At 41.5% G+C, this 72,089-nt stretch overlaps 1 protein-coding gene across 1 annotated transcript; it reads right to left on the bottom strand.

Moving 5' to 3' along the window:
* Window positions 1-6,555: 6,555 nt before the first annotated feature.
* arl8 (ADP-ribosylation factor-like 8) lies at window positions 6,556-54,911 on the bottom strand. The gene is made up of 6 exons (XM_060932783.1): window positions 54,392-54,911; window positions 22,500-22,560; window positions 22,240-22,387; window positions 12,288-12,371; window positions 11,791-11,942; window positions 6,556-7,728 (listed from the first exon to the last, which is right to left on the bottom strand). Exons 1-6 carry the CDS (start codon window positions 54,435-54,437, stop codon window positions 7,680-7,682), a joined length of 540 nt encoding a protein of 179 aa, XP_060788766.1. The 5' UTR covers window positions 54,438-54,911; the 3' UTR covers window positions 6,556-7,679.
* Between the last annotated feature and the right edge of the window lie 17,178 nt (window positions 54,912-72,089).

Consider the following 72,089-nt stretch of genomic DNA (forward strand, 5'->3'; position numbering starts at 1 on the left):
CAAACTAAGAGGACTTGTGTCAAAAAATGATCTGGAAAAACTAATACATGCCTTCATCTCTAGTAGGGTTGATTACTGCAATGGCCTTTTCACAGGCCTGCCAAAAAAGACCATCAAACGACTTCAGCTGGTTCAAAATGCAGCGGCTAGGGTTCTCACACGAGCAAAAAGAACAGAGCACATTACTCCAGGTCTAAGGTCCCTTCACTGGCTTCCAGTAAGCTGCAGAATTGACTTTAAAGTATTGCTGCTGGTATACAAATCTCTAAATGGTACAGGGCCCAATTACCTCTCTGATACGTTGCAGCGGCCTAACCCAATCAGATCTACCAGATCAAAACAGAAAAATTTACTATTAAAACCAGTTGTTAAAACAAAGTATGGTGAAGCAGCTTTTAGCTACTATGCAGTACAGCTATGGAACCAACTGCCAGAGGACATTAAAAATGCTCCTGCTGTTGGCAGATTCAAATCTAGGTTAAAGACCAAGCTGTTTTCAGATGCTTTCTGTTAAATAATTAATATTGTCTTCTTTACATTTTTTATAATCTTTACTTTCTCTGCATGTTTTAAATTTACTTTAATTTTAACTTTATTCTATTTTATTCTTTATTCTGCTGGTTTCTTTTTTTTTCTCTCCTCCTACTTGAACTTCTACTTCATTTTATTATTTTATTTCTACTATTGTTTAATTCTTATTTTCTTTTAATTAATTGTTTTAGAATAAAAATAAAATTATCTTATGTAATTTTATTTCTCTATTGTTTACTGTTTTTGTTTTTACTTCTGTAAAGCACATTGAACTGCCATTGCGTATGAAATGTGCTAGATAAATAAACTTGCTTTGCCTTGCCTTAAAAAGATGAGAGAGGCCTGTAATTTTCATCATAGGTACACTTCAACTATGAGACAGAATGGGGGGAAAGAATCCAGGAAATCACATTGTAGGATTTTTAATGAATTAATTGGTAAATTCCTCGGTAAAATACGTATTTGGTCACCTACAAACAAGCAAGATTTCTGGCTTTCACAGACCTGTAACAACTTCTTTAAGAGGCTCCTCTGTCCTCCACTCGTTACCTGTATTAATGGCACCTGTTTGAACTCATTATCAGTATAAAAGACACCTGTCCACAACCTCAAACAGTCACACTCCAAACTCCACTATGGCCAAGACCAAAGAGCTGTCAAAGGACACCAGAAACAAAATTGTAGACCTGCACCAGGCTGGGAAGACTGAATCTGCAATAGGTAAGCAGCTTGGTGTGAAGAAATCAACTGTGGGAGCAATTATTAGAAAATGGAAGACATACAAGACCACTGATAATCTCCCTCGATCTGGGGCTCCATGCAAGCTCTCACCCCGTGGGGTCAAAATGATCACAAGAACGGTGAGCAAAAATCCCAGAACCACACGGGGGGACCTAGTGAATGACCTGCAGAGAGCTGGGACCAAAGTAACAAAGGCTACCATCAGTAACACACTACGCCGCCGGAGACTCAAATCCCGCAGTGCCAGACGTGTCCCCCTGCTTAAGCCAGTACATGTCCAGACCCGTCTGAAGTTTGCGAGAGAGCTTTTGGATGATACAGAAGAGGATTGGGAGAATGTCATATGGGCAGATGAAACCAAAATAGAACTTTTTGGTAAAAACTCAACTTGTCGTGTTTGGAGGAGAAAGAATGCTGAGTTGCATCCAAAGAACACCATACCTACTGTGAAGCATGGGGGTGGAAACATCATGCTTTGGGGCTGTTTTTCTGCAAAGGGACCAGGACAACTGATCCGTGTAAAGGAAAGAATGAATGGGGCCATGTATCGTGAGATTTTGAGTGAAAACCTCCTTCCATCAGCAAGGGCATTGAAGATGAAACGTGGCTGGGTCTTTCAGCATGACAATGATCCCAAACACACTGCCCGGGCAACGAAGGAGTGGCTTCGTAAGAAGCATTTCAAGGTCCTGGAGTGGCCTAGCCAGTCTCCAGATCTCAACCCCATAGAAAATCTTTGGAGGGAGTTGAAAGTCCGTGTTGCCCAGCGACAGCCCCAAAACATCACTGCTCTAGAGGAGATCTGCCTCCGCCGTGTTTTACAGATGATGTGGTATGCTTTGGATCATGAGCTGTACCACACCTTCGCCATACTTTTTTCTTTCCATCATTCTGGTAGAGGTTGATCTTGGTTTCATCTGTCCAAAGAATGTTCTTCCAGAACTGTGCTGGCTTTTTTAGATGATTTTTAGCAAAGTCCAATCTGGCCTTTTTATTCTTGAGGCTTATGAGTGGCTTGCACCGTGCAGTGAACCCTCTGTATTTACTTTCATGCAGTCTTCTCTTTATGGTAGATTTGGATATTGATACGCCTACCTCCTGGAGAGTGTTGTTCACTTGGTTGGCTGTTGTGAAGGGGTTTCTCTTCACCATGGAAATTATTCTGTGATCATCCACCACTGTTGTCTTCTGTGGGCATCCAGGTCTTTTTGCATTGATGAGTTCACCAGTGCTTTCTTTCTTTCTCAGGATGTACCAAACTGTAGATTTTGCCACTCCTAATATTGTAGTAATTTCTCGGATGGGTTTTTTCTGTTTTCGCAGCTTAAGGATGGCTTGTTTCACCTGCATGGAGAGCTCCTTTGACCGCATGTTTTCTTCACAGCAAAATCTTCCAAATGCAAGCACCACACCTCAAATCAACTCCAGGCCTTTTATCTGCTTAATTGAGAATGACATAACAAAGGAATTGCCCACACCTGCCCATGAAATAGCCTTGGAGTCAATTGTCCAATTACTTTTGGTCCCTTTAAAAACAGAGTGGCACATGTTAAGGAGCTGAAACTCCTAAACCCTTCATCCAATTTTAATGTGGATTCCCTCAAATGAAAGCTGAAAGTATGGACTTTATGTCCATTATATAACTATAACCTGAATATGTTTCAGTAAACCAGGTAAAAAAACAAAATTTGTGTCAGTGTTCAAATATATATGGACCTAACTCCATCTCTCATATTCATATATATATATATATATATATATATATATTTATTTATATAAAGTGTATATGTATTACACACACAGCAGATCTTCCTGAGTTATTTTTCACATTTATATATAAAATTTATTTATTTATCCATCCCGTGTCTGCTGGCATATACTCATGGACATGTGAAGACAGAGAGGTGCATCTCTATTTGGGTTTGAGCTCTTGGCTAAATGAGCTGGAAATAAGATTCTGCATGGAAATCTAAATTTTCATGAATATCACCATCACAGAAATGTAGAGGGCGGCACGGTGGTGTAGTGGTTAGCGCTGTCGCCTCACAGCAAGAAGGTCCTGGGTTCGAGCCCCGGGGCCGGCGAGGGCCTTTCTGTGTGGAGTTCGCATGTTCTCCCCGTGTCCGCGTGGGTTTCCTCCGGGTGCTCCGGTTTCCCCCACAGTCCAAAGACATGCAGGTTAGGCTAACTGGTGACTCTAAATTGACCGTAGGTGTGAATGCGAGTGTGAATGGTTGTCTGTGTCTATATGTCAGCCCTGTGATGACCTGGTGACTTGTCCAGGGTGTACCCTGCCTTTCGCCCGTAGTCAGCTGGGATAGGCTCCAGCTTGCCTGCAACCCTGTAGAAGGATAAAGCGGCTAGAGATAATGAGATGAGATGAGACAGAAATGTAGAATTAACAACCTCCACAAAGCATTGGCAAGGCTGCACAATTCAAAATCTCAGAGAAACAAAGACATTCAAAATAAGCATTTATTATAAAATTACAGAAATATAAAAGTTAACACATTTTGTTCTGCTTATGCTGAAATGGCATGTCTGAGATTTCACCAAATAGAAATTTAATTGCTGATGAAACGACGAATCAGTGGAACTGCAGATTAATGACTGAATCCACAGCCTATTTTGTGAACTCTGACCTTTTTATCTTCCCTCAAAAAAAAAAAAAAAACCATGTGCAGTACATCCTGGAACCATATTATAAAAACCACCATGACTTGTACTGAGGCAAAAACAATCACTGATTTCCAAGTCTGTACTGTTTGGAGTTCAAGCAGGCAGTATAGTTTTACGCGTTAAAGAAATAAAAGCAGAAGAATGCACAGCTCAATGCCTCAATTACGCCCCAGACATACCTGTAAACTCCTATAAAGTCTGAGGCTGGATTTTCAGCATAAAACATCTGGTTCCTGTGTGGGATCAACTCACTCAAAGGCCCATTTTAATTTCAGTTCAAAACATTATCTTTAGATATCTTCATGTTGCTTCAGTTCCAAATAATTTTCAAAGACAGGAAATGTTTTTTCTCCCCATTAATAAATCTCACACAACAGGTGGTTCAAAAAAATATCCAAAACAGATATTTCAGATATGCACGGTTTCATGCTGCCAAGCTTTCAAAATAACAGGAATCTTTTCACAAACGCTTTGTTCAAAAGTGTAGAACTGAACAGGCCTGAGCTTACTAAAAGCACTGTAGCACAAAGATAATCGTTAAATGGTAGCGCGAGCAGCACAATGAACACTCATTCTCCTAGTTGACACACTCTTCGCGTTGAGGCTTTTAGGAAACCCACCCCAGATCTCCTACTAGATTTTGAAGCTGCTTCTTGATTTGCACTCATTATTTAAAAAAAAGACTTAGAAAATGCTCACCAGCCTGAGACACACATACACGCACACCCACATTGGAGTACAAGTGTTTTGATGCAGCATATGAAAATCACTAGTATAAAAATAATACAAACTGGTACCTGAAATATTAAAACAAAAATACCGTACAATTCGGACTAAAAGCAGGATTTTCAAGTTTACCCATGTTTCATCCTCACATAAGCATACATATTAGGCAACACCAATTTAATTAGTTGGTTCTCGGAATCGCCGCTTGAAAAAAATGCAAACTGAAAAAAAAAAATCGAAATCAAACTCCTGCCAACAGAAAAGGTCATGGGACGTGAGGTCACATGACGCCGAAAACCAATCAAATCGCCCCTTTCACTTTACAGTGGTGCTTGAAAGTTTGTGAACCCTTTAGAATTTTCTATATTTCTGCATAAATATGACCTAAAACATCATCAGATTTTCACACAAGTCCTAAAAGTAGATAAAGAGAACCCAGTTAAACAAATGAGACAAAAATATTATACTTGGTCATTTATTTATTGAGGAAAACGATCCAATATTACATATCTATGGGTGGAAAAAGTATGTGAACCTCTAGGATTAGCAGTTAAAATTAGAAGGTGAAATTAGAGTCAGGTGTTTTCAATCAATGGGATGACAATCAGGTGCGAGTGGGCACCCTGTTTTATTTAAAGAACAGGGATCTATCAAAGTCTGATCTTCATAACACATGTTTGTGGAAGTGTATCATGGCACGAACAAAGGAGATTTCTGAGGACCTCAGAAAAAGCGTTGTTGATGCTCATCAGGCTGGAAAAGGTTACAAAACCATCTCTAAAGAGTTTGGACTTCACCAATCCAGTCAGACAGACTGTGTACAAATGGAGGAAATTCAAGACCATTGTTACCCTCCCCAGGAGTGGTCGACCAACAAAGAGCACTCCAAGAGCAAGGCGTGTAATAGTCAGTGAGGTCACGAAGGACCCCAGTGTAACTTCTAAGCAACTGAAGGCCTCTCTCACATTGGCTAATGTTAATGTTCATGAGTCCACCATCAGGAGAACACTGAGCAACAATGGTGTGCATGGCAGGGTTGCAAGGAGAAAGCCACTGCTCTCCAAAAAGAACATTGCTGCTCGTCTGCAGTTTGCTAAGGATCACATGGACAAGTCAGAAGGCTATTGGAAAAATGTTTTGTGGACGGATGAGACCAAAATAGAATTTTCTGGTTTAAATGAGAAGCGTTCTGTTTGTAGAAAGGAAAACACTGCATTCCAGCACAAGAACCTTATCCCATCTAGGAAACATGGTGGTGGTAGGATCATGGTTTGGGCCTGTTTTGCTGCATCTGGGCCAGGATGGCTTGCCATCATTGATGGAACAATGAATTCTGAATTATACCAGTGAATTCTAAAGGAAAATGTCAGGACATCTGTCCATGAACTGAATCTCAAGAGAAGGTGGGTCATGCAGCAAGACAACGACCCTAAGCACACAAGTCGTTCTACCAAAGAATGGTTAAAGAAGAATAAAGTTAATGTTTTGGAATGGCCAAGTCAAAGTCCTGACCTTAATCCAATCGAAATGTTGTGGAAGGACCTGAAGCGAGCAGTTCATGTGAGGAAATCCACCAACATCCCAGAGTTGAAGCTGTTCTGTACGGAGGAATGGGCTAAAATTCCTCCAAGCCGGTGTGCAGGATTGATCAACAGTGACCGGAAACATTTAGTTGCAGTTATTGCTGCACAAGAGGGTCACACCAGATACTGAAAGCAAAGGTTCACATACTTTTCCCACTCACAGATATGTAATACTGGATCATTTTCCTCAATAAATAAATGACCAAGTGTAATATTTTTGTCTCATTTGTTTAACTGGGTTCTCTTCATTTACTTTTAGGACTTGTGTGAAAATCTGATGATGTTTTAGGTCATATTTATGCAGAAATATAGAAAATTCTAAAGGGTTCACAAACTTTCAAGCACCACTGTAGATAAAGACTTGTGGAAGAAACATGCCTGTGGAGGGGAATCCTACAAAGCCTGTTTGTGATTGTTAGGATATTCAGCAAACAAAAGCATAAAATCTTTGACAGGTATGTTGAAATTCTGTTTACTGGTTTGCCTGGATTGTTTGGTCTATTTCCACTGCTAATTTTACCATCAGAGCATTTTTTTAAATTTTATTTTTATTTCGCCCGCTCGCTTCATATTTTTCCTGAAAAAAATCAGAGAACCAACTTATTAAATTGGTGTGGCCTTAGTAACCAGTCCTCAATGCAAATACAACTGATATGTGGAAAATCAGCCCATTTTATGTAACAGAACAAATGTGGTTAGGAAAAAAAAAAAAATCAATGCCATTTGAGGACCTTAAATAACAAATAAAATAAAACAAATCTCTATTATAGACCAAACCTGTTCCCACATATTAGTGGTTATACAGAAGTTGCAACAGGCTGGTTAAATGTGACGGCTGCTCGAGTGTCTGTAGTGCCGTCAACTGAGGTAATGTGACATATGTAATGCGTGTTCATGATATGTAGTGGTTTGTTACAGACACGCCACACAACAAGCAACAGACTTCCCTGATGCATGAATTGACCGATAAGGGAAGAAAGAAAGGGGGGGGGAAAAAGAGGAAAAAAATATATATATATAAAAACCACTAAAATGTTGTCCAATAAAATTCACCAGTCCTCAACTTTCCTAAACCAGAATAGAGAACTTTTCCAAAAATGAAAGTTCAAAGGACACAGTCTCGTGCCTCTCTGTAAGCAGTAACATTTCAGATACTGTGCGTTCCCCTTCTGTCACGTGCATGATTAAACTTGTCCTGAAAAACTGAAAAGTCTGTCCAATCAAATCAACCAATCATTCCCAGGTGAGGTAGGTTTCCAGAGAGGTTGAACATTGATCATGAGCTTTAAAAGTTTAATATAATAATAATAATAATAATAATAATAATAATAATAATAAACAGTAGGATGAGGCCGAGTTGCTGCCAGATGTTTGTGGCGAAGGCTGTAAATGAAAGCAGTCCTGTCAGGGTGTTGGAGGCTATCTGAGTCCCACCCTCGAGGTCATCCACTCCAGGCCCTGGCACAGCCTGAAAAGGGGGGGAGGAAACCCCACCCACAAAAAAAAACAAAACACACAGTCAGAATTTGTACATGTGTAAACTTGTCTGTCAAAGCTTTTGTGAGATACACAAGGGCCCAAGAACTGTTTTTATCAATTAAATTGGACAATCGAAAGTCACACTTGGAAGATGCTCTGGACACTTACAGTAATACATTTATGGCTGAAGACTTCAGTTAACTTGCTAACTTTAGGACTGCAGTTGTCATGAACAGTTTTGCACTCAAGTTTCCATCAATGAACAGTTGATAACTTCAACAGAACAGACTTCATGTTAAACTATAATGAATTTCCTGGTTTCAGTGTTATACTTTTGCCGCTTTTCCACTACAAACGCGGCTGAGTCGGGCTGAGCCGTGCCGTGCTGAGTCGAGCTGAGTGGGGCTGTTGGAGTTGCATTTCGACTACAACCGCGCTGAACCGTGCTGGCTGGAAGTGGGTGGACACATTGGGTGGAGTTAGCAAAAGTGGGTGGACGTCACGTGATGTCGTTAGGCGGCGCAAACAGTGACATCAGTGAGCTTTTAAGCGGTAGTCTCACGACCCGAATAGTAAACAATAAACATGGAGGACATGGAGTCGTTAGTGTTGCTGGTCTTGGTGCTGTGGCTTGTTGTCACCGACAACGCCAACAGATACTGGCAAGAGCGTATAGATGAGGCGAGGCGCATAAGGCTTCAGAAATTCTCGTAATTCGTAATAATTCTTCTTCCGGGTTTACAGATCCCAGCGTGCTCGCGGGGCGTGTGTGGGCATGTGAGGACACTCCTCCTCACCAATCAGTGCACAGGGGAGTGTCTCCTCACGCCCCTAGCCCCACTCGGCTCGGTTTGGCTCGCTTCAGCCCCACTCCAAAACCGTGCGAGTTTTGGGTGCTGAGTAGGGCTGAAGCGAGCTGAGTCGCGCCGCTCTGAGGTAGTCGAAACGCAAGCCGTGTCGGGCTGAAGTGAGCTGAAAAAGGGTAGTGGAAAAGGGCCATTTGTGACACTACAGGACACAGTTATAGAAGCAAGTTATTTATAATCACGCTATCTTATCACCCAAATGAGTGGGTTCCCTTTTTGGTCTGGTTCCTCTCGAGGTTTCTTCCTCGTGTCGTCTGAGGGAGTTTTTCATTGGCATCATCACCACAGGCTTGCTCACTGGGGATAAAATTAGCTCATGTTTAAAGCCTTTAATTTTCTGTAAAGCTGCTTTGTGACAATGTCTATTGTTAAAAGCGCTATACAAATAAACTCGACTTAAATTTTAAAATGACTGTCTTCTAAATCTTCAGTCAAAATGTGCAAACCCACCAATCATGAAGAAAATAACGGGTAGTTTCAGGAAATCGGGGAAAATGGTGGCAAAACCAACAAGAGTGCTCTGAGAGCGCAATATCCCCTGATGGCAACTAGGCCATAATGCTGGTAAAATGCAAATGAACTGAACGATATTACAATGTGCGTATTACCGACATATAACAAAGAATCCTGTCAAGTTTTGTGAAATTCCTCCAATAATTGTGAGAGGAGTCAATTTCAGGAGGTGAGCACCCTTCCCAGGACAGACATCGCCACGACATAATCCCCCTTCAGGCCTTTCAGCCAGCGGGGCATAATAAAAATTGTGAGGGAAGTTGATTTCAGAAAGCAAGCACACCTTGATGAAATTACCAAAGTACAAGTTTGTTCATAATCAAGGGCATAACTCTGGTAAAATTTGTCTAAATTAAACAAACTTTCAATAACAGTCATATAACAAAGCCTTTTGGCAAGTTTGGTGAAATTCCTAAACAAATTGTGAGAGGAGCTGATTTCAGAAGAACGTACACCCTCATGAAATTGTCAAAGTACGAGTTATTTAATCAAGGGTCAAAACTCGTAAAATTTTCACAAATGAAATTAAATCACAATATGCGTATTACTGACATATAACAAGACCTTTTGCCAAGCCTCGAGAAATTCGTCCAAAAATTGTAAGAGGAGTTGATTTCAGAAGGTGAGCACCCTTCCTGGGACGAACAGACGGACATCGCCACGAAATAATCCCCCTTCAGGCCTCTCGGCCAGCGGGGGATAAAAATGGCACATTTTCAATATTGTCCTTTTACAAATTTCAAACTTTAAAAAAAAAAAAAAAAAATCACTCTTTCATGAACATTACAATTTATTTTTAAAAAAAGTGTTCTATTTGACACTTTGCTGTATGTCTATTTAGTCTTAATTGTCGAATGCAAGAACTGGCCATGCTATCTGGGGTATGGCGTACTCACTCTCCTGGTCAATTGGGGTTACGCTCGCCACTCATGCGCTTCCGTCAGCTGGAAGACCTCACTTTCCTCAGAGCATGTTACGCTGCACTGTGACGCAGCGCAAGCAGCAGTTTAAAAAGATGTAGTTAGCTGGCTTCACGTTTCTTGGAGGAAACACGTGCTAGCCTTTACTTTGGCTATTTGCAGCCAAAATTTCAAAAACACGTCGCATTGATAATAAATATAGTGCCGGATGTTAACTATTCTGTTTACTTGTGTAGTGTAGAAGTCAGACATACATTCATAATTTATTTATTTCAGATGAATGAATTCAAAGCATTCTTCATTTACAGGGACAGAAAGTGAGGGCCCTAATTCAAATAGGAAATTTGAGGTGAAAAGTCCAAAAACAACTAATATAAGACAGGGTCCGGGGTGGAGTCTTAAAACACCTAAATAATTGTTAATCATTCCGGATTCATATATTGCTTGCTTCATCTGCCATTTTTATTGGAGAAAACTATTTTCGCAAAATTGCGAGACTCATACCAGCTATATATTTTATTTTAAAATGCAGACCTCCTATACAAAAAAAATGTGTAAAGGTTCTCAGGTTTGAATGAATGAGTCATCGTACTGTACTGACCGAGTCAATATCGTGTTTCAGTTCAATACACTACATAGTCAAAAGAATGTGGACACCTGACTTTCGCCCCATATGTGGGTTTCCCCCAAACTGATGTACAGAAAAGCACACAAATGTATAGAATATCTTTGTGTGCTGCAGTCATTATAATTTTTTTAATTTTCATTAGTTTATTTTTATTTAGTGCATCAGTTTTGTTGTTATATATAATTTAAGTTTAGTTTTACAAGTGCACAAATCGTTTGTTTTATTTTATTTTGAGGAACTGACTAGTTTTAGTTTTTCAGGTACTGCACAGTCATAGACATCCCATAATAACTAGATCAGACAAGTCATTTACTGTTCAGCTGTCACATATTGCGTTTCTGAATATACAGTAGGTGTATGATTAGCGGAAATGAAAATCTCAGAGGATTTGTGATCACGTTTATATTTATAGCCAAGATGAAAGAAATCCATGTTTGCTCAACTAAATGAAACTGAATATGACGACAGGTCCGACCCTCGTGTTTTACTGTAGGCTTTTCAAATAGAGAATCTTTTATTCCTTCCATCCATCCATTATCTGAATCTCCCCAGGATTATTTTCCTTTATGCACATCTTCAGGTGGTGTACTGCAACTGTGTAAAGTTTCATCAAAATTCATCAAACCGTTCAGGAGGAGTTGCGCTTACAGGACAGACAGACAGGGTGATTCCTATACCCCCCCCCCCCGCTAGTTTTGATTAACTATTAACCCTGGTATGCTGCAGCATTACGGTTTCCTTTTACTGAAACTAAAAAGCCCAAACCTGTTCCAGCATGACAACGCGCCTGTGCACAAAGCAAAAGAACTCTGACCTCAACCCCACTGAACCATTGGGATGAACTAGAATGCTGACTGCACCCTAAGCCTCCATACTCGACATCCGCGCCTGCTTTTACTAACGCTCTTGTTGCTGAATAAGCAAATCCCCACAGCCATGTTATGCCTTTCCAAAGTGTGGCGGCTATTCTAAGAGCAAACTGGGAATAAATCTGGACTGGGATGTTCAATAAGCACAGGAGTGTGATGCTTGCTCACTTTTGTCCATACAGTGTAATGAAGGAGGAGGAGGGAGGAGAAAAAAAAAAATCATATGAACAGCATGCACAAGTGTGTGACCCTCACCCTTCTCCTGTAAGAGCACAGCAGGACTGAATGTGCCAGGGATGGTCTTTGATGGAGCTGAGGGTCAGGTATTTCGAGATCTCTGCCGCAGACATGCACCCCTTCATATCCTGCTTATTGGCAAAAATCAACACTGCGGCTTTACGCAAATCCTGAGAAAGACAAAAAAAAGAGCGCGAGAGAGTGAAAGGGATATTTTGAAGACCGACAGTATGTAAAACTACTTACTTAACCGCTAAAACATTAAAAGCAAGTTGTTACCAAAAGGTGTCCACTTAAAATAGCAGCCTGCCTGATAGAGCTCTGCCATTCACATTTAAGATTAAGACCAACACCAGGATAAACTACTCGGTCAGTACCGAGCACTTGGAATTTAACAGATTAGTTTAACCACTGGATTTTTTACTGAATTGAAATAAGGTTGAAAAGATCAAGAATAAACCTTGTGATCTATACACCAGCACAGAAAAATAGGTCGTCCACGTGCAAGTGTTTACCTCATGCGCCAACATTCTGTACAGCTCCTCTTTAGAGATCGCGAGTCTTTCTCTGTCTGTACTGTCCACTACCAGGATGATGAACTGTAGACAAGACAGATAGAAAAGCTCACAATGTTATCACTCACATTCAGTGTCCCCCCCTGGGTTCTGAAAAATATTCTCCACTTTTTTCCATTGAAAAATCAAGTCAAAGAAGCATCCTTCACTTTCTCTTCTAATTTTCCTTCACTTTGTCTATTTTTTTCTTAGTTATCGATATATCAAAGTGGACTTAATACAGATTTATACCAACCAAACTGGCACAATTCAAAATATTTATATGGGTCTCTCCAGTACATATAAAAATTTGAGATCCACTCCAGGATCTGATAAAGACTTGATTTTGGGCAGCCTGTGCACCATCAAGCTAAAATAAACCTCTTTAGTTTGAGCTTACTTCAGGATATTTTATCATGGAATTATTTAAAAGCGGTATTCGGATTCCCTTTACCTTATACTTCAACACAAAACCTGATTTACAATTGAACAGAGACAAGAAGAATCTTGGAACAACCAACAGTGAAGGAATTCAAATTTCCCGTCAATTTATGAAACGAACACATGACACGACACTGCGTTTTTGATCACGTGTTGGCCACGGGAACTCAACCATGGATGCAAACAGCGCGCCTTTTGGCGGATGCCGCCTTTTTCACGGCTGTCTGGGGGACTTGTGTGAATCGCGCAGATCCGATGAGTTTTTTTTTTTTTTTTTTGGGGGGGGGGGGGGGGGTTGGAGTGTCTGATTATAATTTCATCAAAGTAAATTCTGTATTAAAATTACTAGATAAGCAAATGCCATTACAGTCCATGAAACATAGGAAGTATAAGTATGAGAAGAAAACAGTAAATCAGAAAGCTGCGCACGTAAAGCCAATTACGTAACTTACATAACTTATGTTGGACTGATGGAAATCCTTGCGCGTGCAGTGAAGTGCAGCCAGCAGCAGATAATGGCGCGCAGCCAATTGGCTTTACGTGCGCAGCTTTCTGATTTACTGTTTTCTTCTCATACTTATACTTCCTATGTTTCATGGACTGTAACGGCATTTGCTTATCTAGTAATTTTAATACAGAATTTACTTTGATGAAATTATAAATCAGACACTCCAATGCCCCCCCCCCCCCAAAAAAAAAAAACCACACTCATCGGATCTGCGTGATTCACACAAGGCCCCCAGGCAGCCGTGAAAAAGGCGGCATCCGCCAAAAGGCACGCCATTTGCATCCATGCTCAACACAGCTCCCTTCAGTCGCTTGCCAGCTGACAGCACTTTCACTTTGCCATTTTTTTTTTTTTAAACCGAGCCCTGTATTACTGACACTGCCTGATGTGCTTGGGGACGCTAGGGGCTCGGAGTGTGTTTCCCCCGTAGCTGTTTCACCCCTTAAAATCATCTTCAGTGCTTGAAGAAGCCCAAAAAAAAAAAACTTAATCAGGTTCGACTGTGCCATTGTTTGGTTCATGCAGAGATAATTACACCACTACACCAGACCGATTAAGACACACTGTGATTAATCAGAAGCTTGTTGCTCATTTGGCCATTATGTGTAGTCGATTTTTATTGGTCACAAGCACATGCTCATTGTTTACTGCCTCTTCACTGGGGTTGGATTTCAGCAAACGGAGGGATTTCTAGAAAAGCTGACTTATGATAAAGATGACAAATACATGGTCACTGTGACAACTGTGAGTAATTTTCTCTTCATCACTGATGGATTATATTCGTCAGTGATGAGTGCCAGCGGCAACGCTGACGTTACAGTTAGTGCTGTAAAAAACGCAGTCACAATGAAGAGGGCGTCATGTTTGAGAAGAGCACGGTGAGAGTTGTTCTGCATGTCCTTGCCTGCCAGCACATGTACATGAGAATGTGTATGCGTGTTGCACAGAGTGCAGTGGTTTGGAACAGCAGTCAGTAGCAGCCCCCACCATCTCGACCTTTCGCACACAAATTGTTTTGCTTCGGTTTCTGTGACGCCCTTTCACTCAGTCCTCTTTGTCAGATGGTCAACTTTGACCTTTGAGTCTGTTACATGCACACAGCAGCTGAGCTTTGGATCAACACAGTTCACAGCATTCATCAATGTGACGGTACACACCGATACACTCGCTTACAATAGCTGGTCCACTCGGTCAGCTCCAGCAAATCAGAATTAGCTGAAACAGCACAGTTGGCGAAACCTATACTTTTGTGGTATATTTTAGTCTCAAGTATTGTTTGTGTTGTTCATTACTACACAAGAAAAACCAACTTTCGGCTTCTGATAACTCTCTGTAATATAGATATCGCCGCCCGGCCTTAAAGGAACAGTCCACCGTATTTCCATAATGAAATATGCTCTTACCTGAATTGAGACGAGCTGCTCCGTACCTCTCCGAGCTTTGCGCGACCTCCCAGTTAGTCAGACGCAGTCAGACGCGCGGTCACTCCTGTTAGCAATGTAGCTAGGCTCAGTATGGCCAACGGTATTTTTTGGGGCTGTAGTTAGATGTGACCAAACTCTTCCGCATTTTTCCTGTTTACATAGGTTTATATGACCAGTGATATGAAACAAGTTCAGTTACACAAATTGAAACGTAGCAATTTTCTATGCTATGGAAAGTGCGCACTATAATGACAGGCGTACTAACACCTTCTGCGTGCTTCGGCAGCGCATTGATACGGAGCTCAGATATCAATGCGCTGCTGAAGCGTGCAGAAGGTGTTAGTATGCCTGTCATTATAGTGCGGACTTTCCACAGCATAGAAAATCGCTACGTTTCAATTTTTTTAACTAAACTTTTTTCATGTCACTGGTCATATAAACCTATGTAAACAGGAAAAACGTGGAAGAGTTTGGTCACATCTAACTACAGCCCCAAAAAATACCGTTGGCCATGCTGAGCCTAGCTACATTGCTAACAGGAGTGACAGCGCGTCTGACTGCCTGGGAGGTCGCGCAAAGCTCGGACAGGTACGGAGCAGCTCGTCTCAATTCAGGTAAGAGCATATTTCATTATGGAAGTACGGTGGACTGTTCCTTTAAAGTGGTGCTCCTGATGAGCGTATGAGCAAAAATATTTGCAAGGGCACAAAAATCAACCTGAATATCCACAACTTTCCCGAACTCTGACCTTTCCCACGATTCATTACAGTGTCATAGCAGAAGCCAGGATCTTTCTTCCGCACCACTGTGTTGACATTTGTAGCTAATGCTAACTGCTATGTAGGTAAGCTCAAAAATGGTGACACTGGTCTAATTTTCTGACATGCTCTGGGGATAATACAATCAAAGTGCCCCATCTGTCTACCCTCACGGAATGGAGAGACGACAGGAAGTTGTGGCCCGACATCAGCTATGTTGACACTGTCAATTATTTTATTCTTCGTGAGGGCATTGATTGCGAGGAGCTAAGGAACGAAAAAAAAAAAAGCACAGAGGGGTACAATTATCTACACAGTAATAAAATTGGCAAAACTGTGTGTAAACGAGAGGGCGGGTTTGTTTGCTTAACCCTCTGGGGTCTGAGGGTATTTTCGACACTCTAATGATTTTGGCATGCTCTGATTTTGTTGCCAATTTCAATAAATCTAAGCAGCATTTTCAAAGTCATATGACTTTTTTTGTATTCAGCACAAGTTCAGCTACAATAATATCCATGCAGTATGTATGTCATGATTGTACTTAAAAAAAAAAAAAAAAAAAGAAATAAAGCTGCTGTAAAAAGCAGTTTTAGAACTGTGTTGGAAGGTGTGAAAAAAACATGACCTTACCCATTGTGTCAAACCGTTTTTGGTCACTTGAGGTGATTCTGTTCAGTCTTAAGAATGTATCAAGCACACAAACTTACAGCATATATGCAGAGCCATGGCCTCACTTTCTGTTTATAAATGCCCTGAGACCTAAAGAACAGCATAGGAATAGTTTTAAGCGCTAAGAATAAATCGAATATAGTAATTTTTATGATTAAAATGATTCATATAGGTAGCGGTCTGAGTGAATGACCTTGACATCTGTGACGTCACCGTGGTAAGGCTATCAGTCTCATCGCCATTTCCGCTATACTAAAACACAGAGCTGACTGCAACTCTGATCCTCCATTTTGAGCTAATTTATCACCATGCCACGTAGATGTGTTGCTGGCGGGTGCGGCAACACAACGGAAGGTGGATTTACGTTGCATTCATGGCCCAAGAATGTTCAAACTGCAAAGATTTGGACACGTTTTGTGAGAAGTTCACGGACACATTGGGCGCCTACAAAGTGGTCTCTCCTCTGCTCTGCACATTTTACTGAAGACTCGTACGAGACCTCTGATCTGTTGAGGAGCGTTGGTTATAAGCCTGTACTGAAAGAGGGTGCAGTACTAGTCTGGCTAACGCGACTTCAAAGCTCTGCGAGCATTTGGTCTGGTAAAGATATTAAGCCCAACCGTTTCCCAAAGGCGTGGTTGACCCGCCTCCCTGAAATGCCTCAGTTTGCTACTGGTCGAAGCCAGAAAAGGCTGTGACGAAGCTTAAACCAATCACATCACTCTTTCCTCTGACGAATGTGACGCGACGGAAACTGCTTGAGTAACAGGAAGAAGATAAATACCTCCAGGGCTGCTCTTTGCTCCGTTTTCAATGAGAACTTCCCGTTGAATGCTTTCAATACAGCATCTACCGCTGTGTCAAAGGCTTGCCACTGCTCCATGTTCGTAATGTTTCTAGTGAATGAAGCGCTTCCGGCGTAGATTCTGTAAACAACCTATGGCTTCCGGTCGCAGTTCTACTACGTCACTGCCTTGAACACGCCTCTACCCAGGGCCGTTGGAGATGCTCAAAGTTGATTGGCTCCCGATTTTTCAGGAGCTTGGAAGAGCTGGAGATAGCTTGCCTTGCCAGACTAAGCTTGCAACAGGCCCTCGTGCTGCGTCACACTTAGGATGGACGGGCCCAGGCTAGTGCAATACCAACAATTAAAGGAAAAGAAAACTACAAGAGAAGGAAAGCAAGTTCAGTTACACCAGTTCTCCTGGAGTGTGAACTGAGCAGTAATGGCGGAGTACTCAGTATGGAGAAAATGGAGAATGAGTGGACCAGCCGTCAGATTTCTCCGCTGGATATGCTTGCCTCAGCAGCAATACCTCGCCCTTACATGGAAGAAGCGAATGAACGAAGAACTGAAAGTCAGACTGTTTCAAAACAATTGGCCACAAGATCGGCTTTCAAGAAGCGAGAACATAGACGGGTAAGATGCGACTCTCATTTGGATACATACCACCATCAATCGTTGTTTACCTGCATTAAGATTAATACATGTAACTTGTATTGTGTTTTTAAGTTACCAGTATAAGATTATTTAATTTGCTTCAGAATGTGATTTGTCTCAGTTCATCTGATTATTTAATTAGCCTTTTACGTTTTATCAGTGAAAATGCATGTATGGTGCATAAGTTATAACGCCTACCCTGTTTTAATGAGAGTCACATGAGACTGTCTGTTCAATTCCATCCATTTCTCTAGACAGCTTTGTTCTCTGGCTTTATTTCATAAGGTGGGGGCCTCTGTGGCCGACGTGTTACTATCGGATTCACTTTCTGATGGTTTGAACTGATACGGTTCTACGTGTATAGCAGTAGCATGTACACACACTCCAATTTCAGGACTATCACAGGCAGATGTATTACTATCTGAGGAATCCGAAGAATCTCCAATAAATCCGAACGAAGAGGCCACTCCCACCTGCCGAGCCTAGCTTTGGTCTATAGCGCCGGCTCCCGCTGTGACGTCACGCACTCAGGGCTGGCTCAGCAGGGCAGCTCGAATGCCAACTTTGCGGTTGATTTTAACTCTCAAAAATGTATTTTTTTTTTATTCACAATTATGCAGCATACAGGAGTCAAGGATGGAGATACTATCCACTCAGAAATTTATTTAAAAATAAAAGGTTCTGCTTGGGCGGCACAGTGGTGTAGTGGTTAGCACTGTCACCTCACAGCAAGAAGGTCCTGGGTTCGAGCCCAGTGGCTGACGGGAGCCTTTCTGTGTGGAGTTTGCGTGGGTTTCCTCTGGGTGCTCCGGTTTCCCCCACAGTCCAAAGGCATGTAACTGGTGGCTCTAAATTGACCGTAGGTGTGAATGAGTGTGTGAATGGTTGTCTGTGTCTACGTGTCAGCCCTGCGATGACTTGGCAACTTGTCCAGGGTGTACCCCGCCTCTCGCCCATAGTCAGCTGGGATAGGCTCCAGCTTGCCTGCGACCCTGAAGGACAGGATAATGGATGGATGAAGGTTCTGCATATCTCCTTTAAATCTGATCCACTGATTTGGACAATTAACTGGCCATCAAAAAAATGTATGTCCTATTGTTTTGGGATAAAGGGTTGGCAGTGGGAGGGGTATTCAAAGAGTAAAAAATTTCCATTCATTCAATGAGAAAAAAAAAAAAAAAAAAAAAAAAAAGTGAAAACCCCTCCCACTGCCATCTCTTAATCCCATTAGATTAACTCTTAAATCACAATGGGTAAGGTCATGTTTTTTCACACATTCCACCACGGTTCAAAAACTGCTTTTTACACCAGCTTCATTTATCTGGCATTTGACTTTATTTTGGTATTTGACTCTATTCAGTGTGTCTTGAAACTAACTCTTGGACTATTTTACTCAGTTCAGAGCCACAACCAACTCTTACTCTGTTACACAATTACTCTAATTTTGCTCCGACTCCAAATTTTACTCTCAACTCAAAATGAAGCAAAATTAACTATTTTGAGGAAAATACTTTTAACTCTGGAAAAATTGCTGTCATTTTTCCTGTGTATGCACTACAGTGCACGCATATCAACCATCCACCCATCCGTAACACATCTGTAGCCGCTTATCAACCAATCTTCTCATAATAAATGGAAGAAATATTTACACTTAAGTTGATCTTTGGCTGGATCAAGTCAAAGTTTAAAAAAAAAAACCCACAAGCCATCGCTCATCATCAATGTCGCAGTTCTCAAGACTGAATTGAATCGCTGTACTGAATCCTCCGAAGCGCATAAAATCTGTGTGTCATCTCGTAACAAGTTTTACCTCCAAATAGCCTGAACTATGTCTGACGGATTTTATCCTGTTCACGGTGGGCGTTCCCACCGCAAAAGAGAAACCAGTCGAAACTGAAAGAGTGAAAGTGATTATCATGCTGTTACCATGTGAACAGTCTTTTATGAATGTGTAAGTGGGCGCTCAGCGCTCTGATTCTGGTGTGATTGAGTAAGGTGACAAGTTTTATGTTTCATATAATTTAGGTCATTTTAAAAACTATTATATTATTTGGCAGTGGGCACATCAGAAAGTGTAAAGTTTGTCAATATGTTTAGCATGCTTGTATGATAAAAACTCAAAGATGTTTATCTAAATACATGACCTACTCATTCTAAACCTGTTGAGCTTTGACAGCGAAGCTCTCGACCCCAGAGGGTTAAAAGCAGAGGCTGAGCCTAGCCAGAGCAAAAAAAGGGAAATCCTGCAGTCATGCAGCAGCTATCAGAGTAGAGCAATTACATTGGTTTACTAATAAATGTAGTGTTTATATATTGTACGCCACTTTGGATAAAAGTGTCTGCCAAATACCATATAGGCTCAATGTGTAGGCTGAAGAAGAAAAAGCTAGGAGAGAAGCATAGGCTAACCATTTTAATGTAAATGCTGTCAAACTTTGAAAACAAACATACCATACTTAAATAATTTCTTGTCTATGTATTTGTCCAAGCGTCTTCAACTTTTAACCTGCTCTGATCATTCCAGAAAAATATATATTATTTACCAGCTTAAGGTCGGTCCGTATCGTGAAATACCGTGACCGAGGTCTTGAAAATGGTGACCGAGGCCTCTGGGCCGAGGTCAGTATTCAAGGCCGAGGTCACGGTATTTCACGATACGGACCGACCTTAAGCTGGTAAATAATTTTTTTTTCTTTACCAAATTCTAACAGAAAATGAGAGCGCCCGAAAGGGAAACCATATTTAGAACAAACCTGCTACAAGCTCGTCAAAAACCTGTTTGACAAACTACGTCAGCTTGGAATTTAAAAAAAATAAACTTGATCGAGGAGACACAAAACCAGGTGCTTTTGCTTTGAACACTGTCGTTATCGCTCTCCATGCTATAAAATTAATGCTATTATACTGAGAAATGCGAAAATAAATGATAAAAAATTAATACTATGTTGCTGTTGTGAATGAGCAAGTCGCCAAAGGTCCGTAACCGGGGTCCGGATCGTAGGATTCCAGACTGCTCGCGAGCCAATCAGAGCGCACAATTTGATGGAAACCGGACCGTGAAAAAAGTAACAGATGGTATTTGTAGGTTATTTGTTTAGACTAGTACTTCAGCACTGGTCGCTCTTGGATTCTCTTGGCTACTGAGGCTACATGCACTTATCGTTAGTTACTTTGAATAAAAATGTCAGCCAAATAACTGTTATGTAGTGTAATGTTTGAATAATGTACAATAACTAAACAATTACACAGAATTAGATATTGATTCAGGTTCAAAATGCAGTGGTTAGTGGAAAGACAGGAATCATGTGTACAGAAGAGCAGTGTATGGTCCTGGACAACGCGTCTTGCGAGTCCGTTTTTTGTGCTCAAAACAGATTCCATTCATAAAATCTTTAAGCTTTTGCGAGTTGTTTGTGCACCTGATGACGGCATGCGTTGAACCAGAAAAAGATGTTATCCTCTGACTAAAACATGGTTATCGTAACTACCTCTGCTCGGTTCCCTCAGCCGTAGCTGCTTGGATAAACCGGAACTCAAAGACTGTATCCGGGAGAGGCGAGTGTCATGGCGACCCCTACTGTCTCTCGCAGGAAAGTTGTGGATAATAATACTACATTTGAACCACTCACTAGTGTCGCAGATTTCATGTCAATAAATTGCTGCATTGTCTTGTGACAGCGTTTTCAATAAAACTCTTCCTGCACTTACATCCGTCTATCGCCCGGACATGACAGTTTTGGTCAATGGTCCAACAAGCTAGTGGACTAAAAATTGTTTTAACTAGTTTTATATGAAACTCTTGTGAATATTTTCTGTAAAATGTGTCAGTAAATAATCCCATGTTATTTTTTTTTAGAAAGCAAATTAAAAATAAGCACTGGATAACATCCCAGCTATCGGACATAAATGTAAAAATTTCACTGGCCGGTGGTCAAGTTTTTGAGATCCACTATGTTGCCTTGCACTTATGATCGGGTTCCCTGACGTGGTACATGTACGTACAGACGTCGTTTGGTCAAGCCATCAAAAAATCAGGTTGATGCATTTCTCTTAAGTATGGCGCTCCACGCTGTCGCCTCACAGCAAGAAGGTCCTGGGTTCGAGCCCCGGGGCCGGCGAGGGCCTTTCTGTGTGGAGTTTGCATGTTCTCCCCGTGTCCGCGTGGGTTTCCTCCGGGTGCTCCGGTTTCCCCCACAGTCCAAAGACATGCAGGTTAGGTTAACTGGTGACTCTAAATTGAGCGTAGGTGTGAATGTGAGTGTGAATGGTTGTCTGTGTCTATGTGTCAGCCCTGTGATGACCTGGCGACTTGTCCAGGGTGTACCCCGCCTTTCGCCCGTAGTCAGCTGGGATAGGCTCCAGCTTGCCTGCGACCCTGTAGAAGGATAAAGCGGCTAGAGATAATGAGATGAGATGGCGCTCCACTCCACATGCACTATAAAATTTAAATACATGTGAAAGTTCTTTTCCCTCACGTTATCGGTGCTTTCTCAAATTATTTGAAGACTTATTAAAATGACAATTTAATTTAGCAAAAATCAATCATTTTTCCAGAAAAAAACTGACATAATAAAAACAAGAAGAAAAGAGCTCGGTCATATCGCTGAAGAGTACAGTGTGTAGAATTCTACTGTAATTAGTATGTTGGGGGAGAGTCATTCTGAAAGGGTACCTCAGTGTTGGAGTAGTAGGTGTTCCAAGAGGACCGAAGACTCTCCTGGCCACCAATGTCCCACATTAAGAAGTGTGTATTCTTCACGACGATCTCTTCAACGTTGCTGCCAATTGTCGGAGACGTGTGGACGACCTCTTTCATCAAGCTGCATGACAAACAGGAGCACTGCTGAACATATCCTGCTCTTCACAACTAGTGAGAATCGTTTCATTTATTATTAAAACAAAAACACACACACACACCCGAGCACTACTTACAACTGGTAAAGAATGGTCGTCTTTCCAGCATTGTCAAGACCTACGATGATCACCTTGTGTTCTGTAGATCAGAGAGAAAAACAGGTTGAGAAAATGCATTAACCCCATGTGCAGCTCAACGCGAGCTGTGATTTCTGGCTACAGAAGGCAAAGCAACCATTAAAGGAGAACTGAAGGCAAATTTATCATCAAAATTCTATTTCTCTCATTTTATTAAATATAGGAATGCATTTCTGACAGCTATTTTGTCACTGCTACAGCAAGTTATGAGCATTTGAAATATGCTCCTGTGTTTCCGCTATGTACAATTGGCTGCGGCGGGCCGCCGCACCTTGATTTTTGCCACCGCACCTTCAGGAATACCCCTAGGAGCTATATGTATTCGACTACATTACCCGTTGCTTGCCCAGTCTTTGCGTTTGGGGCAACGCGCAGTTCCACTGGTCGAGCTAGCAGTTACTTGATTGGTTTCCACGGGTCGCCATGGGCTCTGATTGGACAACGTTCTGCCTAGAGCAGCGTAGCCAAGCCAACCTGAGGTAAACTAACTGCTACGTTTTCTTCGCCAATTGTCGGGAGAATTAACGATGAATAATCGAATAATAATTAACATCTTTATATTAAAGTAATCATAATTATTGCTATAATTTATCCTATTAGATTCCATGTCAGCCGGCGTCGGCCGTATTGTATCCCATAGCGGCCGGCGTCGGTGTTTTAATAGGCTATATAGGTGAACGGACAACGCCATCATCCCATTTACAGATAAGCCTAAATACTCTTAAGATCAATATTTCAGACCCTCTTCGATTTATTTTCATAATAAAAACACGTCTTTGTAATCAATTATTTTTAGATATTTTAGTTTTACTACAGATCTTGCGGCTTGCGAGCCGTCCTTGGATACAAACCACAGGTTCTATCTGATAGCCTATACACTAAATATCGAAACTTCAGACCCTCTTCGGTGTGTTTTTAGAACCAAAGCCATAACGTTTGTATTTAACTATCTTAGTTTTACTATGAGATGTTCCAGCTCCTTCTTGTCCAACACCGAGTCGATAGTTGGAATTGAGATGAACCGCCACCGTCATTTTACAAGGCTCCGGTGCGCGCTGTTCAAATGGTAGGCTACATCATTTTTGTTGTGGATGAATTGTATTTATACGCTCCATTATAGTGATGACAGTAAACTTGGACATTTAAAAATGGTCCCACGCCACACTTCGCCGTAGTGCTTCATGTTGATTTTTAAGCGACTGACCTACGCTACGGAAGCTCGTAGGTAACTGAAGCCAGGGTACGGCCAAATGTTTGTCCGTGACAGACAGCGAAATTCATTGCTTGAAGACTTGCACTACGCTAGGGCTTTGACCTTGGCCCAAAAATCATATTCGAAGTTCGTTTGGAAATTAATCTAGACATTCGAATAGTATTCGAACTTTTATTAATTATATTATTCTTAAATGCCTCACTAACACCTCGGCATCAAAATTAAATATGATATTCAGTCCACCAGGGGGCAGTGTTCAGTCAATGTCAATAAGATTACGTGCAGGAAATATGAAATATTCAGGCGTGTTTTTACAATCACTACTAATGAAACGTGCAGTGTCGTAGTAATTGGCATTATACCGGCTGACACTTTTAACGTTACATAATCCACAAACTTCGTCGTTTGTCCGTTGCCTTTTTTGTGTGAAACGCTGTTCCTTCGGTTTCCTGGTTGCTTGTACTGATGAAAGCCTCTAAACTGTAGCCTCACTCACTACGTTTACATGCACATAGAGAGAATCGAATTTCTGCCGTTGCTCGACTGAAATCGAAGTTCAAAATGCCATGTATACACCTTAATTCGGCTGAAATTGAACCGAACTTGATTTCTCGGAATCGAGCTACACGACCTAGTTTATGCGATTTCTGCCGAGCTACTTTGTGCATGTAAACCCTATCGAACTACTTCCGGAAGTGACGAGTGACGAGACCACAGGCAGGAAACAACAGCCTCGGTCGGCATGACAACAAATCATGACAACGGCATGAATCTTTTCTTTTTGTGGCATTGTTTGCACTGTTAAAATTTAGCTCACTTACTGTATCACCAAATACATCTGTACAGCTGGTGCATAGCTGTGAACTGTGTACATAAACAAGTCATTGTATTTGTGTGTGTGTATATATATATATATATATATATATATATATATATATATATATATATATATATATATGTGTCCAACATCTGAAGAATGTCAATAAAAACAAAACAATTGAACTTTTTGTGTGTTTATTAAGACATAAGTTAAATTGTAAGCAAAAAATGGACTTTAAAAAAATATTATTGTGCAAAATAAGTTGTCTTACAAAACAGTGGTCTGCGCCGGACAGTTTGTAGCCATAGTCTGTTAGAGCAAGCCGAACAGCTTGAACACGGAACTGCTAGTGTTGCCAGATTGGGGGTTTTAAGTGCATTTTAGCGGATTTGAACATGTTTTGGGCTGGAAAACGTCAGCAGTATCTGGCAACACTATAGCTCTTCTTCATGACGACAACCGGAAGTGTACCAACACGATGGGGCGTGTAGCGCCACGTGTGGCTCGGGTGCACAATGCACCTTGCACAATAGCCCGATTTCACTTGTGCATGTAGGATTGGATTTCTCTGGCACCCCTGCTGGGACCCTTTGCTCGATTACCAACAGCAGCTCGATTTGGACGTGCATGTAAACGTACTGACTGACAATCAAAGGGGAACGTTTACAAAATGAGCAGGTACTGCTAGGCCTACACCTAATCTGTGAGTTTATAACACTGCCGTTCCGAGCCCATTCGTGTTGGCTTTTGAGAATGTTTGTTTTGAATGAGACCGGCGTCAGCTGTCATGTCACTGCTTCCTGCTCGCATCTCTGATTCACAATTCAAACAAACACGGACACGATATGTTATAAGATCACAGATTAGTTTTACGTGCTCACTTCGTTAACTTATGAACTTCATGGTATGTAAATTCCACCATGTGTAGGCTAAATTAATTTAGGCCTATAGGCTACTTGCGCAAGTAAGCTAATAGCTTTTTTTTTTTTAGTTTTTTTTTTTTTTAGCAACTATCCCAAGTTGACAAAAATAACAGTGCATGAAAGCATTACTGCGCAGTGTCGCATAGTCAGCTTGACGCTAACGTCTACAGGTGCCCAGATAAGACAAAAGACAACGACCTTCGCAATTCACATAAATTCCACAGACGTTAAAAAAAAAAAAAAAAAACCTGCGACCTGAACTGAAAACGTTTACAACCACATTCACAAAAATAAAAGAATTATGCCTAATGATACCATATACAGGTTCGAATATTTAGAGCTGCCTAATATTCGTTCGAACATCTTTTTTCACAACATTCGAATTGTATTCGAATATCGAAGTTCGAAGTCAAAGCCCTACACTACGCACAACACAACAACCTATAGGCTATTCATTTTTGTCGATGAACATGAACGTCATTCTTCTTAACGAAATTCTTAATGGTCAATTATCGATTAATCTAGGCTATTGGTTATGTGATGTCCATCCCTAATTCGAGCATACACAGTTGCAGAAAGTACAACACCGACGCGAGTTTTTAAACACAGCCCTTTTTCCGAACGTCAGTGGGTGTGTGAGATCATCTGCGAAATGCCATTTCAGATCAGAAATGATCAAAGCCACGTTAATTTCAAAATGTCCATGTAAATGTTTTGAAAATATGAACATTTTAGGCAGGTAGCAGTAATCAAGCAGGAGAGCAAAGCAGACTGCCAGAACAGGAAAGAGAATGTGAAAAGAGGGAAGAGAGAGAGAGAGGAGAGCAGCCAAAAGAAGGGCAAACACAGGGCCACAGGCTGGGACCCTACATGTGTTGACAAGCCCAGATACAAACCTTGGCTTTACCACACTGACTATGGCAAGTATTCTGTGGCTACTTTAATATCAACCAATTCTGCCACTCATAGTCTTTGTTGTGTTAATTACCTAGTCTTTCAAGACTAGGTTTATTCATTTATTCCCTTACAAAGGGTCACCATTTTAGAGTGCGTTTTGTCAAAAAAATTTCTCAGAATGCTCCCGTATCCTCGTACTGGGGTGGGACGTCTGAGCGCAGGTCTTGCCAGCGCACCTTCAAACATTTTCTAGGGGAAACACTGTGCTCTGTAATATATCAGTCCGTATGTCAAAGCAATGGCCGTAAACAAGACTCGTTGAGACCTGTGCGAGACATTTAAGGACGAAGTAAAACGTACAGCAGAAATCAAAGCAACCGACATCTGCCAACGTTGTCAAAAGACACGCGCGCCCTCTTTCGAATGCTGATGCGATCAAGCCAGAAGTTTTGTTTGTTTTGATAGCAATCAGGAAAGTTTGAAAAAAAGTAGGCAGTGATCGTCATTTAAACTCGTTTTTGTGCAATATTTCGTTTGGAAAACAGTTTTCAAAATGGCGGCACTGACACCTGGCTGATACTTCACGTTTCGAAGCCTCGCACAAGTCTGGTGAAAATCGCGCGGATAAGCGACGCCTGCCGTGGACCAAACGAACTAAATTCAACATGGCTAAAAGCCGAATAGGCCGATAAGTTTAATCTCATCTCATCATCTCCAGCCACTTTATCCTGTTCTACAGGGTCGCAGGCAAGCTGGAGCCTATCCCAGCTGACTACGGGCGAAAGGCGGGGTACACCCTGGACAAGTCGCCAGGTCATCACAGGACTGACACAGACACAGACAACCATTCACACTCACATTCACACCTACGGTCAATTTAGAGTCACCAGTTAACCTAACCTGCATGTCTTTGGACTGTGGGGGAAACCGGAGCACCCGGAGGAAACCCACGCGGACACGGGGAGAACATGCAAACTCCGCACAGAAAGGCCCTCGCCGGCCACGGGGCTCGAACCCAGGACCTTCTTGCTGTGAGGCGACAGTGCTAACCACTACACCACCGCGCCGCCCCTGATAAGTTTAATATTTAATTGAAATTAGTTGCCAATACAAGTCATGATAAGGTTACTAAAACTGAAAATGTAATTGAACAGCACGTTAATTAAGAAATAAATCAAAGTTTAAAAATGACTTCAGTTCTCCTTTAACAAAAGCGACGCAAGTTGGGTTAGCAGCATCACACATTTGAGCAAAGGTTTACTTTATGTACATGAGAAGTTGTTTTACATCACAAATTGGAAACCCAACTAAAATGATCAGAATTCTGATTAGCTTAACAGCCACCAAGATAAAAAAAAAAAAGAAAAGAAAGGGGGGGGGGGGGGGGGGGGGGGGGGAGACAACACACGTGCAGAATGCCCCTAGGCTGAAATGGTTGTTGTGAAATCTCTATATCTGGCATATCACTGCAATGACGTGGCCGCTCTGACGTCTTCAGCCATCAAAGTTTCTAGGGAAGAATTACAGTAGTGGTTTCCTGTTGCCTTCTACTGGATTATCCTTTAGGTTTTCTCCTCTCAAAATCACACACACGCACACCCACATGGACAATTTAGAGTCACCAGTTAAAGGCCAATTTATGCTGACAACCCAGTCCTCGCAGACGGTGTCGCAGACAGTGTCTGCGTAGCCCCCCCACCTTTGCAGACGCTCTGCGCGCACCTCCCAAAAATTGTGACCACCGCAGAAGCCTCGCAGACAAGAGGGCTCTGATTGGTCCACTCTACCCGCTGTACACGCACTTCCGCTTCCCTACTTTCCCGGTTTGTTTTGTTTTCACGACCGGCATTTTTAAAAACACGCGCGAAGATGGAGCAGCATGAAGAGCGGTTGATTGAGGAAGTGAGGAAGTACGTACATCTATACGACTCCAGTTCTAGTCATTATAAAAAAAAAAAAAGTTCTAGTCATTATAAGTAACCGGAGGATAAACACTCCACTAACCACACCCACCAACTACTCCTAGCGACTTCGCGCCCCCTTGCGTTGTGCCGGTGAATAACATCGTGCACGCCTATTATCCCCGCTCAACAATAAATTACAACTGTCTGCGAAAAGCTATCTGCGAAAGCCTTGTCGCAAGAGCATGCAGAGGCCTTAACCTAACCTGCATGTCTTTGGACTGTGGGGGAAACCGGAGCACCCGGAGGAAACCCACGCGGACACGGGGAGAACATGCAAACTCTGCACAGAAAGGCCCTCGTCGGCCACGGGACTCGAACTCAGAACCTTCTTGCTGTGAGGCAACAGTGTTAACCACTACACCACCGTGCCGCCCCTGTTGAGAAATAGCTGGGTATAAATCTGCAGCTCTGCAGACAAATTACTGAGTAGTAGTAAAAGTCGGAAATTGTATTCTTGCTTGTGTAATTGTTTTGGTGATTCTAGTAAAATATTATGCTCACAGTGTAAGCCTGTTTGATGGTTTATTCCTGCACATGTAGTGCAGGTGTACACAAAGCACAGGCCAACACCTAGCCTACCACATACCAGGCTTTAAGTTTTTCAAAGAAAACCATAAACAATTCAAGTGTTTGCTTTGACACGAGCATTGTTTAATATCACAAATTTATCAGGAACCCACCTAAAACGACTGAAATGCTGTTTTGCCTAACAGTCGCCAAGATTTAAAAAAAAAAAAAAAAAAAAAGGCTGGACACAAGCTGCCACTTCAACAAAACTGCTATTGTAGTTCTGCAGACAGATATGATCACACCTGACAGCCACCGTAGGTTCTAATACATGCTTGGAAAAAGGACAGCCGAGGGAGAATTACTTAGTTGACTGCAATCTACAACCTAACTGCCAACTGGCACTAAAATCCTGCATAATGCACCTTTAAATTCAAATAACGACCTGCAAATGTGCAGAATCTTGAATGTTAAACTAAGATATTGATCATCATCTTTCTTTGTTCCAAAACTGACATTTTCAAAAGAAGACAGGCAGGCCAGTTTAGCACCTGCACTCTTACTACAAAGCCACACTGTTGTAACATGCACAGAATGTGGCTTGGCATCGTCTTGCTGGATTAAGCAGGGATGTCCCTGGAAAAGTCGTCTGGATGGCAGTACATGCTGCTCCAAAACCTGTATGTGCCCTTCAGTACTAATGGTGCCTTCACAGATGTGAAAGCTACCCATACCATCACAGATGTTGGCTTTTGAACTTTGTACTGGTAACAATCTGGAAAGGTTCTTTTTCTTTTTAGTCCGGGGGACACAACTTTCATGATTTTCAAAAACAATTCTAAAATGTGGACTCGTCAGACCATAGCACACGTTTCCACTTTGCGACGGTCCGGCTCAGATGAGCTCAGCTCCAGAGAATTCAGTGGCGTTTCTGGATGATGATATATGGCTGTTGCTTTGCATGGCAGATGCAGCGATGAATCATGTTTACTGACAACAGTTTTCGAAAGTGTTCCCAAACCCATGTTGTAATGTCCTTGATACAATTATGTCGGTTTTTAATGCAGTGCTGCCAGAGGGAGAAATCAAAGGTCACAGGCGTTTAATGTTGGTTTTCGGTCTTGCCCCTTACGTGCAGAGATTTCTTTGGATTCTCTGAACCTTCTGATATTATGGATCGTAAATGGAGAAATCCTTAAATTCCTTTCAATTGTATGTTCAGAAATGGTGATAAACTGTTAAACTACTTTCCAACACCTTTGTTTTTTTTAAACAAATGTTTTAAACCTCGGACCATCCTTGCTCGCGCGCTACTAAGCCTTTCCGATGACCAGTTATCCTGTTTACCTGTAGAATGTCCCAAACAGGATACTTTAAGCATTCCACAGCTTTCCCAGTCTATGGTTGCCCCTCTCCCACTTTTCTGAAATGCATTACAGGCATCAAATTCAGAATGAGTGCACATTTAGGTCGGAAAGGATTTGCAAATCATTGCATTCTGTTTTTATTTACATTTTCACAGCATCCTAACTTTTTTTTTTGGAACTGAGGTTGCAAGACTGCCATGTATTTGTCCACACCCAAGTACATGGACTACGTGAGAGCTGCAGTAGGGTTGAAAAAGAGCTTCATAACTGCCAAGGGAAGGGACCTTTATGTCGTACTGAACCATTTCCTTCAATTCAGAGCAAGCCTACGTCCTGTCTAGCTCTGTGGCTGTAGTGAACTTACGACTCACAATTTCAGCTTTTCACACAAACACGAAAAGCTGCATGTAGCCACACATCCACACCCACACACACACACGTTATCCAAGAAAAGCATGACAGTTCACGATCAAAACTGACATGCCAGAGCAAAGAAAACGCATGTGTGGAAAAACAGAGCAGAAGTAGTCTGGCTTTTTGCCCTTTGTGTTTAGATGTGGGCTGACGGAAGTAAGTGAGGACATGCAACTTGGTGAATTTTGACAGCTGCACAATGCCATACAGGAAACTGTATCAGTATTACTTCCTCAGAGCTGACTGAGCCACAGGGGGACTTTGATTCCATCAAATAAATAAACCAAATGAATCGGACAGCTTAGGGGAATTATGCCAAAACTACCACAAATTTCCCAATGGAGCTCGACTTGAACAAAATAAGAATAAGAACTGAATGTACTTTTGCAAAGGCACCATGCTGTGTTTGGCTTCTCTGCCATGACCTATATCTAAACCCAGAGATGAAAAAACAAACAGCTTCTAGTCTTGGTCACGGAGTTTAACCACTCTGCCAAGCTGACTAGTTATGGTCATGTTGTGCGTTTTTAATCTGCCATGAACTCAAGGTCAAGGTATGGGCACAAGAACAAAAGCCTCACCGCTCTTCCTAGAACATCTGCCTGAAAGCACAAATATACAGTCTCCACAAAATGTAAGGAGGATAAACAACTCATTTAAACCTTACTTAAAGCAAAACATGGAATAGTTGAAGGTAGACATGTAATGATTCGATTTGATTCCTGATATTTGGTTCATGATCCAATTTTCCCATGATGTCTTTGAAAAAAAAAAAATTAAAGAAATTGCTTTTTTTTTGTTGGCATATGTTATTTACCAGCTGGGAGGTCCATATGGTGAAACACCGTGACCGAGGTCTTGAAAGTACTGAGCAAGGCCCTCTGGGCCGAGGTCAGTATTTAAGGCCGAGGTCACGGTATTTCACCATACGGACCGACCTTAAGCTGGTAAATAATATATTTATTTTTTTCTTTACCAAATTCTAATAGAAAACGAGAGCGCCCGAAAGGGAAAACGAGCCGAGCCGCCATTTTGAATCCTCATTCACGGCTGTAATGCAAATTGCTTCCTCCTCGGTATACAAGTGCACTTCCATGGCAGGAAAAAAAAAAAAAACCTACATTTTGCCGCCTATGTAGTCCCCTATTTATACAAATAGGAATCATTCAGGATTCAGCCATGTTTTTGCTCGGTGTTAGCAAGTTACAGGTTTTAGCTTTCTCCTGAAATGTTTTCTTTTATTTCTTCTTCCTCAGGGTAGTAAAACTCACTTTCACTGTGAACACTGTCATCACTATCCATGCTGTAAAATTAATGCTATTCTCCTGAGAAATGCTGGCAAAAATGTAAGATTTTCGATAAAAAATAAAAGATAAAAATGTTGACAAAAATTGCTACTATGTTTGTTGTTGTTGTGAACGAGCGAGTCACCAGAGGTCCGTAACCAGCGTCCGTACTAGGGATGTTAACCGATGACCGTCTGACCAATGGTTGACCGAATCAACGTCAACCGGTTAATTTTTTTTTGGTTATCGGTTAAAAAAAAAAAAAAAATCAATCGTTTTGAAGCTGCCGATTTTGGAGCGGAGAACCTGGAATTCTGTGTTGTAAACGCTTGGGGCATGCCATGCAGCGTAAGGACGACAGCTGACAAATCAGAAACACCCATTCAGTCATGTCCCGCCCTCTCGCCCCAGTTGAAGACAGCTGCCACTCGGCGAAAGAAAAAAAAAAAGTGTAGACACAGGCTTTTTAGCTTACAAATTACTATTCTGTTTTTTTTTTTATTATTATTATTATTATAATAAGGCACATGGAGTTTAGTCCTGCCTTGGCCAGTGCATTCTGAAAGTATGTTTCGGTCTGTAGCCAACACTGCATGTTATTGCAGATCATATCTCTCCACACAAACTAAAGGCGCAGATGCCGACTTTTTCACGGCTGAATCGTGCAGATCCGATTTTCTTTTAGGGGGGGCATTGGGGTGTCTGAATAATTTCATCAGAGTAAATTCTGTATTAAAATTACTAAATAAGCAAATGCCGTTACAGTCCATGAAACATAGGAAGTATAAGTATGAGAAGAAAACAGTAAATCAGAAAGCTGGGCACATTTGCGCAGCTTCCGTGAAAACGTGCGCAGCTTTCTGATTTACTGTTTTCTTCTCATACTTATATTTCCTATGTTTCATGGACTGTAACGGCATTTGCTTATTTAGTAATTTTAATACAGAATTTACTCTGATGAAATTATTCAGACACTCCAACGCCCCCCCTAAAAAAAAAAAAATCGGATCTGTACGATTCAGCCGTGAAAAAGGCGGCATCTGCCAAAAGGCGCGCTGTTTGCATCCCTGTTTAAACTCGTAGGTTAACCGACTTTAACCGGCTAATGATTTTTTTATATGGCCATTGGAGGCCACAGTTCATCACCTGTGTCCTTGAACTGTGGGGTTCCCCAGGGCTCAATCCTGGGACCATTACTATTCAACCTTTATATGCTCCCACTTGGACAAATTATTAAGAATAACTCAATAAACTTCCATAGCTATGCAGATGACACTCAGCTTTACTTAGCTATGTCACCTAATGACTATGCCCCTTTTGAGTCTCTTCATAGATGCATTGACCAAATTAACAAATGGATGGCTCACAATTTTCTTCAGCTGAACGCAGATAAAACTGAAGCAATTATATCTGGCAAAAAGGAGGAAAGGCTTAGGATTGCCACTGTTCTTGAAACTAAGGGGCTTAAAGCAAAGGATACTGTCAAAAACCTTGGTGTCCTTATTGACAGCGAACTTAACTTCAACAGTCATATGAAAGTGGTAAAAAAGTCTGCATTCTATCACCTAAAAAACATTTCTAAACTCAGGGGTCTCATGTCAAAGCATGATCTAGAAAAACTTATTCATGCTTTCATCTCCAGTAGGGTTGATTACTGCAATAGCCTTTTCACAGGTCTTCCAAAAAAGACCATCAAAGAGCTTCAACTAATCCAAAATGCAGCAGCAAGGGTTCTTACAAGAACAAAAAGGGTAGTTCATATCACTCCAATCCTAAGGTCTCTGCACTGGCTCCCAGTGAGCTATAGAATTGACTTTAAAGCACCACTACTTCTATTTAAAACATTAAATGGGATGGGACCCAGCTACCTACTGGATATGTTTCAATTATATGCACCAACTAGGTCTCTAAGATCACAGGAGAAAAACTTGCTAGTAATACCAGCTGTCAAAACGAAGTGTGGTGAAGCAGCCTTTAGTTGCTACGCTGCTAAGCTTTGGAACCGACTTCCAGATGATATAAAAAATGCTCCTACTGTTGTTAGTTTTAAATCCAGGCTCAAGACAAAGCTGTTTTCAGATGCTTTCACTTGATTAATTTTTACCTAAGTAATTAATTTCCTTTAACATTATTTCTTTTAATTTTGATTTTAATGATTTTACTTTATTTTAATTTCTTTTTAATCTTGGATTTTAATGATTTTACTTTTACTTTAATTCTTTGTTACTGTGATCCTTGTAGATTTTGTCTGCGGGACAATTTTATTTGGTGATCCTCGTAGATTGTGTCTGCGGGACAATTTTTGGTGATCCTCGTGGAAGAGCCACGGGAAGAGCGCGCTTTATGCGATCCTCATAGATTTTGTCTGCGGAACGATTTTTGGTGATCCTTGTAGATTTTGTCTGCGGGACGATTTTATTTGGTGATCCTCGTAGATTTTGTCTGCGGGACGATTTTTGGTGATCCTTGTGGAAGAGCCACGGGAAGAGCGCGCTTTATGAGTTAAACCCATAATTAATCTCGAGGTTGATTCCTTTTTTGAACTTTATTTCATTTTATTATTTTATTTCTACTATTGTTTAATTCTTATTATTTCTCTTCCCCAATTATTTTATGTAATTTTATTTTCTATTGTTTACTTCTGTAAAGCACATTGAACTGCCACTGTGTATGAAATGTGCTATATAAATAAACTTGCCTTGCCTAATGAGGCTCGGTGGTCGGTCAAGATTTTTTTTTAGTTTTCGCCATCCCTAGTCCGTACAACCAATCAGAGCGCAGGATTTGATGAAAACCGCACCGCAAAAAAAGTTTATTTTCCTATTCTATAAATCAGTTTAAATATTCCTTTTGTTAAAACAAAAGAAACTTTAATTTTCTTAATACCCTATAATAATTACTCATATTTGTAAAGGTTGGACTAAAACACACAAACAAGCAAACAAATAAATAAATACAAATAAAGGCAGCCATGGCCTAAAGGTTAGAGAAGCAGTCTTGGGCTTGAAGGGTTGCTGGATTGATTCCCTGAGCTGCCAGGAAAATCCATGGCTGAAGTGCCCTTGAACAACGCACCTAACCCCCAACTACTCTCTAGGCGCTGGTATGCATGTGCGCTCGTTGTACGTCTCTCTGGTTAAGAGTATCTGCTAAATGCCTGTAAAGTAAATATAATAACCTATTAGCTTAAAATATTCCTTTTATTAAAATTAAAACAAAGTGTTTCTCCTACTATTACATTGGGAGAGCGTCCCCCTCAATGGGGCCCTGAGTTCCACCACACACTTTTTTTCAGAACTTAAAATAAGGTGGTGTAGTGGTTAGCACTGTGGTGTAGCACAGTGGTCGGCACGGTGGTGTAGTGGTTAGCACTGTCGCCTCACAGCAAAAAGGTCCTGGGTTTGAGCCCAGTGGCCAACAGAGGCCTTTCTGTGTGGAGTTTGCATGTTCTCCCCGTGTCTGCGTGGGTTTCCCCCACAGTCCAAAGATAATAATCCAGTAGAAGGCAACAGGAAACCACTACTGACACTTTGATGGCTGAAGCTGTCAGAGCGGCCACGTCACTGTAGTGATATGAGTGATTCCATGCTTATGGGTACTGAACTGGGGACATGAACTTATTCACCTAAAACCATTTCTTTTTTTACCATCAGGTCACAAAACATGTAATCTTTAATGAATGATATGTTAAAAGATAACTTTAATTTTCTGAGATGTAATAAAAACATTTATATGCCAAAGTCAAGCCTATGAGTTCCAAAATGATGTCTGTTACATTACTTCTGTTACGATTGTCCATCTCACGTCTGTTACAAATTAATTACAATCTAGCTATATACCATGTTAATCTTATTGAAAGAATGTGTATGTTTATTCTACTACACATGTTTATTAATTATATTTGCTAAAACATCACCTTCCTATGTTTCAAAAAGTAATTCTACATTGTTAAAATTGAGAATATATATGTCCACAACACTTCTGTTACGTTCTGACTTTGGCATATAAATATGTTTTTATTACATCTCAGAAAATTAAAGTTATCTTTTAACATATCATTCATTAAAGATTACATGTTTTGTGACCTGATGGTAAAAAAAGAAATGGTTTTAGGTGAATTTTTAAAAATAAGTTCATGTCCCCATTTCAGTACCCATAAGCGTGGAATCACTCATATGCTAAAATGGACGGACAGAAAATAAAGAGTAGCTGGCACGTGGACCACGCAGAAAGTGCGTCTGCTCAAAAAAAAAAAAAAGTGATGTCTTCAGACACACACTGTATTAAGTTAGCTAACGTTACGAATATTCAAATATTCACAGTGAGATCATGTTGGAATGTGATCTCACTTTGTAAACATCTTTAAGTTAGCCAGCTATACAAAAGGACTTATTTTTACATTATTTCAAACGAGCACAGTCTACTACTGTACTTCACTCAACACATAAATCAATCAGAGTAGTGATAGGCAGTGGGGAGGGGAGTGAAAAATTACAGAAATAAGCTATTCGATTTTCTAATTAGAACTATAAATGATTCAGACCTATAAATGGTTCATATGCCATTTTAATCACTACAGCAGCGGTGTCAAACTCAAATACACAGTGGGCCAAAATTTAAAACTTGAACAAAGTCGCGGGCCAACATTGAACCTTTTAATATGGACCCAAACAAGTTTTGCTTTAACATTGAATATGGAACAAGCAACGCTTATTACTATACAATATATAACAATAGTGCAGACATGCTAAATTGAATTTCAAATTAAAAACACATCAATGGCATTAATTTATTAAATGAAATTTAAATAAAAATCGTATGCCTCTTTTCTATTTGCAGCCTTCTGATTTAAATATCAAAAACTTTTTCCACAGGCTAATAATTTTAAAAATAAAACAATAATAAATCAATCGGGGCGGCACGGTGGTGTAGTGGTTAGCGCTGTCGCCTCACAGCAAGAAGGTCCGGGTTCGAGCCCCGTGGCCGGCGAGGGCCTTTCTGTGCGGAGTTTGCATGTTCTCCCTGTGTCCGCGTGGGTTTCCTCTGGGTGCTCCGGTTTCCCCCACAGTCCAAAGACATGCAGGTTAGGTTAACTGGTGACTCTAAATTGACCGTAGGTGTGAATGTGAGTGTGAATGGTTGTCTGTGTCTATGTGTCAGCCCTGTGATGACCTGGCGACTTGTCCAGGGTGTACCCCGCCTTTCGCCCGTAGTCAGCTGGGATAGGCTCCAGCTTGCCTGCAACCCTGTAGAAGGATAAAGCGGCTAGAGATAATGAATGAATGAATGAATGAATGAATGAATCAATCAATCAATCAGTCAATCAATCAATCAACCATTCAAGCCCATGCCTTGGAGTAGCAAGAAAAAGTGCATAAAGAAAAGGTTAATTATTGCTCAGTTTGCTACACACTGATCTAATCTGATGTGCCCAAGCCAGATACCTGGCATCTCTTCTTGGATGCTAGTTCATCAATGTCGGCACGTCTGCGTATTCCGAACCACACTCCTCCAGAAAAGACTTAAACTGGCGGTGATTCAGACCTTTGGCTCTTATAAAGTTAACTACTTGTGTTCCTGTGGTCATAACATGTTCCATCTTTAGGGCTTTGCCACACAGTGATTCCTGATGTATGATGCAGTGATAAACAGTTAGCTCACCTGCACAGTTCTCTTCCCGCATCTTCTCCCGAACCCCGCCCACCAGTCCACTCTTTTTACCGCACATCGCTGGCGCACCATCTGTCGTTAATCTCACGGCAGCTTTATTTCAGTTACACATTTGGAAACCTCCTCAAAGATTTCCTTTCCTGTGGTTGTGCCATTCATTGATTTTAATCCCAATAGCTCCTCCGTAACACACAGATTTGCGCCAAAACAACAGCAGAGCATTATGGGATTTGTAGTATTAGCGGTGAATGCGCTGTATACACAAATCCGACGAGTAGTCATTTGGGATTGCGTCGCGGGCCAAATATAATTACACTGCGGGCCAAATTTGGCCCGCGGGCCAGAGTTTGACACCCATGCACTACAGTATCACTTTCATTCAAGAAAGTATTTTATTTGGGAATAAATTTCGTGTCTGTAACTCAGCAGGGACGGCTGCCCCAGGTGACGGGCAAGGGGGTGGGGACGGCATGTAGAAAGTAGAGAAGTGAGTGAATTACAAATTACAGAATCAAGCAATAAGGTACGAGAGGCTGTGGTACAGATGGGTGACAAAACCAAAATGAAGGCGTCTTCGTCGCAGGGATGAGAGTGGGTGGTCATCAAAAAAGCAGAAAACAAGATAAAAGGTATGCGAGGGCGCCAAAGGCGCCCGAAGCCAAGGGGGGGGGGGGGGGGGGGGATTTTGAAAAATAAGGCCTTACAAACCACTTTTCCTGCAATCTGAGCTGTAGTAGATAAAAAACATATCCATTATATCCACATTTACAAGCCAGGAACGCCTCATGATGCAATAAGCAAGAAAAGAAAGAAGATTTACTGCCATTTTACTTTGTATTTGAGTAAAGTGAATAAATAAACGGTCTGTGGAAAATACATTTAATCCTGGGAACTGCGTGCACAGGAGTTTATTTTGTGTTTACTCCCCCCGGCTGGCTACTTATTTGTCATGGCTGGCTAGTATGAGCCTTAGTGGAAAGCCCTGGGAATGCGCAAATGTCAGGTTCAATTTTAGATTTACGAACCCGAAAAAAAGGTCGAAAAACCAGCGTTAAAAAAAAAAAAAATTTTCAACCGCACAAACGGCACTCACCCGGCCGGTGGACCGGAAACAGAACATTTTTTAATAATGGCCTTATTGGAAATTATGAAAACAGGGGGGAAAAAAAAAAAAAAAAAAGTTATTAAATAGACCTTTTCTTACAAAAAAAAAAAAATTTTTTTTGAACATTACGTCCATTTGCTTTTCTTTAGCTCCCATTTTAGATCTTGTCATTTTTCCTGGCATTAGAGCTGTGTTACTTCTACCTAGTGTGAAGTCACCCATACCTGTTACTCTACATTATTGTGCACTCTGCTGTCTAAATATCACAATTAGAGCTAGGAAAAACAGATTATGCAGGCTGATAATAATCAGGATTCATTCATCAAAATTATTTTTATTTCGATGAAATGGAAATATTGTATCGAGATTTCCTGTCGCACAATACCTCATATTACATGCCTGGTCAAAGATGATGTTTAACGTTTATAAAATGAGTCACAGATGGCAGCATGTAGTTTAACCACAGGAGGGGCTTCACGAGCGAGGACTCGGCTGTTATAACGTACGTAACCGGGACTAATTTCTCTCGCAGACATTCCACAACATTAAATGTAACTATTTATGGATAAAAAGTGGGCTGCATCGTTAATCAGTGAAAAATATGAAAAAATAATTGACAAAAAAAAAAAAAAAAAGTCTTGAGGTATCAGAGGTGTAAAACACTTCAGGATGTGCCGTTATGGAAAACAATGAACTTTGGTGTGGGAACATCCCGGCACCCTGTCGCTGATTATAGGAAAATAAGAGCACAATGCATTGAATTTCATTCCTTATAAATAATAAAATCATCTGTTCACTTTAAGTCCTCCCTGACCTGAGGATTAACAACTTTCTAATGATATATCAAACTGACTTTTTAGCTCGGCATTCTTTGAGATGTTTGTCAGAGAACAGACGCTCACATCTGCTCATCCTGACAGGATCGCCGGCTGGACACGCATACATGAATAACATCACGGGAAAACAACGCGGAAGGAAAATGCCTTCCTCACCCACGTTTTTGTTTGCTAGGTCACCCAAGACACCAGGCCTTCTGTCACATCCTGAGTCAGAAAAGACCCGGCGTCTGTTCTGAAAACACAAAAGCGCTATGGGGGTGGAACACGGTGACCTTTTCACCCTCCGCATTTCCATAGAAAAGAACTCGACACCTGCCACCACAAACTACTGTATGCAACAAGAGTTAAGGGATTAGTCAGACTATTCACCTGGCCATGGATTTGCACTGGATGGGACTCTATGTTAAGAAATCAGTCCTTACTCACCCCATAGTACTGCGTTTTCCAATTTATTCAAGATGAAGACATGTTTTATTAAACCCTCTGTATTTGCATTTGTTGGTAAGAAACGCATAATTCATCAGTCAGGATTAGTAGCCGCTTTATGGCTAGAGATAATGAGATGAGGATTAGTAGCCAAATGACCTTTTACTAAGAACTGCTCAGGAACACTAGAGCGGAGCTTCTCAAACTTTTTAAAATATTTATTAGGGCCATAGTGCTTTCTAGTCCTGAACACAAACTCACACTGACAGGCGGATTTTATTTTTCCAAGTTATTAAAGCTAGACGGCCTTTCGAGTTCATAAAAATCAGTGAAATTTAGTTCCCTCTGAAATTTGGTCAGTGTGATATATGATTATTTCTGTAATATCTCACAAAATATCAGGCCATTCTGTGGCTGGGAAGTTATTTAATTTGAGATGATTCCTGAGCAAATAATGTGCATGAAATCGCTCGCTTTGTGCAGTCAAACAGACAGAGGAAGTCCGTGTGCGCATGCGCAGGTTTACCACCTTCTTCTTCTTTTGGGTTTTACAGCAGCTGGCATCCACAGTGTTGCATTACTGCCATCTACAGGTTTACCTTGACCGTGCACTGACAGTTCCATCATTCTGTCGCTAAACGAACAGCTGATCACACCGAGGTGCTCGCTGACCACCGATATTTATTAGTTTGGTCCTGCGTTTCCTTTCCTTCGCAGCATAACTTCTTTTCTTCTCACTTTCTGTTACTGTAATCGGTCTTTCATGTTTCATTCGCACACTCACGTCCTCCATTTTTCTCTCCTGTTTCAAATTTGTATCCCACAATGCCTTGCGTAAATGGGGAAAGCCCACCATGTGATGCAGCATCTTAAATTGGGTCATAGTGAAGCAGGAAAAAAATAGAGAATTTAGGGCCATGTGGCCCTAAATTCATGAATTGTTCTATTAAAAGAAGCTAATAAAATTGGAAGTCTATGATTCGAATTCAGTAGTTTTCAGTCCACTAAACAAAAATAATTGGGCGTCAGGGAAAATTCTTTTCATGACCTAAACTTGAAAAATCTGAAAAGCAGTCTACCTTTAAGGTTTGGATTAAACCTATTCCATTCAAGTAACCACTCAAACAAGTTGATAACTGGAAGAAGCAACAGTAAACAGAATAAGTTTGATAATGACGGGCTGTGATTACCACCACTCCATCACGTCAGGTGGTTAGGGTTGCACAGTTAATCACGCTGTATGATCAGATACTCACCTCAGCGCTGCATTTGCAAAATACGCATTAAAAAGGTTCTGACTGCAAAGTTGAATCCTGGGCAAAAATGTTCCATTTCTATTGCTGTTGGAGTTTCGAGATGCTTCATGTTGATTTGAGTTGAAATTGAGAAGTTGGACTGCTGCACACACTGTGCATGCCATGGGTAAATGTTTTGATGAGATAAAACGCATCCAGCATTTTAAGATTCCGGAGATTCATCTCATCTCATTATCTCTAGCTGCTTTATCCTGTTCTACAGGGTCGCAGGCAAGCTGGAGCCTATCCCAGCTGACTACGGGCGAAAGGCGGGGTACACCCTGGACAAGTCGCCAGGTCATCACAGGGCTGACACAGACAACCATTCACACCTACGGTCAATTTAGAGTCACCAGTTAACCTAACCTGCATGTCTTTGGACTGTGGGGGAAACCGGAGCACCCGGAGGAAACCCACGCGGACACGGGGAGAACATGCAAACTCCTCACAGAAAGGCCCTCGCCGGCCACGGGGCTCAAACCCGGACCTTCTTGCTGTGAGGTGACAGCGCTAACCACTACACCACCATGCCGCCAGATTCCGGAGATTGCCGAAGCAAATGAACATCACATGACCACCATGGAGCATGCTCAACCTACTTTTAACCATAAGTCAACGTAGGCAAACATGGCGGACTCTGCTCTCCTGCCAGCTAAAAGCCAGCGGAAAAGATAAGGCAAGTATGAAAGCGAATCAGCTAGAAAGCACGCCAGAAAAGTGATAGAAACCAAGAAGTTGTCCGCTAGAATTTTCATGAAGGGACAGATCGACCACAGGATGAAACGGACTTGAAATCTGATGAAGAATCTGCAGCGCTTGCATTGGATTAGTGAGTCTAAGTATGGAGTTATACACCTAATGTTTTGACCTTCCAGAGAAAGAAGCGATAACACAAAAGCAGCAACAGAAAAGATTCATTTGCGAAGGTCAACCACAAATGAAATGCCTGCTGCTTAAAACTCTCCAGGATTGATGCAGAGTTGCAATGTTTTCCACACGTCGCCATCTTGGTGTAATGCACTTCCATAGCTATGCTAATTAGTTAAGACTCCTCGTGGTTAGCTGTTTCTGTCCATAGAGCCAAACTGTTTACTTCAAGAGGGAGGAAAATCCCAAAACAGAGAAAAGCAACCCTCAGTACATCAAAATGATCACATCTCATCCGCAGGATATTGTTCTTACGGGACGCAGGAAAATGCTATGGTGAGTTTCCAGTCAGTACCTTTAAAAGCATGTCTGTCTAGTACTATCTAACCTTTCATTTTGTACATGATCAAGTGCCTTACTTTTATGTTCAACTCTAACTTCGCAAACTTCTGGACCAAATCCCCCTAAGGCTCGATGATCTTATAGCACTCCACAGATAATTTCATATCACACGACAAAAAGTCTGACGTCCGAATTTTTTGTATTTTCTTGTCTAGCCATGTTTGACATAGGAATGGCGAAAACTAAAAAAAAAAAAAAAAAAAAAAAAAACCTTGACCGACCACCGAGCCTCATTAGCCGGTTAAAGTCGGTTAACCTATGAGTTTAAATCAGGGATGCAAACAGCACGCCTTTTGGCGGATGCCACCTTTTTCACGGCTGAATCATGCAGATCCGATTTTTATTTTTAGGGGGGGCGTTGGAGTGTCTGAATAATTTCATCAGAGTAAATTCTGTATTAAAATTACTAAATAAGCAAATGCCGTTACAGTCCATGAAACATAGGAAGTATGAGAAGAAAACAGTAAATCAGAAAGCTGCGCACGTTTTCGCGGAAGCTGCACAAATGTGCGCAGCTTTCTGATTTACTGTTTTCTTCTCATACTTCCTATGTTTCATGGACTGTAACGGCATTTGCTTATTTAGTAATTTTAATACAGAATTTACTCTGATGAAATTATTCAGACACCCCAATAGTTTCTTGAGTTATTTTTAGAAATATGGTCGATTGGATAGACATTTACGGACTCGTAACGTAACATGGACAGACATAGAACTTTCGTTCCATCCACGTGAATAGACGGAACATTTGAATCGCTTTTTAAGTTTGTGTTTCACTGTCTTATTTATTTTCCACTTTGGTGATACAACTACGGAGGCATTGCTGAACGAATTCTCCAGCAACAGTCAATACCATGTGGGGGACTTTGTTGTGGTCACCAGTCCTGTAGGAAAGTGCACTGCACCCTTCGTAGCAGAAGTAAGTTTTTAAGAAACGGTTATAAACTTAAATTCAACCACTTTGGTAGACGCGATCATCAGTTATGTTCGCACACTTGTTTTTGTTCTATTCAGTATATTTGGCTACTAAGGCAACTTATCCTTATTTTTCTTATTATTTTCTACTCTTAAACTTTTGGTAAGGTCCTGGGTTCGAGCCCCGTGGCCGGCGAGGGCCTTTCTGTGTGGAGTTTGCATGTTCTCCCCGTGTCCGCATGGGTTTCCTCCGGGTGCTCCGGTTTCCCCCACAGTCCAAAGACATGCAGGTTAGGTTAACAGGTGACTCTAAATTGACCGTAGGTGTGAATGTGAATGGTTGTCTGTGTCTCTGTGTCAGCCCTGTGATGACCTGGCGACTTGTCCAGGGTGTACCCCGCCTTTCGCCCGTAGTCAGCTGGGATAGGCTCCAGCTTGCCTGCGACCCTGTAGAAGGATAAAGCGGCTAGAGATAATGAGATGAAACTTTTGGTAACGTTTATATTTTTTTCAGATCGAGAAGGTCTTTGAAGATAAGGTGAGGGTGCAGTACATGGCAGAAGCATCGCCAAGGTTATTCAAGTGGCCGACCCGACCAGACTTCTCTGTGGAGCCATTCACGAATATCACTAGGAAATTGTCAACACCAGTCGTGGATAAGACGAAAAGCACAACAAGAACACAGTTTTTCAAATTCTCATGATGCGTTGTGTTGCAATATCATCTGTGACACCAGACTTGCTCCTCGGACTGGTTCTCGGTCTCTTCTGGTTCTGAGTGTGTCCTGTTACGCGAGATGGGATGATTCTGCATTTACTTTTGTTATGCGAGAAATATATCATGTTTCACATGGTAATATGTTAATTCTTTGTTTAAAGGAACAGTCCACCATACTTCCATAATGAAATATGCTCTTATCTGAATTGAGACGAGCTGCTCCGTACCTATCCGAGCTTTGCGCGACCTCCCAGTCAGTCAGACGCAGTCAGACGCGCTGTCACTCCTGTTAGCAATGTAGCTAGGCTCAGCATGGCCAATGGTATTTTTTGGGGCTGTAGTTAGATGCGACCAAACTCTTCCGCGTTTTTCCTGTTTACATAGGTTTATATGACCAGTGATATGAAACAAGTTCAGTTACACAAATTGAAACGTAGCGATTTTCTATGCTATGGAAAGTCCGCACTATAATGACAGGCATACTAACACCTTCTGCGTGTTTCGGCAGCGCATTGATATCTGAGCTCCGTATCAATGCGCTGCTGAAGGTGCAATCGGGCAGTCCTTAATGTCGAGCCCTGCTTTATCCATTTTAAAGTGAACATCTTGGGTATATTTAGGAGCAAGATCAATGTAATTCTCTTATTTTATATTAAACTTTGGTCAAATATCTATCACATTTTGCGCAATTTTTTTTTACCTTGCGCAATACCAGAAAAATTCAGCTGAAATCAAGCCATTTGAGGCGAATTGGTCCGCCTCTGAAAAAACTTGGCATTTGGATTTCCCGGCAAACATTGATTTTCGTGACGTCGCGTGCGGGACGCCTCCCTCCGAGTCCTACGTCAGCGCTGGTTTATTTATGACAAAACGACCTGGTGGTTTTCTGCAAATGTCTTCAACGTTATCGCGTAATTATTAAAATGGTTAACAGATGTATCGTAGGAGGGTGTAGCAACACCAATCTTGATGGGATTAGTACTCATCGTTTCCCAAAAGACCGGACAATGAGCAGACGTGCAGCAACAGGCAAAGCAGACAACTGCTTGGCCCCCCCCGAGAGTCGGGGTCCGAGGGCTTATTTATTTTGTTTTTTATTGTTCTTTACCATTGTATTTTCACATTTGGAATTTAAAAAAACTTTGGTTTCATACATTTTTCGTTGGTGTCAGATTATTTATAACATATTGGTGATGAACACTGGTCAGAAAGGCCCCCTGGACATTTTTGCTTGGGGCCACAACCAGGGCTCTACACTAACTTTTTTTTTTTTTTCAGGAGCACACGTGCTCCTAAGTTAAAAATTTTAGGAGCACAGGGGAAAAAAAAAAAAAAAATGGGGGCACAAGCAGGTTTTCATTTTAAAGGTTTATTGCAGCGCAAACCTTAGACACACCAACACATAAAACGCAAAATTCAATTGAGAATGAATGAACGAATGAACAAACAAATGAATAATGAACAACTGAATGAATGAACAAACAGTAGCTAAACAGAGAGCAGAGCTAAGCAGAGCTATCATCATCATCAAGGACAGCTCCTACCCTGGCTCTGAGTTCTTTGACTTGCTGCCCTCAGGCAGGCGTTACAGGTGCATCAAAGCAAGGACCAACAGACTCAAAAACAGTTTTTTCCCACAGGCCATAACCACCTTGAACAATTAGCCTTTTTCACATTACATCACTTGCAGGGGAACTCATATCCGTTTTCAGCCTTTTGAATGAAAGAGGTATACGGCGGCAACATATGTTAACAAAACTGTCTCATTCACAGATAAGATTGATAATATTGCGCATTGTTGTTTATCATTACGTATTGTTAAGTGACTGGAATGGTCGCTATCTGCCTTGTTTTGGAAAGGAAGTTTACTGACTTTCTATGGTTGCTACTTGTTAGCCAGCAGATTAGCATGCCGCCTCTTCTTCCATTCAAAAGGCTGAAAACGGATGTGAGGTTCTTCTGCAAGTGACGTAATGTGAAAAAGGCTAATTACATGCACTGACTGATGCCACTTCTGGCAGGTGCAACAATGCACCAACAAGGACCTAAAAGGACAATATTCTCACACTTACCTGATACAGTGCAATACTTATTATAGTGCAACCTCACAGAGCAACTTTTTAGTTTTTATAGCTTTTGTATATTTTATATTTCTACACTTTTACATCCATACCCAATACAATGCAATACCAAATACAGTGCAATATCCTGAGTTTTGTAGCTGAACTGAGTTTCTATAACTAACTAGGAGACAATTCCCCTGGGGGAAATTGTGAGAGTGATGCAGTGCGCGTAGCAGTCACAGTTGCAGGAGCTGAGCTGTACTGTGTGAATGTGTGGCTTGTCATGAGGCTACAAGCCTGTGTCTTTCTGATGCCCCTTTTCCACCAAAGCAGTTCCAGGGCTGGTTCGGGGCCAGTGCTTAGTTTGGAACCGGGTTTTCTGTTTCCACTGACAAAGAACTGGCTCTGGGGCCAGAAAAAACGGTTCCAGGCTAGCACCAACTCTCTGCTGGGCCAGAGGAAAGAACCACTTACGTCAGCGGGAGGGGCGGAGTTGTTAAGACCAACAACGATAAGACCGCGAAAGATCGCCATTTTTAAGCGATGAGAAGCAGCAGCTGTACAAACACGAAGTCATCCATTATGATTATTGTTGTTGTTGCTGCTACTGCTTCTTCCGCGTTGTTTTTGCTTCGATATTCGAGCCAATGTTTATGCAAACGTAGCGACGTACCTGACGTATACAGCAACGTAACTGACGTATACAGCGACATAATGACGTGGCTTCCTTTAGCACTGCGAGCTATGGAAAAGCAAACTGGTTCTCAGCTGGCTCACAAGTTGAACGAGTTGTGAACCAGCACCAGCACCGAACCAGCCCTGGAACTGATTTGGTGGAAAAGGGGTATGAGAGGGAGCAGCCCCTCCCTCCCTCCTGTGTGTGTGTGTGTGTGTGTGTGTGTGTGTGTGTGTGTGTGTGTGTGAGTGAGAGAGAGAGAGAGAGAGAGAGAGAGAGAGAGAGAGAGAAAGAGAGAGAAGCCCCTCCCCCACCTGCGCGCTGAGTGTCACAAAAAGTGAAGGATTTCCTCAGAGTGCTCCCTCCAAACAACGGGGATTTACATGAAAACGGAAGGAGATATTCACAAAATTCTTTCACATTGAGCACCACAAGGCTCTCCTGAACACATTGATGTAATTTTTTTGTCTCTAGTGTAAAAAATGATATTAGGTAGGCTATCCAGCGCTGGATTTACATACTTTGCAGTTTAACGTTTGATACATTTTAGAATGTTAAACTCGTCGCGTCTGTGCTCAGTGCTTTCCTAAATTGTCGGCTGCAAGAAGCCCTCGCACAAATGCGCTTTTTTTTCATCGTTCGCATGCCGAAAAATTCACTCGCAAATACGAGTGAAATGTGCGCACTGTAGAGCCCTGTCCACAACAGACTCTAGAATCACCTCTGACAATGAGAGAGAAATGGGAGCGCTTCGCGCGAGGCACCCGGAAAAAGCCATAGACCAAAGCAGAGCCGAGAAAAAGACCAAGAAAATCGGCAATTCACAAGTTGACTGTTGCCAGGGCAAGAAATAAGAGAGACTATACTGTAAATTAGGTGTTCCTGTGTTTGTGTGGTACACGGATAATGTTATTTATTGACGCACACAAAAGTAAACAACATGAAAGCGCTAGGCGATAATACACTTACTTCACATGTATCAAGGGATATGCGTGTCAGAGCTTGAGATCTTGGGACCTGTCAAACACATTAAATGTATATACAACCCTGCTTAGCCGATTCCATGTGTGTAGCTTATGAAATCTTTCTCCTACAGTAGCCAGTACTCTTCTAAATGAAGAAATATATAAATACACATTATTTACCAGCTGGGAGGTCCATATGGTGAAATACCGTGACCGAGGTCTTGAAAGTACTGAGCGAGGCCCTCTGGGCCGAGGTCAGTATTTAAGGCCGAGGTCACGGTATTTCACCATACAGACCGACCTTAAGCTGATATTTTAAGTTCGTTTCTTAGACAAGGATATTTAAGCTTGTTACCTTGTTAACAGTTTCGGCGAGAATCTCCCGCCTTCTTCAGAAACAGAGGACTGTTTCTGAAGGCGGCGGGAGATTCTCGCCGAAACTGTTAACAAGGTAACAAGCTTAAAAAATATCCTTGTCTAAGAAACGAACTTAAAATATTTGTAATAGTTAGACATAATGAACATCCACTACGACCTTAAGCTGGTAAATAATTTTTTTCCTTTACCAAATTCTAACAGAAAACGAGAGCGCCCGAAAGGGAAAACCGAGCCGAGCCGCCATTTTGAATCCTCATTCACGGCTGTAATGCAAATGGCTTCCTCCTCAGTATACAAGTGCACTTCCATGGCAGGAAAACAACTACATTTTGCTGCCTATGTAGTCCCCTATTTATACAAATAGGAGTCATTCAGGATTCAGCCATGTTTTTGCTCGGTGTTTTTGCTTGACCAAAGTTATACAGTATTATGACCTTGATATTGCATAAATAAAGCCATTTGGTGAAACATTTGGTGAAGAAGAGATTGTACTGGTTTAAAGTTTTTACCTAATGTAATATGTATTAGGATAACATGGTCCATAATGGGCCTCATTAACTAATGAGATCAAACTGTTAGCAAGTTAGAGGTTTTTAGCTTTCTCCTGAAATGTTTTCTTTTATTTCTTCTTCCTCAGGGTAGTAAAACTCACTTTCGCTGTGAACACTGTCGTTATCGCTATCCATGCTGTAAAATTAATGCTATTTTGAATCCTCATTTACGGCTGTAATGCAAATGGCTTCCTCCTCAGTATACAAGTGCACTTCCATGGCAGGAAAAAAAAACCCCTACATTTTGCCGCCTATGTAGTCCCCTATTTATACAAATAGGAGTCATTCAGGATTCAGCCATGTTTTTGCTCGACGTTAGCAAATTTTAATTTCTTCTTCCTCAGGGTAGTAAAACTCACTTTCGCTGTGAACCAGGGCTGAACAATAGACAAAATTTCATATCTCGATATTCATGCCAGATATCTCGATATCAATACGATACGACTATGGGTTCGGTGAAAACCAAGCATTTTTCAGAAAAATAAAAACATAATACAAAAAAAATGTGGAAAGTGCAGTTTTATTTTTAAGAACTCACTGCCAGTCATCAACATTAACATAAATTACGAATAAATAAATTACAAATCAAACATTTTACTGCAGCTCTGCTTTAACAATAAATAACAAATGCATCCGTATTTGTTATTTATTGTATGCTCCCCGGGGAAGAAGGACGTCTGCAGACAGCGGGTCTTGAGTTCGAAGTTTGTTGTAATAAAATGGACCGTTAAACTGATGTAAGGTTCGGCTGTCCGGCTCGACCACAGGTCCGTGGTTGTGGCGAAATGATCGATTTCACGGAGCTTGGATTCAACATTCATTTTACACTCATTATATAGAGTTTCGGAATGACCACTTGATTAAAATGTGTTCGGGATGGTATTTTATAACGCTTGTCCAGCATCCGAACCAATTTTTTAAAGCCCTCTTTTGAGACTGTGTACCCAGGTACCATGTCTTTTGCAATGTGTTATGTTATAGCGTCTGTAATTTCTTTATGTCTGGTGGACGTCGACTCGTACGGTGTAACGCTACTGAACGCATCAGCAATCAAACTTTGCTTTGGCTTATTTTGGGATGACTGAGAAGTCCCCGGTGTTTCTCTCATTGTCATACACTCTTCGTGCAGCACGCGATGGTGTTGTTTCAGGTGGTGAAACGTTTGTTGTGCTACCTTGCTTCGTCACAATTTTTGCTAAGCACGACCTGCACAACACCTCACTCTGGTTAACATCGTCCTTTTTGAATCCAAAATACCTCCAAATAATGGAGGATGATTTATGTTTTGGCACCAAGTCATATTCTGCACCGCAACCGGCCGCATTATCTTCCGCACTCATTTTCTTTCTTTTTAATTTCCCCGCTGTGTCTGTAGTGCGTGCGCGCGCATCGGTCTCCGCCTCCCTCACTCCCGCCCTCATATGTGTGTCATTGGTTGACTTCAGCTGTCGATCCACAGCAAGCATGAAATAAGGTTTGTGGTTGGCTGGCCTTAGCGGTGCATTCAAGGGCAATCGTAAAAATGTTTGTTGTGACTGCCAGAGCTGTACATGCAGGGCGAGCGCAGGGAGGGGAAATCTATATCATCTATATCGCTGCTTTTTCAATATTAATATCTTGAATGTTCATATCTAGATACGATAACGATATATTGTTCAGCCCTACTGTGAACACTGTCGTTAACGCTATCCATGCTGTAAAATTAATGCTATTCTCCTGAGAAATGCTGGCAAAAATGTATAAGATTTTTGATAATCTTATAAATAAATCTATTTTTAAAAAAATAATGGTGACAAAAAAATGCTACTATGTTTGTTGTTGTGAATGAGCGAGTCGCCAGAGGCATGGGCGTAGCGGATGCGGGGTACGCAGGGGACATGTCCCCCACACTTCCCGTCTTTGTGCCCTCTGTCCCCTGCACTTTTTACAGCCATCACAACCACTCAATTCATTTTTAACACGTGGAAACGGGTTTTTCCGAGCCGCCTCTAAACGCATCATGAGCAGGCGGCGCTCAGGCGGCAAACAAACCCCGCTGTGGTGTGTGATCAGAGACGCTTTAGAAAATATCGTACGAGTATCTTTGGTGTGATTCAGATCTGGGCAGTGCTTTTGTATGTTCAGCAAACCAGCCAAGAGGCTAAAGACTTTAGACAGTTTTTTTCCAAACAAACCGTGTAAGTTGAGTAATGCTGTTGAATGGAGATAATGTTTAGCGAAAAGATGACAAATAGATGTCAATTTAGTTAGTTAAGCTAGCTAGCTAACTTAGAGGCGGCAGTAACATTTACTCCGTTACATTTACTTGAGTAACTTTTTGGATAAATTGCACTCAAGACTTGTTTTGTTGCAAAATTTGTTTTACTTTTACTTGAGTAATATTATCCTAAACTAACAATACTCTTACTTGAGTAACGTTACTATTTTGGCTACTCTAAGATTACTCACTTCTGGGTAGAAAATAAGAATATAAATGTATTTGTGTTCCTTTGACTGTTATTTTTGTAAAGATTTTTTTTTTTTTGTGGTAGTTCAAGTTTAAAGTCCATGAATTTGCTGATTATTATTACGGTATTCCTAATTCTATTTCAAAATGTTGCTTTCCACATATTTTTTAATCTTTATTGCCACAATAGAAAGAGCCGGGTGAGAGAGGCGACAGTGGACCAGAGGCCAACAGGGATGATTATGCAGGGTCACAGGTGAGAAGAGAATATAACTAGCTATGTCACTACTACTATTCTTAATTCTATTTATACATTTTACTTTATAGATTTTGATAGTATATCATTTTAAAGAACTAAAGTCGGTTCCCTGGTGCTGTGCTGTTTGTGGTGATGTGGTTCTTTAGCTGCTAAGGAGAGGTGCAGTTGAATGCGAGAGGATGATAAATCACTCAATAGACCTCTGAACAATTTGTCCCCCTCACTCCTAAAATGATGGCTACACCCCTGGTCGCCAGCCAATCAGAGTGCGGGATTTGATGGAAATCGGACTGCGAAAAAAATAAATAGTAATTAGAAAAAATGATTTATGTAACAACAGATAGATGAGCATTGATACATGAATCCATGGGTTTAAAAGCTAAAGATTCCATATTTCAGTGCAAAATCACTACACAGGCTGCGCACTGAAACCGTGCAGAGCTCTCGCAGCCTGCTGGTGCTTACGCAGGTGACGTCACGAATCCGGTGTCATGGTCTGATCGTGCGCTGGTATAAATTTACCATGCGCAGACTGATTTTTTTCCCCGGTCAACTTCCGGGAAGTCTATATTTACCATTTTTCTTTTTTTTTTTATTGAGGTTTGCCACAATAAATACATAAATAGCAAAAGTGGCAGAAGAATAATACAGGGCAAAGCCCCAATTAACATTCAACCCCTTAACAAAATACAAAACATTACAAAACATTTAGATGATTAAAAACAAGAAAAACAAATATAAAAAATAATTATCAATTGACTAAGTAACAAAAATATCCAAGTTAAATAAACATAGGTCATGGTGCCCGATAGGACTACAATCTTGAATTATAATGGCTACGAAGTAGTTTTTTGAACTCAGGAACTGACGTAGACTGCTTTATATAACTAGGGAGACTGTTCCATAATTTTATAGTTCGAGAAAAATGAGTTAGTGAAACCATTTCTTGCTGCGATTTTGTACCGAGCATTTCAACACATTTGTGGACTAACAACGTGAATTGTGACTACAATTGTGAGATTTGATTATCAGTAGACAAGAATGGTTTGGATTGAATTTTATTAGTACATGTGTAAATGAAGTTAATAAAGTTGTTCAAAACACTTTACATTCTGACTTTGTTCTTTCATATATACTTAAATCAATATTCATGAAGGGCGGCATGGTGGTGTAGTGGTTAGCGCTGTCGCCTCACAGCAAGAAGGTCCGGGTTCGAGCCCCGTGGCCGGCGAGGGCCTTTCTGTGTGGAGTTTGCATGTTCTCCCCGTGTCCGCGTGGGTTTCCTCCGGGTGCTCCGGTTTCCCCCACAGTCCAAAGACATGCAGGTTAGGTTAACTGGTGACTCTAAGGTGGGGTTTACATTAGACCGTATCAGCGGATCATCAGATTAACGTTTTTAAAACGATTAGTGTGCACACAGCAACGCCAATACACGATTCGCCTGCACACAGCAACGCCAATACACGGATACGCTCGGCTCCGCAGGCATCCTGCGCTCCAAATCACTCCGCCCTGAACAGCGAGTGCCCTCTGGAGGGTGCGCAGCTCACAGAGCGCGCGAGTGGAGCGCACGAGCAGTGATTTGGGACTGAGCTGCTGTGTGTGTGATCTCAGTGCATGTCGGGCATGCGCGTCACTTACCACTTGCAAGTGGAAGGATGGCAAGCCTAAAGACAATCATAACTACACAATGGGCAGTATTTGCATCAGTATTTGCAGTATTTTCATACTTTTATACTCTTTAATGAAAGGTGATAAGGCGGAAGTCCGCGCCGTTTTTCAGCAGTTGTGTCACATGACCAACGCCAGCGAATCAGGAAGGTGGATGTCACAGTGACGTTGTCCAATGACGACGCCAGCTAGAGCTCAGCACAGCGTATCCGCGTATTCTCAATGTTTAAACAGCACCGGAGCTGACACGATCTGGATTGAATACGTGGACCCTGGCGGATTCCCGTTTCCCGGCGTTTTAATGTAAACGGACAGTGCATCCGCGAAGAAAACGAGACAGATACGGTCTAATGTAAACTTGGCCTAAATTGACCGTAGGTGTGAATGTGAATGGTTGTCTGTGTCTATGTGTCAGCCCTGTGATGACCTGGCGACTTGTCCAGGGTGTACCCCGCCTTTCACCCATAGTCAGCTGGGATAGGCTCCAGCTTGCCTGCGACCCTGTAGAACAGGATAAAGCGGCTAGAGATGATGAAATGAGATGAGAATATTCATGAAGATAAAGTTGATCATTCCTGGCTGCTGGCTGCTCCTGATCAGCCTACTTAGTGCATAAACTGGAACTAAAACACGGGTCATTCATTCATTCATCAAGATAAAGTGAAAATTTATTTGTGGATCAAGTATGAACGTAAATCCCACATCATATTGTGCTGGTAAATTCTGACTAGGCCCAATGACAGGAGTCTAATTATACCAAGTTGGTAAATTTGAGAGAATAGCTAAATTATAAATCATGAGGAGTCTTACTTAAATCAATATTCATCAAGATAAAGTGCAAATAATTCAAGTATGGGCATAAATCTCATAATAGGCTGTGACACCGGCTCCAGACTCCCTTGGGATTTTTCCAGACGCGTTTTATTTTATTTTTTTCTGCTGTAGACAGATGGCCTTGTGCAAAATTACCCTTCTGGATGAGTGTGTAAAGGGACATACTTTCATATAAAAAAACACTAAATTGGTCCAGGATATGCACTTTAAAGTAAACCTGGTTTTGAAAGAATAACCATCCGCTCAGTAACTTCAGATTAGCTGAGAGAAGCTAGCTGCAGAACTGCGGCTGATGCTCCATACTGGAGCGGCACCGTTAGCACCACAAGTTATTAACCACCTCCAGCAACCTGACTGCTTACCTTGATTACAGAAAAAGCTCCACAGTTTGGCCACAATCAGCCCCATGGTGTTCGGTTCAGTGTCCTGTGGAGTGAACTAGCGGCCTGTAGCGCTCTCTTGCTAACCCGTTATGCTGATCCGGCTAGGCTAGGCTAGCTCCACAAAGCCCATAGTCTCAGCAGTCTGTTCCGGGAATCAATAATAAACCGACTCTGTGTGCTGTAGACTAGAGAATATGTTTAAACCCCAACCAAGCGAGTCACTTCATTTTCTGTCCTCTGTCTGTCAAAGCCGGCGCTGCTTCCACATCTAATCTTCCACATCCACACAGCAGCTCTCTCTCTCTCTCTAATCCACCACAGTCACATCCCACACTCCGGCGCGGACTCTGACTAACACGAGGCGCCTCTTGAACAGAAATCATGCAAGAACCAGGAGTGAAGAAGTTTCATTCCTCTGAAAGAAGGCCAGGTTTATAAACAGCAGCAGCAGCAGGTCCACACCAAGCGCCCAGCTGGACACTCAGCACATCCCCCAGGTTTTTCCACACAGCCCGCCTCCTACACTACGATTGGCTAGTTGAGTCTCTCGTTCTAAACTACGATTGGTTAATCGTGAATGCTTATTAGACTATGGTTGATAAACTGAAGCTCATCTCATCTCATTATCTCTAGCCGCTTTATCCTTCTACAGGGTCGCAGGCAAGCTGGAGCCTATCCCAGCTGACTACGGGCGAAAGGCGGGGTACACCCTGGACAAGTCGCCAGGTCATCACAGGGCTGACACAGAGACACAGACAACCATTCACACTCACATTCACACCTACGGTCAATTTAGAGTCACCAGTTAACCTAACCTGCATGTCTTTGGACTGTGGGGGAAACCGGAGCACCCGGAGGAAACCCACGCGGACACGGGGAGAACATGCAAACTCCACACAGAAAGGCCCTCGCCGGCCACGGGGCTCGAACCCGGACCTTCTTGCTGTGAGGCGACAGCGCTAACCACTACACCACCATGCTGCCCCATTATTATTTATAATAATAATAAACTTTATTTACAGACTCAGGGTCCAAAATTGTACATACAAAAACCAAACACTTACATTATAATATGTTCATATATACACACACGCACATTAAAAAAGAAATCAGATTGAAGATACATATACAGTTCATCTCATCTCATTATCTCTAGCCGCTTTATCCTGTCCTACAGGGTTGCAGGCAAGCTAGAGCCTATCCCAGCTGACTACAGGAGAAAGGCGGGGTACACCCTGGACAAGTCTCCAGGTCATCACAGGGCTGACACATAGACACAGACAACCATTCACACTCACATTCACACCTACGGTCAATTTAGAGTCACCAGTTAACCTAACCTGCATGTCTTTGGACTGTGGGGGAAACTGGAGCACCCGGAGGAAACCCACGCGGACACGAGGAGAACATGCAAACTCCACACAGAAAGGCCCTCGCCGGCCACGGGGCTCGAACCCGGACCTTCTTGCTGTGAGGCGACAGCGCTAACCACTACACCACCGTGCCACCCCATTATTATTTATAATAATAATAATAATAATAATAATAAACTTTATTTACGGACTCAGGGTCCAAAATTGTACATACAAAAACCAAACACTTACATTATAATATGTTCATATATACACACGCACACACATACACATTAAAAAAGAAATCAGATTGAAGATACATATACAGTTCATCTCATCTCATTATCTCTAGCCGCTTTATCCTGTCCTACAGGGTTGCAGGCAAGCTAGAGCCTATCCCAGCTGACTACGGGCGAAAGGCGGGGTACACCCTGGACAAGTCGCCAGGTCATCACAGGGCTGACACATAGACACAGACAACCATTCACACTCACATTCACACCTACAGTCAATTTAGAGTCACCAGTTAACCTAACCTGCATGTCTTTGGACTGTGGGGGAAACCGGAACACCCGGAGGAAACCCACGCGGACAACATGCAAACTCTGCACAGAAAGGCCCTCGCCGGCCACGGGGCTCGAACCCGGACCTTCTTGCTGTGAGGCGACAGCGCTAACCACTACACCACCGTGCCGCCCACATATACAATTGACTCTTCCAATATTTCCAAATGTCAGAACAGTATTGGGTGTCACTATCCTTAATACTAGTCAAACACATTATGATGGCATTTCTTGATACTGTTAACCTACACATAAATTTGTACATGAGGTTTCTCATTAGAGCCTGGAACGTGGGTACATTTGCAGTTACAAATAGAGCACTTGCACTTTCCCACCTAGGCGTCTTAAGGAAGAAGTGCATCAACACGGCAACGCGCAAGGAGTTGTGGGAAAGGTCAAAGGTTAAGGCCTCATAAACGAGCGGAAGTAGAGCACTTCAACAATGGCGGAGGCTACAGGCTCGCTGTGGGGACACTGTTGTGTTGTCGATTGCCACAATGGACGTCGACTGCTTGAACAGTGGATGCGAGAAGACTGTAGTGTACATTTAACACTACGTTCAGACTGCAACCTGAAACGACCCATATCCGATTTGTTGTGAAATCCGATTTTTTTGTTAGGCCGTTCATATTACCAATTATATGAGACTTGTATGCGATCTCCAGTATGAACGGAAAACGACCCAAAAGTGTCCCGCATGCGCAAATTGACACGTAATAAGCACATGTACGTAATACGTAAACAAAAAAAGCGCACTCTTCAAGTTTGCAAGTAAAGCATGGAGATGAGGCGAGACCTGTCGATATGGTTTTTGTGGCGGCGGCGGAACTCACACAATAATCTGATTAATGTGGGCAGCAGACTAATGAGACCGAAGGTGTCAAATTACTGGAAATTTCCAGAACAATCTTATAATCTTGTAATACAGGATGGTTTAAGTTATAAATCAGTTATAGAAACTGTTTTATTTAATCAGGCTAACAGATCAACATCCAGGTCCCTACCAAATCCACCATTAGCTTGATCAATTCTATAAAAGTCTATTTAAATTCTGAAAACTGTACAAATGTTGTTGTTTTCCACCAAAGAGGCGGGATTAGCCAACACAGAATAGTGACGTTTGTCTCTTGTTGATGACGTGTAGGTCGCATGAATGCGACCTGTCCGGTCAGACTGCAGTCGCATGTGAAAATAACGGATATGCATCGGAATTAGGACCACATATCCAAGCGGCCTGGGTCGCATGTGAAAAAAATCGGATCTGTGTCGTTCAGATTGTCAATAACAAATCGGATACGGGTCGCATATAGGCAAAAAAATCGGATATGGGTCGTTTCAGGGTGCAGTCTGAACGTAGTCTAAGTGAGTGTATACAGAAAAAATTATGTGAATCCAAGCACACAGTTTAACGCAAAAGTTCGTTTATATCCCGACCTTGTCAGCTGTCAGATTCATGTTCATGGACCCGCCTTGATTTTCACTCTCGCCGATAATCATTGTCTGTATATACAACAGTATTATCTTGATTTTTATGTGCCTTAAAATGTAAAATGTTGGTTGTAATAAAAATCTGACATGTTTCTGTGACTGTAGTTCTTACACCAGCAATGACTACTACTAGTCCCAAAATGATGGGAGCCTTGTAATTTATATTAAATTTTAATTTTTAAATTTCACAGATTTCACAAAATGAAAAGTAAATGGACACAAAAATGAAACATCCTTGTCTACTATTAAATATACTAAGCAAAGAATAATGCATTTCACATATTCCCACGACCTTTTGGTTAACAGGAGTAGATGTTGATCAATTATATTTTTGTTTTAATGAATTAAAAATTTTGCAAGTAATATTTTTACTACAGTTTACTACATATAATACACGGTTAAATACATAAAACACTAACACTACTAGTACAGCTTAATACATGATAAAGTAATACTAAATGGTATAAAAACACTGAAGTTCTGATGAACTATTGATAAGTATTAACAAAAGACCTGCATGCGAGAAGTTCACCAGTAACATTACAATTTAACAATCTGAGCAACTTGAACATAACCAGTCATTATCAAGACAGCAAACATCAAAGCCCACACACCCCCAATGATACCACTTATAGCACTGATCACATCCTACGCTATTGTCATCATTTTCTGTTATGTCCCCACTGTCCTTTCGGGTCTTTCTTCGCCTGGTCTATTTGGCTGCTGGTTTGTTCTTGCCTTTCGGTGGAGAGTCAGGTTTGGACAAAGTTGATATAGCAAGGTCAGCTGTTGAGGCAGCAGGCTGAGGGTCAGATGTACCTGAAGTACATGACTGATGAGTATAGTAAGTGATACTAGTACTGATACAATAAAACAGACGACTGTAATCTGGTAGGCAGCACTTATATTATTTCTCTGTGTCAGATATAGAACTATAACTATGAGACATTGACTTGTCAAAAACTGCAGTGGGCGTGGCAGTATCAACGGGTACATACATCGATTTTTCTTCGTCTTCCTTGGACGGTACAGGCTGGATTTTCAAAATATCTGTGGCATATGCAAGCGCCCTTAACTCTTCTACCCCCATGGTAGTTGGCAATCCCCGTTCTCTCATATGCCTCTGCAATTCTGCCTTCTTCCATAAGGCGTATTTGCTAAGGTTTGGCTTGTTTGCCGCTATGTTTTCATCTCCGATGAGGCCTCGAACTTTGACCCCTGCGCATGCGCGGCGATATGTGTGAACTGGTCTATTCATCTTGGCTTTGCTATAGCTATTATATTACTATTATTAGGGCCCAAGCACCGTTCGGTGCGAAGACCCTATTATTTTTCGAAGGATTTTTTTTTTTTCTGTCGCGCTTGGCTTTTTTTGAGGCATTTCCCATGCACAAAAACTCATGAAATTTGATACACACATCAGTCATTGTAACCGCTTCTCAGCCACAGATGTTTGGCCCCGGGACTTCATAGCGCCCCCTAATTGAAACAAAACTCTTTAGAACTTGTGGCCGGAACCTTACTCAGAACCCTTAGATCAGTACAAAAATGACATGAATCATGATAGTTGTCCTAGCAACCTCATAAGATCTCATCTCATCTCATCTCCTCTAGCCATTTTATCCTGTTCTACAGGGTCGCAGGCAAGCTGGAGCCTATCCCAGCTGACTACGGGTGAAAGGCGGGGTACACCCTGGACAGGTCATCACAGGGCTGACATATAGACACAGACAACCATTCACACTTACAGTCAATTTAGAGTCATCAGTTAACCTAACCTGCATGTCTTTGGACTGTGGGGGAAACCGGAGCACCCGGAGGAAACCCACGCGGACACGGGGAGAACATGCAAACTCCACACAGAAAGGCCCTCGCTGGCCACGTGGCTCGAACCCAGGACCTTCTTGCTGTGAGGCGACAGCGCTAACCACTACACCACCGTGCCGCCCTCATAAGATCTTAAGAAGGGATTTTTGAGATGTTGTAATATGTTGAAATGGCAGGAAATGTGTCATGAAGTCATAATACATTTAATTATTTGGCTGAAACCTTTCAGGTTATTAGAGAATGTGATTATTATGACATCTAGATGCCCAATATGCCTGTCTGGTATAGCACCACCAGCTGGGCAAGGAAAGAATAGGGTTTTGAATATGTCAAATCAAATCAAGTTTATTTGTACAGCGCTTTTAACAATAAACATTGTCGCAAAGCAGCTTTACAGAATTTGAACGACTTAAAACATGAGCTAATTTTATCCCTAATCTATCCCCAATGAGCAAGCCTGTGGCGACGGTGGCAAGGAAAAACTCCCTCAGACGACATGAGGAAGAAACCTCGAGAGGAACCAGACTCAAAAGGGAACCCATCCTCATTTGGGCAACAACAGACAGCCTGACTATAATATTAACAGTTTTAACAGGTATAACCCTCAACTGTCCTCATGGGGCCGTCCTTCACAGGAGTGGGGCGATAAAACTCCGACCAGACACAGGGCACCAGGATGGATCAAGCAGGTCCGAGGGGCAGAAGAGGCCAGCATCTCAATCCCAGGATCAACATGTAACTCAGAGGGACAGATGGGGGGGGGGGGGGGGGGGGGGGGGGAGAGAGAGAGAGAGAAAGAAAACACGTTGTTAGGTATGCCCTAAAAATGACAAGTATTAAATCTGTGTGGCAGGCTCGCAGAGACGAGAGTCCTCACATCAGGCACGACGCACAATGGCATGCTAATATGGTAAAAAATATATCATGACCTGCTCTGGCTGGATGCTTGATTGGGTGATGGGAGCACACTCCTCAGCAATGATGAGATGCAGATGGGACCCTTAGGCCTGGCCAAGACAATTCAGTTACATTTCACCGGGTCTGGGACATGCGACAGAACGTCTGACGGCCGATTCCCTGCAGGCTACGATAGCCAGTCGAGGTCCCCACCGTCTCCACCAAAAGATTTCCTGTTGACTCCATGTAACTCAGAGGGACAGATTTGGGGTGGGGGGGGGGGGGGGGAGAGAAAGAAAACACAGGTGGTTAGGTATGCCCAATGTCACCTGAATAAGTAGGAACAGTATACATATTGCACCGAGTACAAGCAGGGACTCCGGCAACTAACTATGACAGCATAACTAAAAGGAGAGAGCCAGAAGGTAACACAGGCATGAGGGAGCCCCGGGACATAAAGCAGCCAGCCACTGCACCGTCAACAAACTCGAGTGAGCAAGCGAGTGGGGACTGACAGCATCCATACATCCCAGTTTACCAAAACACTCTATGTCTGAGGACCCTCCAGATCTACTCCTTTACCTCATAAACACCATTAACAAAAGGCTTGACTAAACAGATATGTTTTCAGCCTAGACTTAAATGCTGAGACTGTGTCTGATTCCCGAACATTACTTGGAAGGCTGTTCCATAACAGTGGGGCTTTGTAAGAAAAGGCTCTGCCCCCTGATGTAGCCTTCACTATACGAGGTACCAGCAGATAGCCTGCACCTTTTGATCTAAGTAGGCGTGGCGGGTCATAGAGGAGCAGAAGTTCACTCAGGTACTGTGGTGCGAGACCATTTAGTGCTTTAAAGGTCAATAGTAGTATTTTATAATCAATACGAAATTTGATTGGGAGCCAATGCAGTGTGGATAAGACAGGCGTGATGTGGTCATATTTTCTAGTTCTAGTAAGGACTCTTGCTGCGGCATTTTGAACTAACTGGAGCTTGTTTATGCACTTATTGGAACATCCAGACAGTAAGGCATTACAATAATCCAACCTGGAGGTAACGAAAGCATGGACTAGTTTTTCTGCATCATGCAATGACATTAAATTTCTTATCTTTGCAATATTTCTGAGATGAAAGAAAGCTATCCGGGTGATGTTATCAATGTGAGTTTCGAATGAAAGACTGGGGTCAATAATCACTCCGAGGTCTTTTACTGCTGCACGTGAAGAAACAGAAAGGCCATCCAGAGTTACTGTGTAATCAGAAAACTTACTTCTAGCTGTATGTGGTCCTAGCACAAGTACTTCAGTCTTGTCAGAGTTAAGCAGAAGGAAATTTATAAGCATCCAGTGTCTAATGTCCTTAACACATTCCTCAATTTTATTAAGCTGGTGTCTCTCATCAGGTTTTGCAGAGACATACAACTGTGTGTCATCAGCATAACAGTGGAAACTAATACAATGTTTACGAATAATATCGCCCAGAGGTAACATATATAGAGAAAAAAGCAGTGGACCCAAGACAGAACCTTGTGGAACACCAAACTTTACCTCGGTACGTCTAGAAATATCACCATTTATATCAACATACTGATAACGATCAGTTAGATAAGACCTGAGCCAGGAGAGGGCCATTCCCTTAACTCCCACAACATTTTCTAGTCTATCCAGAAGAATGGAATGATCAATGGTATCAAATGCTGCACTAAGGTCAAGCAACACAAGTAGCGAGACACAGCCCTGATCAGACGCCAACAGTAGGTCGTTTACTACTTTAACCAGTGCTGTCTCTGTGCTATGATGAGGTCTAAATCCTGACTGATACATTTCATGGATGTTATTCCTATGTAAATATGAGCATAACTGCTGTGCCACAGCTTTTTCAAGGATCTTGGAGATAAAGGGGAGGTTTGATATTGGCCGATAATTGGACAGCTGACAGGGATCAAGGTCAGGTTTTTTAATCAGGGGTTTGATAACTGCTAGTTTAAAGGATTTGGGTACATAGCCAATCATAAGAGAAGAATTTATTATTTTTAGAAGCGGTTCAATTACTCCAGGCATTATCTGTTTGAATAGATGTGTCGGTAAGGGATCTAGTACGCAAGTTGAGGCTTTTGATGTAGAGATTAATGAAAGTAATTCAGTTTCTTTTAGGGGAGTAAAACATTCTAACTGATGATCTGATACAGTTATATTGTTAACTACAAGGTCACTTTCATTGTCTAACCTTAAATTAGTAGTTTGAATTTTTTGTCGGATATTCTCAATTTTGTCATTAAAAAAATTCATGAAGTCGTTGCTACTACATACTGCAGGTGTGCATGTGTTGATAGTGGACTTATTCCTGGTTAATTTTGCTCCAGTATTAAATAGGAATCTAGGATTATTTTTGTTATCTTCTATTAGGGAGGAGAGATATGTTGATCTCGCAGCACTAAGAGCTTTTCTATACTTCAGGAAGCTCTCCTTCCACGCCAATTTGAACACTACCAATTTTGTTTGACGCCATTTATGTTCCAATTTTCGAGTGGTCTGTTTTAATGTGCGAGTGTCATCATTATACCAGGGTGCTAATTTTTTGTCTCTGACCATTTTCCTTTTTAGAGGAGCTACATTATCTAAAGTATGGCGGAATGTTGACTCTAAGCATTCAGTTGCCTGATCAAGTTCTGCAGGGGCTGACAGTGACCCAATCAAAGTTGACAGCTCTGGGAGATCATTTATAAAGCTCTGTGCAGTAGTTGACGTGAAAGTACGTTTAATACAGTAGCGTGGTGAGGTGCATATATTATTACTCAGACATATTTTGAATGAGATGAGACAATGATCTGAGATAACTTCAGACTGTGGAAGTATGACTATATTGTCTACGTTTAATCTGAATGTTAGTATTAGATCAAGGGTGTGACCACCATTATGGGTCGGTCCTATGACATTCTGCTTAATCCCGACTGAATCTAAGATGGACACAAACGCTGTTTTTAAAGGGTCTTCTGGGTTATCAAAGTGAATATTAAAATCTCCGACAACTAAAGCTTTGTCTAAGGAAATAACCAGATCTGAGATAAAATCTGCAAATTCAGAAAGAAACTCAGAATATGGCCCCGGGGGCCTGTAAATAATAAGCAATGGAATTAACTGGGTAGACTTATTTTTCGAGGCTACATACATTATATGAGTATGAAGAACTTCAAATGTATTAAATTTATAACCAGGTTTGTGTGTTACACCTAGATAATCGTTATAAATAACCGCGACGCCTCCTCCTCTGCCAGTTAGACGAGGCTGGTGTATATAACTGTATCCAGGAGGACTCGCTTCATTTAATGCTATATATTCATTTGGCTTAATCCATGTTTCTGTTAAACACAGTACATTAAACTCCTGATCAGTAATGAGTTCATTAACCATTAGCGCTTTAGATGTAAGAGATCTAATATTTAATAGCCCCACCTTTATGTGTGTATATGTGAATATGTGTGTTTTGACACATGATGAATTTTAACATACTCCTCCTAGACGGTTCATGAGATTCATGTGAAATTTGTTATACGTGATGCCAAGATGTCGCTGACATTAAATTGCGAAGGTATCTTTGATACCTTGTAATATGTTGAAATGGCCTTATGATTTTAATATCTTGCCACATAAACAGGAAACGTGTCAGAAAGCCACAGTGCATTGACTGTATGGTTGGACACTTCTTACTTCAATAGACATTATGATTATTATGATAACCTGACACCCCATAGATGTTTGGCCCCGGGCATGGCCCAGGGACTTCATAGCTCCCCCTAATTGAAACAAAACTCTTTAGAACTTATGGCCAGAACCTTACTCAGAACCCTTAGATCAGTACAAAAATGACATGAATCATGATAGTTGTCCTAGCAACCTCATAAGATCTCATCTCATCTCATTATCTCTAGCTGCTTTATCCTGTTCTACAGGGTCGCAGGCAAGCTGGAGCCTATCCCAGCTGACTACGGGCGAAAGGCAGGGTACACCATGGACAAGTCGCCAGATCATCACAGGGATAGAGACACAGACAACCATTCACACCTACGGTCAATTTAGAGTCACCAGTTAACCTAACCTGCATGTCTTTGGACTGTGGGGGAAACCGGAGCACCCGGAGGAAACCCACGCAGACACGGGGAGAACATGCAAACTCCACACAGAAAGGCCCTCGCTGGCCACGTGGCTCGAACCCAGGACCTTCTTGCTGTGAGGCGACAGCGCTAACCACTACACCACCGTGCCGCCCTCATAAGATCTTAAGAAGGGATTTTTGAGATGTTGTAATATGTTGAAATGGCAGGAAATGTGTCATGAAGTCATAATACATTTAATGATTTGGCTGAAACCTTTCAGGTCATTAGAGAATGTGATTATTATGACATCTAGATGCCCAATATGCCTGTCTGGTATAGCACCACCAGCTGGCCAAGGAAAGAATAGGGTTTTGAATATGTGTGTTTTGACACATGATGAATTTTAACATACTCCTCCTAGACAGTTCATGAGATTCATATGAAATTTGTTATATGTGATCCCAAGATGTCGCTGATATTAAATTGTGAAGGGATCTTTGATATCTTGTAATACGTTGAAATGGCCTTATGATTTTAATATCTTGCCACATAAACAGGAAACGTGTCAGAAAGCCACAGTGCATTGACTGTATGGTCGGACACTTCTTACTTCAATAGACATTATGATTATTATGGTAACCTGACGCCCCACAGACGTTTGGCCCTGGGCATGGCCCAGGGACTTCATAGCACCCCCTAATGTCATGGAGTCCTTGGATTGGCATATAGTTTCAGTTACGCATACCAAATTCGGTACGTATGTAGTTCGTCCCAAGACAAACAACTTTCGTATACATTGTATTAGCCACACCCAACAGGAAGTGAGGTCATTGGGCTTATATGCATTTGGACACATGGTCATTTTTAACGTACTCCTCCTAGATGGTTCATCAGATTCATGTCAAACTTGGCAAACATGATGCCAAGATATTGCTGATATTGAATTGCGAAGGGATCTTTGATATGTTGTAATATGTTGAAATGGCAATATTATGAATTTCAATACTCACCACATAAACAGGAAATGTGTCATGAAGTCATAATACATTTAATGATCTGGCTGAAACCTTTCAGGTTATTCTGATTCTGATACCCTTTAGCCATTATGGCATCTTTATTAACAAGCATGATCTTACACTTTCTTTGTGTGTATGAGTGTGCACACTCATACTCACAGTCATATGCATATTTATGCATACACACATACACTCTCTCACAAGTATGCACTCACATGCACACGCAACATCTATGAGCACACTCTCTCTCTTTCACACATACACTCTCTCTCTCTCTCTCTCTCTCTCCCTCTGACAAACACACACACACACACACACACACACACACACACTAATAGTGACCTGCTATCATTGTGCATTTTGTTGCAGACATATGAAAACTCTGCATGTACACACACACACACACACACACACACACACACACACTGCAGACACAGGAAAGCTAAGATGACTTAAGATTACAGTGTGAGATAGAGATAAGGAGGAGACACATGTATAGTTTTGTACATATATCAATGTACATTTTCACACCACAGAAACACACACACACACACACACACACACACACACACACACACACACACACACACACACAGTCTTTGTCTGTCTATCTCTCATCCGTCAAGCAGTCATGGCATTTGCAATATGCATATCACCTTTGAACATTTGATGAATATATGACATGTGACTGTTTTGTTGGGTGGCGGAATGTCCTGGGTTGCGGAACCACACGTGCGAGGGCCCGTCAAGGCCGCTAGTGGCTTTAATTATTATTATTATCCACCAGAGCCACATATGCGCTGCTGTGAACTACTGATAGGAATTCTGGCTCTGTTCAGAGAGTCAGATCATTTAACAAAGCTCACCGCTAAGAGTCGACTCCCAAACGACACATTGTCATTTTTATCCCTAGCTGGCTGAAAGGCCCGAAAGGGGATGATGTTGTGGGGATTTCCGTCCGTCAGTCCAGGGAAGAGTGCTCACCTTCTGACATCAACTCCTCTCACCATTTTTGGAGGAATTTCACCAAACTTGGCAAAAGGCCTTGTTATATGTCCGTAGTACACATATTGTAATTTTGTTCAATTCTGTCGCATTTTACCAGAGTTGTGGTCCTTGATGAACAACCTTGTACTTTGACAATTTCATGAAGGTGTGCTTGCCTTCTGACATCAACTCCTCTCACCATTTTTGGAGGAATTTCATCAAACTTGGCAAAAGGCTTTGTTATATGACAGTTATACGCATATTGAAATTTCATTTAATTTGGGAAAATTTTACCTGAGTTATGCCCTTGATTATTAACAAACTTGTACTTTGGCAATTTCATGAAGGTGTGCTTGCCTTCTGACATCAACTCCTCTCACCATTTTTGGAGGAATTTCACGAAACTTGGCAGGATTCTTTGGTATATGTCGGTAATATGCATATTGTAATTTCATTAAATTCGGTCACATTTTACCAGAGTTGCAGCCCTTGATTAACAAAATTATAATTTGACAATTTCATGACTTCTGACATCAGCTCCTCTCACCATTTTTGGAGGAATTTCATCAAACTTGGCAAAAGGCTTTGTTATATGACAGTTATACGCATATTGAAATTTCATTTAATTTGGGCAAATTTTACCAGAGTTATGCTCTTGTTTATGAACAAACTTGTACTTTGGCAATTTCATCAAGGTATGCTTGCTTTCTGAAATCAACTTCCCGCATAATTTTTGGAGGAATTTCACCAAACTTGGCAAAAGGTTTTGTTATATGTCGGTAGTACGCATATTATTTTGTTCAATTCCATCACATTTTACCAGAGTTGTGGTCCTTGATTAACAACCTTGTACTTTCACAATTTCATGAAGGTGTTTTCCTTCTGACATCAACTCCTCTCACCATTTTTGAACAAATTTCTCAAAGCTTGGCAAAAGGCCTTGTTATATGACGTAATGCACATATTGCGATTTAATTTCATTTGTGAAAATTTTACAAGAGTTTTGACCCTTGATTAAATAACTTGTACTTTGACAATTTCATGAGGGTGTATGTTCTTCTGAAATCAGCTCCTCTCACAATTTTTGGAGGAATTTCACCAAACTTGGCAAAAGGCTTTGTTATATGACCGCTATACGCATATTGAAATTTCTTTTAATTTGGCCAAATTTAACCAGAGTTATGCCCTTGATTATTAACAATCTTGCACTTTGGCAATTTCATCAAGGTGTGCTTGCTTTCTGAAATCAACTTCCCTCACAATTTATTATCCCCCGCTGGCTGAAAGGCTCGAAGGGGGATTATGTCGTGGCGATATCTGTTCTGGGAAGGGTCCTCACCTTCTGAAATCAACTCCTCTCACAGTTTTTGGAGGAATTTCATGAAACTTGACAGGATTCTGTGCTATATGTTGGTAATACTCATGTTATTTCGTTCAATTCAGTCGCATTTTACCAGAGTTATGGCATCGCTGCCAGCGGGGGATATTGTGCTCTCAGAGCACTCTTGTTCTTTCTACTGTAGTTGATGTTCTGACCTGACAAAGTTTGTAAAACTGGCAGTTTTGTTGTTGTTTATTATTTTTCCCTAACCATGGTTGAAATTGTTTCATGAAATCTTGCAGTATTTCAGTATATTTAACAAGATATTACTTTGAATTACATTTTATAAAATCTGTTTAAATCATTGTAAAATCAGCATTGTACTACATAAGTGCATGAACAAATACAGTGAGGATCCATGCATTATTACCTTCCATGTCTGTGCATCATTAAAGTCGAACAAAACTCAAAAACAAACACCGTTTGCTGATCACAGCAAATGCCCTGATGTGCTCCCCACACGCTTAAGTTAAAATAAAATTTTATAACAATTTACCCATTTTGAAAGTATATGATATTGCTGAAAAAAAATAGGTTTATTTTCAACACAAGATAAACATCATATCCTTGTTAGGGTTTTGCTGGGAATCAAACCCGAGTCGCTGGTGTAGTAACCCAGCAAACCCCCACTAGGCCACGAGGAGAATGACTCAAGTGCAGAGGAGTCAGGCAAAAGTAGAGTAGAAAAAACAGTTTATTTACAATGCAAAAAAATCCAAGGCAAAAAACAAAAGTATAATCCAAATGCTCAGAAGATATACGGGAAAAAATAAAAATCCAAAAGTTCAAAGTCAAAACAAAAAGCCAAAAAATAAGAAAAGAAAAGGCAAAAATCCAAACGCTCAGAAGATCCAAAATGGTAAACACAAAGTCCAAAAAATCCACAAGAAAGCAAAGTACAAAAGACCACAAAGGCAAGGAACACAGAACAGAGGGCTCTAGTGATAACAGCACAAAGACTCCATGACTAGGGACCAAACTGAGGAAGTATATCTACACAGGGAAATTAAGAAACTGGGCGGGGCAGAAAATAAAGAACAGGTGGGGGTAAAAGGCACATGGAAACAGGCAATCAAAACAAACAAAAAACACAGAAGCGGTGGCGGCCTCTAGAGGCCAAGGCAGTCCCCAGTCCTAACAATCCTTGAGCCACAGTGTAATGTTCTTTATATTATATGGACACATCCACAAAAAAATGCAAGTTAATCAAAAGAATTTTAATTTTGAACTGGTTCACCATTTTGACAACATGCATCTAGTCAGCAGGAAAACACTGGGAGTGACGTCATCGGAGTGAAATATCAGGAAATATGCCACTCAGATCCACGATGTAGTTCATCTGAAAAATGTGAGTTTTTCAACACGAGACGATAAACTTCATATCTTCAAGCCAGCGTGTGATTTTCTTTTTATTACATAGATACAACAACAAACAAAAAGTACCCAAATTTATCAAAACAAATCATTGATTTCCTCATGAGTGACACATAGAGATTTATGTCACAGTTTTGGTTCTCTATGTTCCAGATGTAGCTCGTTTGAAAAATACGAATGGCGTATTTCCCAGTTGTGTCTATATAATATAGAGCTATACTTTCTGCTCAGATTCAGCCAAATGTTGCAAAACTGATTGGATGGCGCTTCATGGTCTCATCTCATTATCTCTAGCCGCTTTATCCTGTTCTACAGGGTCACAGGCAAGCTGGAGCCTATCCCAGCTGACTACTGGCGAAAGGCGGGGTACACCCTGGACAAGTCGCCAGGTCATCACAGGGCTGACACATAGACACAGACAACCATTCACACTCACACCTACGGTCAATTTAGAGTCACCAGTTAACCTAACCTGCATGTCTTTGGACTGTGGGGGAAACCAGAGCACCCGGAGGAAACCCACGCGGACACGGGGAGAACATGCAAACTCCGCACAGAAAGGCCCTCGCCGGCCACAGGGCTCGAACCCGGATCTTCTTGCTGTGAGGCAACAGTGCTAACCACTACACCACCGGGCCGCCCGCGCTTCACGGTACAGTTGGATAGTGACCCAAAACATACTGTGAAAGCAACCCAAAAGCTTTTAAAGGAAATGAAATTAAATATTCTGGAATGGCCGAGTCACTCAACCCAGCTGAGCTGCTTTTCTGAAGGCAACGAGACCCACAAACAAACAGCAACTGAAGGTGGCTACAGTAAAGGCCTGGCAAAACATCTTAAGGGAGGAAACTCAGGATTTGGTGATATCTATCGGCTCCAGGCAGTCGTTGACTGCAAAGGATTGGCATCAAAGTATTAAAAATGATTTTAATATTTATCATTATCTAAGTTTGTCCAAGTATTTTTGAGCCTCTGAAAATGGAGAGATGATGGAAAATGGCTGTAATTCCTAAATGGTTAATGCAATATTTCTGTTAAACCCCTCGAATTAAAGCTGAATATCTACACTTCAATTGCGTCTTTACTTCATTTTAAATCCATTGTGGTGGTGTCCAGAGGCAAACTTACAAAAATTGTGTTGCTGTTCAAACACTTATTGACCTGACTGTAGGTAGCTACCATTAGCTGAGTGATTTAAAAGTTAAAGGGTAATTCATTGTATAGTAACATATTTCAGATTACAAAAAAATGAAGAATTTGCAGCCATTTCCCCAAACTGAGAAAAAAGAACGGAAACCCTGATTTCTAAAATTCACTTTGCAGATGTCTAAAAGCAGCTGTTGAACTGCAACAATAAATGTTTGTGTTAAACAATTATATTTTGTTCAGCTATTATATTAAAACTTATTATATGTAATTCAACCAGCCTTCTCTGGTCCAGTTGTAGCTCCTCCCCAGGGTGCATTCACTTTGAAAGCACTTTGGATGTGAGGAGAAAAGAGATTCACATCTTGCAAAAGCATCTCATCCTGGCTTCCATTGTGGTGCATCCAGAGCCCGACTGTGCATGAAGAGTCTCGTTTGGGTTTCCGTTTGCTTTCTGAAGATTTAATGGATTTCAATCACTGGAGATAACTTTAAGACTTTAAGAAAGGAAAATGATGGTTTCAAGGAGCATCCATCCATCATCTGTAGCCGCTTATCCTGTACAGGGTCGCAGGCAAGCTGGAGCCTATCCCAGCTGACTACGGGCGAAAGGCAGGGTACACCCTGGACAAGTCACCAGATCATCGCAGGGCTGACACTTAGACAAACAACCATTCACACTCACATTCACACCTACGATCAATTTAGAGCCACCAATTAGCCTAACCTGCATGTCTTTGGACTGTGGGGGAAACCAGAGCACCCGGAGGAAACCCACACAGACACAAGGAGAACATGCAAACTCCACACAGAAAGGCCCCCGTCAGCCACTGGGCTCGAACCCAGAACCTTCTTGCTGTAAGACCACTACACCACTGTAAATTTCTTTAAAATTTCTTGAAAGGAAATTGAAAAGGACATGGAGACTCTTAAGATGAAAATTAGCGAAGAATCTAAAGCTTCTCATCCAACAGACCAAGCCAGAGGATTACAGTTTCTTAGTGATGAATACGATGCCCTCTCTGCTTCTGATGCTACAATTAGCCATTAAATAAAGCATATTTCAGCTAAATTGGAAGAAATTTCAGTCAAGGTTTATACAACTGACAAAGCCATAGAAGGTATGCAGCAGTACAGCTACAATTACAACATCAAAATTGCTGGTGTCCCTAAAACAACCCTTCATGAGTCTTCTTGCTGTATGGCACACCTGTGCTTAAAGATCTTTCATAGCATTGGGGAAATGGATATCTGACTTCAAGATATCGACACCGCACACAGAGTGTCAAGAAAGAAACCAAACCATAACTTCCCTGATCCTATCCTTTGAGAGTTACCATATTTGGGCATAGATTTTGTTCGCTATCATGGTCAATTTAGTAATGGATTAAAGTCATTATTATCAACAAAGAAATAGCTTGACAAACTCTCTGGTATTTATGATTTTTGTTCTTTTTAGTTTAAATATTATGTCAAATCGCAAGTTTGAGCCTGAAATTGACCTTTTGAGCCACTGTATTAGAAGTAGATATTACAACCCTGATTCCAAAAAAG

This window comes from Neoarius graeffei, chromosome 1 (genome assembly GCF_027579695.1).
Source record: "Neoarius graeffei isolate fNeoGra1 chromosome 1, fNeoGra1.pri, whole genome shotgun sequence".
Lineage (NCBI taxonomy): Eukaryota > Metazoa > Chordata > Actinopteri > Siluriformes > Ariidae > Neoarius > Neoarius graeffei.

Coding starts and splice junctions, on each gene's coding strand:
- arl8 (XM_060932783.1), bottom strand. CDS start 54,437: ATGGGGCTGATTGTGGCCAAACTGTGGAGCTTTTTCTGTAATCAAG. Junction 22,561..54,391: donor GAGCTTTTTCTGTAATCAAG/GTAAGCAGTCAG, acceptor TCTGATCTACAG/AACACAAGGTGATCATCGTA. Junction 12,372..22,239: donor CCTACTACTCCAACACTGAG/GTACCCTTTCAG, acceptor TCTTGTCTACAG/TTCATCATCCTGGTAGTGGA.